A 64,111-nucleotide genomic window follows, 5' to 3' on the forward strand; every position below is an offset into this window, starting at 1 on the left:
GTGGCCAGTGTCCACATGTTTGGATGTGGGAATATATAATGCCACATCTGACATTCAGATGGAGGACAGGACTTTGTTCTTGACCCCAAGGGAAGTCACAGGCTTTAAAGTGAAACATCTTACAGTGCCATGAATGATTTTAATTACCGTCAATTTCTAAAGGAAAGGAAAGGGCACAAGGACTTCCGGGGTGGTTGAGCGTGCCGGAGGGGCACACGATTGCTTGCATTAAAGGGTTTCCTTCTAATACAGGGATTGCTTGGCTGAAAACAGACTACTCCTGAGGCCAGTGGAAGAATTAATGTTGTGAGATGACTGAGCTGGATTACTATTTACTTCCAAACATATTCTGACCTATACAAGCTAAACAGACTTTCCTGAAAGTCCTCTTCACTTTTAAGGTCAGCGATGACAATTTCCATTACAGCGCTTGGTGAGAAGACTGGAACATCCTGGAACAATTACACGGGGAGCCTGTAATCACTCAGCTGTCCCGAGAACTATTTCAAGTCCTTTGTTTTTATGAAATCGATTGCAAGTTTTCTTCAGGGCTGATTAACCCACATCCACTGCTGCATAGGTGTTCTCTTGAGGCCTTTGCAGCAAGCAGCTCGTGTCAAGCATGATTCCATTAAATTTCGTGAGGAGTGGGGATTTCTGTGGGAGCGGCAAGCTGAGTGGATGCCGTGGTTAGATTTAATTGGGGGTGCAGGACTGTGATTTTGTTTAATGAAGCCTCAAGCTGATATAATGGAGGAGGCTAAGGAGAAGCTTTGATGCTCAGCACCAGGAAACCCGAAGGCCAACACGCACAGGTAGACATGAACGGTGGGGGGTGGGGGTGGGTACCGGGGGCGAGGGATCGAGTTGAGGGACTCCAGACCTCTGTCTCCACAAGTTTTTTTTATAAGGCAAGCGTGAACACCAACACTTCTGGGAGATGTTTGTTAACTAGCTGGAGAGTGTGAACTGACTGTGGCCCCTCAGTGAAACACACTTCTTAAGACCTTTTCCACCCGACGACCCCCCTCTGCCTCCGGGCTGCACACATCATTGAAAGCAGGAGCCTTTTAAAAGGATATAAGCACTCCCAAAGAGGCTAGGCTGAGACAAATGTGCCATAGAAAGCCACTTTGTCTGGTGAAACATGCAGTAGCTGGAGCATAGAAAACGATGAGTAGCGAATATTTCATTTAGCATCCCTGTTGAAGAGAAGAAACGTTACACCTTTAAAAAAGTTTGGAATTACTTGTCATATTAATAACTTCAAGTAAGTTATTGTTATTCAATAATAAAAGTGTACATAGAAATGCTATTAGCTAGACACCAGACAGTATTTGAAGCTATTTATTCAAAAAGTATTTTTTTGCGAACAGTAAGAAGCTATTAAACGATAAACTATATACTGTAATTATCAATTTATAGTAATTCCTTGAAACATGATCCAACTTGTGATTTGCCCACCACTTTTCAAATTCAAGGCACTCAGGATATGAAGTTTATGAGAACGTTCTTAACGTTATACCATGTTTTTGAGATCGCACAACAAATAAAAAAGCTTAGTGCCAATTTTTACTATTTCTTTTTTAACTCAACTAGTGTAAACAATACTGACTGACACTCTGTTGTTAGCATTAAAAGAAATATTTAGTTAAACTAACATAGGAATGTTTGGCTAGGCAAAACTCTTTGTACCTGATTAAGCTTAATTTTGAGCTAAATTTCAGTGTCAATGGAGAATTACCATTGGCGATTCTATTTAGTCTAGGCTTAGTCTTTGCCTTTTACATTACATTCAAGGTATTTGGTTGATGCTGTGATCCAGAGAAACGTACATTTTAATAATGTTACAGACTCTCATTGGTGTAGTGTGGTGTTGATACCTGATCAGGGAACGGAACTTGATTTATTGCATGGAGGGTAGTGACGGTATTATGCTATACCTACTTCTGCATGAGGAGTAGGTATAGCATAATACATACCCAAAAATTAGGTAATAAAGTACACTGAATATGCTAAGTTATAAAGGCAGGTCATGTGTCTTTTGATATTTATACTTTATTTAATTTTCAACGTTGCTTGGTTCACAGATAGCCTTCCAACTTTTGCAAAAAGACAGATGATTTAATGTTTATCTAATACTATGAGGAGATATGTTGTATTCTGTCTTTGCAAGAGATTTCCTGTTGGTGTTCAAAAAATTTGTCTATCTAATCCATTAGATATTGTATAGCAAAACTATACAAAACAGAAATCTATTCAAGAAGGTTCAAGAAGCCTCAAATGTGTTGTTCATCTAACCTTTTGCTCAATCAACAAAAAAACTAATCAAAATATTGTTAAATTTGATTTTATACAGTGCACTGTTTTCATTAATATAAAACCAATTTTGTTGCAGGTACATGAACAAAATGGTCCTATTAAGATGGTACTATGGTAAACCTTATTGGTTTCTACCTAATTTGTACAAATCTGTAAAAGGTTCAAAAGTTTTAAATATGTTTTGAATGACAAAAAGAGCTGGAGAGCTACTGAATAGTGATTCGAAACTGGAACGGTGGTGTATCTGTGTCAATTTGATTATGTCTCTAAATTTGTTTATGGAGTCTCCATAGAGACCAATAACTTTATGCAGTCACCATTGCAACTGTCATTCATATCTTGTATGGCATGAAACCCAAATGGGGGATCCATGACTCTATTGCTTAATCTCTGAAGATAAAGCAGATTAAAATCTCATTACAGTAAAAATGGCATTGAGTACCTCGGCGAAAATGATGACAATAAAACAGAGGTGTAGGTTGCTTTAAATTGCACACAGAAATAGTTGGAGAGCTAATGGTGATTCCAAACTAGAACAGTTTAGTGAATTTGCTGAATTTGCTCTGGGGGAATGATGGTGCAGGAAAATAAAAGGTGAGACAATACTGAGAGGGTCATTCATCTGAAGTGATTATGAATAATCCTGGCCACACCCATCCACATTAGTCCCCCAGATACAAGCCCTGCCCAGGATAAAATGCAGGGGAAGAGTGAGCCACCCCACCAAACAGCAAGCAGTGGACACCCATTTACAGCTTTACTGCCTCGTTCGGTCACACAGGCGTGCTCTCGCGGCTGGTTCTCTCTTTCCCTCAGCCTCTTTCTCTTCCTCTCTCCCTCTCTCTCCCTACTCTCACTCCCTTTCTCTTTGAGACACACACACACACACACACAATTCACTCAGCTCATTCACAGGCACGGGTCAGGCAGCCTCACGTTTCACCTTGCACAGCCCCTGGCTGGGAGGAGAGGGAGCGTCTGCAAGGTGCAGCCGTCAGACAGGACTCTTCTCTCCACAGCTGAGTGAAGTTTAGTCAAGCAACCTGAGAGCTCCAGAGAAACCCGAGAAGAGCTGGAAGATGGGATTACAAAGTGCCACATCAATTCTGTGAAGAGCAAGACCAGCCACAGCAAAGGAAAAGGACAAACAGGTGCCTGGATCCAACAGAAATCCTTCAAGTACCAAAGCATCAGCAGAAGCTCTGCAAGGTTCTGTCTGCTCTTTCTGAATGGTTCCCGCTGAAAGCAGCTGCTGTTTCAAGGTACTGTGTGTAGCGGGGCAGCGAACGGGGTGCAAAATCATGCCGAATGCTTGCGCAAGGTGCACCTCGGGAGTCTGACCCACCATGTGCAAATGGACGTCGGCCGACCTCACCTCCATTGGCTTGGCCCGTCTCGGGCTGCCCCTGCAACCCTGCGCCCTTTCCCTCCGCCTGGCGTGCCTCTCCTTGCTCTTTCTGGCTGGCACCACTCTCGGAGGTTGCCCGACTGGACTGGGGCATGACCCCCTCCACTTGCTGGCACGGAGCACGAACTGCTCGTGGACTCTAGAGCGGCACACGCGCAGCTACAACCACCTAGAGGGCGACGTCCGGCTGCGGCGCCTGTACTCCGCCAACAAGTTCTTCCTCTGCATCGACAAGACGGGCAAGGTGGACGGCACCCGACGCAAGAACTATCCTGACAGTGAGTAGGCGGCAGAAATATGTGTCTGGAAAGGGTGGGGAGCTCATTATGTTGTAGTCTTCACTTTTACTGCCATAAGTGCACCGTCTTATCTTCTTTTATGGCTTCTTTTATCACTCGGGATTCCTCTGCCCTTTCTTTGGGTCATCAGACCTTACCTTGAATTGGTGTTGTGTTTGAGGAGCTAGCTGTTTCTAGGTAGGCTCTGGAATACCTGTGAGTAAAAGAATCACCTCATGGGTGAGCCATTGCCGTGTTTATAGTGAAGCAGAGTTAAGGAATCACAATGTGTCTGTTAGCCATTAAAATGGGCAGGGAATGAGGAGTCTGCTTTTTAAGAAGCTCGTCGAAGTTCAGACGCAAGACATCTACTCGTAATCAGCAAGTGTATCCTCAAACACTACAATATGTGTTAAGTATGTAGTATATTATACAGTAGTTATAATAATGGCTGAGAATTACCATTTTACTTTGACATTTCTGTTTTTAGGAACAGTTTGCAGGCTTTTAAGAGATTCGGAATTAACAGCAGACTTTATCTTAAGCCTCTTCTGGGGAACATCTTGAAACAGCAGGTGCAGTTGGTATGTTTGTTTTCCACAGGGATAAATCACCCGAATTTGCCTGTCATCAACAGGCTTCCTTGCGCCAAACGAATCACAAATTCTTGGGTCCCATGTGACTCTACATCTATTCTTTCTCAGCAACTGGAGCTTTACTCCATGAGACCCTACGTCAAGGGGTCAGCAGTGGCTATCTGTCAGTCTGGCTTTGAGCTTTAACAGCCACGAGACTGACACATTGTAGTTGTTTAGGGTTGGACGTGCAGAGTGCCCACTGTGAAGAGCATGAATCATCCTTTCCAGACCAGTTGCTCCAACTGGGAACACAGCTTGGGTCTGTTGGTTTGCAACTGTACTGTTTTTGAGGATACACTGAGTAGTTTTACATAAAATTGCATGGAAATATGGCAAAAATGAATATTAATGGTACCTGGTATGGTGCCTTTAAAGTGGCCAGGTTGATGTAAGCTTCTAGGCTCTGATCTGAAGATCAAGACAAATTATATGGACAGACCAAATTAAACTTAGTCTTTCACTTTTGGCTACATCTTGGTTCATCAAGGGTTCCATAGTAAAGGCAATGGTTACTGAATTAACCATATGAATGCACTATTGGTTCCTTGCATGTTAATGGTTCTTTTCTATGATGGAAAACATGTTGCACTGTAAAATGCATTTTAAAATGGTTCTAAATAGCACCAAAATGTGGCTATTGTTAAGTCATAAACCCTTCTGTTCCCTTCCTTTTTTCCTAAGAATGTACATTTTGTAGTACAACTACACATGTCTGGTAACTTTATCATCCCTTCTTCATGAATTTTGCAACCAGTGTTGGGTTGTGATAAACTCTAGGAGTGTCCTTGGCCAAGCACCACAGTGAATTTTATACATTTCTAGTTTCCAGAGCTCTGTCAGATCTGCTTAGTAGCCAGTGCTGAGCATGATTAGCTGAAATAGTGCAGTCCTCCAATGCAATTTGCTTGTACATTTGCCTACCGTCCTCTCATTTCCTGCTCCCGAATTTCAAAAGTGCCCCTTGAGTAGCGAGGGTCTCCTTCACCATGATATAATACATCTTGCGTAATGCTTATACGGCCCTGGGTTGTGCAGTTGAAAGAACAACACTCTGGAATATTTCCTGGCATAACATTTCATTGACAGCTTTACTGTCAGCAACCAAAGCAATCAAAATGCAGTTCACATAAATCAGAATGATCTATGTTATAACGCAGCTAAACGCAATCGCCATACAAAGCTTCCACTGTCTGATTGTTATTGATAACGTGCTCTAAATAAAACAGCTCACATCATGCACTGGGCATCATAATGAGCCATTTTCTTGCTCTAAATGTAGTCCTCTATCTTGCACTCTCATATGCTCTGTTCACATGTGGGCAGCTGCGCTGGTGAAGGTGCTGCCCACCTTGTCCTCTGCATAGCCCCCACGGTCTGTCAACACAGCGGCTTTTCCCAAACAGCCGGTGCTGCGCCCATTCCCTGTGCCCCCGCTCACTTTTTCCAGCCCCCGCTCCCGACTCCGCTCAGGTGCAAAAACAGTTGGAATTAGTCAACGGGCCCTCAGCTAATTGAGGTTGGAAAATATTGTATCAATCCCAGCAGACTGGAACAGCTGAGGGAAGACGCGGGCACACGAATTCAAAGAAGAGAGAGACAGGTTGAAAGTAGAGAGGAGGTGGAATGAAAAAAAAAAGGTTGGTGTGGGAATAATAGCGAGCCAGAGAAGCTTTTGTGTCCACGTACCGTTTGGGTGAATGGAGCGGTCCCCGTTTCAACCGCCACACAGTTTCAGCCGAAGGAAAACCTGGCAGCGATCTGAAGCGAACTTATTTTTTCAGATGTTCTGGTTTTAGCACGACCTTATTTGTTGGCATGCTCGTTTTAGGAAAGCACTGCTTCAGCCAACCACTAAAGTAAGCACACTACTTGCATAATTGTGCAAATAATGGCCAAGCAAATTTCATTCACAGCGTTTCAACACCATGCACTGGCACTGATTCCTGAAACTTGTTTTCGTCCTGGCCCTAGCTTTGAAGTTTTGAAATTCAAATTGGTTCAGTACTGATCGGTCGCGATAAGCCACTCGCTACTATACGAGCCTGATGGATAGCATGTCAGACAAGTTGTTCAGCCTGTGATAACATGTTAAGTGGATGAGCTCCTGCATAGTATGTTGAATTCATGGTTGAACAGGTTTTCCACTAAAAGTGAATGCACATGAAATGAGGAATGGGGATAATAAGCAAACAAACAAACAAATAAACTCACAAATCGGGTTACTGTCCTAGACTATGGGTCATCATTATCTCTATTGAATGGACTGTCATGTGATGAATGACCATTTTTTTCTATCCATTACCTGACAGCTGCCTGCTTGGAAGAGGTTGTTTTCCTTTTCATTTTTCATGTCACAGTTACTTATGAAATATTGCTGGCAGGCAGGACCTGCTTACATGATCTTTTTTCCCTGTAAATGGGACTTTAAAAAGGATACACTGTTGAAGCTTTGGGTGGGTGTGGATGAAGACATCAAATGCTTGATTTTGGGTCCAGGCACTGACACCGCACTTGGCCCTAAGGAAATAAAGTCATGCGACAGGCATAATCAGAAAAGTCACTTGTGTTAAAATATGGCCACTTTGCTGTTTGCCAGGCCTTTTCCTCCTTTCCTCCCCCCCTCCTTTTGCTCTCTCTCTCTCCTCTACTCTCTATTTCGGCTGTATTTCCAGGGCCTTGTGTCATGTTTACCAAGTTTCCCCTCACAGCTCTGCATCTCGCTTTACATGCTGCCCTTTTCCTTTGCTGTGATTTCATAGGCGTGTTGAGCTTGGACCCAAGTCACAGGAAGAAAATCATCCACCCGTTCTGAATATATTGTGGAATTATTTAAAACATATTTCAAAAAGAGAGACTGTCAGTCTATGGAGCCACAGAGAAGCCACAGAGGAGAGATTGTGTGCTACTAGTGCTGGCATATAGGGCAGCGGAGGTGAAAATGAATGCATATAGTAGTCATATTCATCACTTGACCCTTGTGTGTCAAATGAATCTTGTCATCTGAAGGAATGTGTTTTAACAGGCTTTAAAATACTGGCTTACCAACAGAGTTTGTCTCAGATTTACAGTCTAACGAATTTAACATTGAAATGTTAATGTAGCGATCGAATACTGTCATTCAGTGGCCAAGAATAATGAAGAGTTATACAATTATTCAATAAATAATGCAGAAACATTGATATTGGTATTGATACTTTGTCCTGCCAGGTATTAGCATAACATTATTTGTTTGCTAACTGGTTAAAAGCTTTCCTAAGTCCTGTTCAAGCTAGATTAGTTTAGCTAGCTATCAGTTAGCCAAAGTTGTATCAACTTGCCTTTAGCGAAACATCATAGCCTGGATGTTCATCTCAGGGTTAAGGGTAAAACACAATCTCCACACAATCTCCAGTAAATGCCAAACAGATTAGCTTTAGGCTAGTAAAATGGGCTCATTCAACTTACCAAATGCCACCCAACAAGATGGGAGTTGCATTGCTTTTTTGAGTGATGCTCAAGACATTTTCTTTTTCTTAGGCAAACACCAAAACATTTTAAAATGTTTTAGTCCTGTTTTGAACTTAAGGATAAATTAATTGTTCTTATTCGGGTAACTGATTGGCAAATAACTGCAACTTGAGTTTCATGGGGCTATTTTGCTTTGCTTTGCTTTGCTTTACCTTTTTTCTGCAAAGGTTATTTTACATGCATAGTAATGATAAAAACAATACTACTAACAAAATTAAATTAGAATCTCTTCTATCTGGTCATTTTGAGATGCGGGATATAGCACAGTGATAATGTGTGAGTTAAAGTTTATAATTTTTGTAAAAGCATAGTTCAGTAAAAGTTGTGTTGTGATATATTGTCATCTTTAATTTGGCCACAAAAAATTGAGGATTAGTTCAGGCAGGCTGCAAAGTGAGCTCAGGTCCCAGTCTCAAATCACCAGCTGTTATCAGCTGATCTTAGTCAGAGGAAGGCTCAGCTTATCACCTGCTACACTTACAACTGGTTATATTCATCAGGGCATTTAGTTAAGCTGGTTTAGCCTGCCCATTCTCACTGCTTCCTCTGCAAGCCACTTTGCTGCCCGCCTCCACCCCAACTCCGTCTTCATGTTGTCTGTCTTAATGTCATGTTTGTCATTGATACCTGCCCTGGTGGGGGGCCTTTCTGCTGCTGTCCCTGCCTTAGGCTTTCCATATCTGCACATAAATGGACAGGAAGGTATGTATTTTCTTAAATGAAAGAAATTTCTTTCAAAATTGCCAATGCCAAACAGGCTTTACTGTCAGAGGCTGCTCAGCTCAGCCCATTGTTGTTTTCTCTGAAGCCAGTTTGCCTGAGGCCTGTACGACAGCTGAGATTTTACTCGTGTTTTTCCCTAAATTTGAAGCTGTTTTGTCTGATGTCTAAAACCTGACATTGTGGTCTGAGGATGTAAAATGTACACTGTGGTTTTTTGCACAGGCCTGACATCTGCCTGCAGCACTGAGCGTGTCCAACAAGTGGAGCTCAACAGCTGCTGCAACAATTTCATCTGTAGTAGATACAGTAAATATGGTTTTAATGTAGGATATTATTTCACCCACATGTTAAACAGTTCAATTATGTTCATATCTGGGAATACTAGTATCTTCCTATTTTGTAATGTATGAAATAAATCAATAAATGAACAACAGATTTTTAGACTGGTGGTAAACAAGTTTTTACCATCACTTGGGGACTTTCACTGGGCACAGGCCTACTAAGCAGACTTGCTGGACATTGCAGATTCCAAGGTAAAGCATATTAAGCTCAAAAAGGGCTTTAGCCAGGAGTAGGTATTCTTTCTGCCATTTCCTTGAGGTTCGAAATCAGGACTGGCTGAAAAGACAATATGAGCTGCAATCATGTCTTATAGGTCTGCCATCATAAGTTCAGGCAAAAGGAATAAGTTGAATTTTAAAGACTAGTCATATAGCTGTCAGTACAGATGGACCTATTCAGTCTTTGCCACACCATGATTTTCCCTTCTTGAGACAAATCTAGAGGGCATTAAAAGAGAAACTGTTTACTTCAGCGAAGAGCACGGGCCTTGAGAGTCTGGTGGATATCCTGGTGCTGTTTAAGGGAATGTGGACACCAGGTGATTCCAGACACTTCCGTGAAGTCTGGGAATGTTGCTTACTTTTAGCCCAGAGGGGCTTCAGGGTGGATGTGGTGCCAAAGAGATGGGGAAAATCACATGAATCCTGCCCTTTTAATCCTTCCAAGTGGGGACACCAGTCCCGACTATAGTGGGAAAATACAGAAAGTCCATCTCTTGCCAGCTGTTCCTGGCACTAAGCAGAGACGAGGGAGAAAAATGAAATACACACACACATACACACACCCTGGGAATGGTGGAGGAAAAGTGTGCCAGTAGTGCTTTAATTAGTTTAACCTCTGGGGCGTCCAACGGCCAGGTTTGATACCGTGAATGGATGAAAAAAGGAATTTAGCAATTAGCAGCAAACAGCTCCTGTCTGACTTTGGCTCCACACTTTGTTTTACTGGGTTCATCAGTAGGTTTATTGACTCTGACTTTGGCTCCTGAAGGCTTTTTTTTTTTAGCCCGACATCCTGAGTACTTAAATCACAAGCTTAATATGTTGAGCTCTCTTCGCGAGTAATGACTTCCATTCAGGACGTCACTCAGTATCGAGCTAGCCTTCAAATACAAAAGGTTAAAGTTCTAAAGCCGCAAACCTGACTGTCAGCTTAATTTTTCTTTATAACAGTATAACATATTTACATAGGCCTTGATAGGCCTAATACATTGCATATTCTACACCAAATAGAACCTTCACTGTAGCTACAGAAGTTCAATAGACATTGCTCCAATAATGCACTCCACCAGCTAATCTGTTATGTTTGATGAAAATTGATCCAAGACCCAATGTTTTTTTTCCCTCAGTGAAAAGTCATTAGCACTCGTTATTATGATTATAAATTTTCGTGGGAGATGTAAAACACGTATTAATTAGATCTGTTGGGAGCCCAGAGCTAGGCTTACTCATGCGGCACCAGAAGCTAACATCTGCCAAAGGAAACAGTCATCCTCTCTGGACTCTGGGACTAAATGAAAGAGAGCAGACAGGCAGACAGACTCAGCCTCACTGTGTCAGGGTTGAGGTAGTGGGCAGCACCTCTTTATGAGACTCTGTGGGAATTTTAGGAGTTCTGAATTAACCTTTTGATTAAAACCCGTGTTAGCCCAGACAGTACGTTATGTTTTGGAAGCTGATTATCCACTGGCCTACCAGGGATTCCCCTGTATGTTGTCAAGAATTTCCTTTTTTTGGGGGGGGGGGGCACACCAGCTGCCTTTTGCATTGTGTAAAAATTTCATTATGAACCAATAGACCAATAGAAATGCTCCAAAATTGCTTGGAATTGAATCTCTTTACATGAACTTACATTAAAAGTGAAGAACATTTTTGCTGCTGTAAGGTTCCTATTGTGGAGATACTTGTTTTTTTTTTGGACAGCGACAATATGCTTATTAGATTTTTGAGACCTTTTGAGGTACCAAAAAGGGTTCTTTAGAGTAGTATGATAAAAGAACCATTTAAGAATACTTCAGTGTCTGGTTCTTGAAAAGTGGTTCTCAAACTCGGCCTCCAGAGAACCCATAAATTCCAGATTTTTGCTCCATCCTAATTTGCAATGCATAGGGAGAGAACAAAAAATATGGACCATCTGGTCCCTGAGGACTCATTTGAGCGCCACTGCTTATCCAGTCATTTTTGCAAATGAGACATGGGAGTGTGAAGAGCCACCAAAGGTTCTACATCAATTAAAGGTATTTCTTATAATCATGCCTCTAATCCAGGAGCCTCTTAGTAACCTTTATAGTTAAGAGTGTACTGTACATAACAAATACTAACTGGAAATATCGCTGATTTAATGTAAGTTTCCAGAGGAAGCGTACAGACTTATTACTCTCATTAATCTCGCTCTATAGTATGCATGAGATAGGCATGGTTTCCTTCTATATAGGACGGAAAACTTTTCAGCAGTTGCGAGACCTAACTCAGGCCCGGGAACTCATGCCCTGTTTGATCGTGCTGATACATCAGTAACTAAAGAACAAAATGGCCCTATTGAAACCAAGCCAATGTCTCTCTGCAAACCGTGAACAAACCTGACCTTACGGATCTCCAAGGGCCAAACGATAATGAGAATATGGCACACCCATGAGTGGGGCGCTCACCCGTCTGCCAGGACAGCACAGATACGCAGCTGATTGAGCTGTAAAAGGGCGCTATAAAAAAGAGTTGAGTCACAGCAAGAAAATTCAGGCCCTCCCTGTACCTGCTGAAGCTACGTCTACTGAACATATTACATTTGAAATGTAGGCTTTATAGTTAAAAAGTGAACTGAGTGATGAGAACACTGTAGGCTGTTTTTCCTATTAATGGAGAATCCATTCAGAACATTATGTAGCTATGCCCAGTCTGGGAGCAGCAGATTAGCATCGGCAGATCAGTACTGGGGCAGCTGGGGCAGCGGGGGTTTTGTTTTTTGCCCAAAAGCACAATAAGAAATACCCTTTCAGTCTTTGGATTGACCACTGAGTTACCAGCTATATGTCTATACGTTTTGAGACACATGCTCATCCAACTGCTGTGAGGATTTGATTGCATTCAGCCACATAAGCATTAGTGAGGTCAGGTACTGATGCTGAATGATTAGTTCTGGCCACTCTTGCTCATCCCAAAGTTATTGGATGGAGCTCCATCACTCCAGAGAACACAGCGAAGGGATTTATACCCCTCAAGCAGACGCTTGGCATTGAGCATGATGAACTCTTGTGGCTCATGTGCAGCTGCTCCAGAGCATCCCAATGTACTGGCAAAGCTTTTCAACTGAGATCGTATAAGTTCAAATGGAGCCTCCATCAGCAATGGGTGCAAATGAAAGTACCAGAAGGCATGTTTGGATACTTTAAATTGTTTAGGTATAGTGTATGTCAATGGGAACTGTGGATAATCGTGTAACCATGGCAACCAAGACATTTTGAGGAATACTGTGTGGTCCAGACGTTTCACACGATTCGATTTTTGCTTATCCTACTTTCATCTGATCCTAAATACTCACTTGTTCCCATGTCCATCCAAATGCTTATGTTGTAAGCGTAGACGTCCGCACCCAAAAAGAATCTCCCCTGATTCTACACAGACAGACACATCTGCTCACTGTCAGCATGACGTAACGGTTGTCACGAAAAATCCAGTGCTGCATTCTAATAAATAACAGCATTGCTGATTGTCTAGTATAAATATTTTCATTATGATATTTTCTCATAGAACTTTAAGGTAAATTCAGATTTGTAAACTTGATTACAGTCAAACTTTAATGGCACCAGCAACCAAGAACAAATCAGAGGATACACCACTGACCCACGGCTTAGTTATTGCCTGGCTTAAGAACAAAATGAAACTATAGGTGCGAGGCCTGTTTCCAGTTGCAAACACATCCAGATCTTTGCCCAGCTGTTTTACCTATTTATCCATCGATCATCTATATTCATAAACACTGGGAAGATGGGTTATCAATAATACACAACATAACACCCTTACAGTTTGTATAGGTGGCGTGTGTGCAGTCAAACGCAAACGTCTGGCCAAACACTTTGAAGGCCATCAGCACTGTTATCTCAACACCTTTACTTGAACTAATCATGGCCTGTTGAAATTTATGTTGTCAACAATGAAAAATTACCTATTGTATATATACAAACCAGCGACCCTGGCTGTATAAATATAGCGCTGTGAGCTACAGTCTGGTCTTTTGAAGCCTCAGTTGTCATACTGGAGGTCAGTTGTGGTAACCAAGGCCTTCTCAACAACACTGTGACAGAACTGTTCCTACAACAGTGTAGTGATATATATGGCAGGTCTAAGAACTTGTGGGGGTGGTTCTTTCAACAATAACTGAATGAGGCTTCAATAAAATTGTAATTGACTCTTATCATGAGGAGTCCTGTAGTAAATAAAATGATGAAATTTTGTTAGTGACGGCAGTGTTACTCATTCTGTCCTATCCCATAATAAGTGTGATAAAGCACCTTTAAGATACTGTTGTGGCTGTTCTAAGGAATATTGTTCACAAGTATTGTGTCATTTGTCTAGCTCTGCTTGTCATTTGGTAATTATAAATACTGATACTGACTTCTTGGAAACACTTTAGCAGCCTTTCATGTATGACCAATCAGGATTTTTTTATGGTATCTAAGTGGTTAGGCCTAAATTTCACTGGAAATTGAAAAGTAATTCTACTCAAGTACAATATGTTTATGTTGGGGTAAAATTTTCTTTTCTTATCTGCTGCTTATCCCTGATCTAGCTGGCACCTGCAAAACCACTATGCATATAAAAGCATTTAAAAAATTCCTTTGAACTTAGATTTTATAGTTCCATACCTTATTTAAGAGATTTAAAGGAATACCACAGAATGTGTAAAACTGTGACAGGCAGCAAAATATTTTATTAGCTACATTATACTGTCTTTACTAAGCTTACAACACATTGTACAACACTAATAGCTAGTTTCCTGATGTAAGTGGTAACTCAATAAAACCATAATAAGAATCGCTGCTTTCTTATACAGCCCAGGTTCTGTCTGTAAGTAGTAAATAGGTGTATACTACAAACCCAATTCCAAAAAAAAACAAAAAACTGGGACAGTAGGTCAAAAGGCAAATAAATACAGAAAGTATTTTAACAAAAACAAAAGATGGCATTTTATTTTTTTTTCTTATCAACTTTAAATTGTTCTTTTTTAATAAATATGCATTCATTCTGAAATGTATGCCTGTAAGACATAAAAATGTTGGTACAGGAGCAATTTAAAACTAGTAACAATGCGAAATGTTCAAAAAACATCATAAACAGGTGATGCAATTATGCTTAGGTATAAAAGAAGCATATAAGAAAGGCCTAGTCCTTCATGAGCAAGTAATACATCAGTAAAAAAAAATCCAACAATTTAAATATAACATTCCTCAGCCAAGAATTGCAAAGATTTTAAGCATTTCAGCCTCTATGGTGCATAATATCATCAAAAATGCAGGGAATCCAGAGGAATTTCTGTGCATAAAGAAAAAAGCCAAAAACCACAACTCAATGCCCATGACCTTCAGTCCCTTAGAAGGCACTACATTAAAACCCAGCATGCTTCCATGATGGACATCACCACATGGCTTGGGAACAACATGAAAAACTGCTGTCAAAAAACACTGTAGAGGCTTTATAAACTAGGAGAGAGGTCACTGGTTTTAAAATGAATAGGAAAGCTCATGATGCTCAACACTGTGCCTGTTTACGAGGAAATTCTTGCCCTTCAATAAAATAAGCAAATCAGCTTGCTGGTAAAGTTGCACACAGAAAAAACTCCACCTCATTGTGGAGATGTGTGAATGTGAAGGAGCCAGAACAAGCTGAAAAATCACATTTCTTTGTGTTATCTGAGACAAATGCTACAAACTTTTAATGCTGTTTTTGGTTGTATGAGTCTCTCCCCATTCAAAAACATAGGAACCTGGTGTTGTATAACTGGAAATAACTGCCTAGGGGCATTGCAAAGATGGCTGTCAAGTGGACAGACTTTCTTAGAATGACTTTGACACTGTCCGTTGCTTCATCCACAAATGCAAGTTAAGACTCTACTATGCACAGCAGAAGTCATATACCAACAACATACAGAAACGCTGCTGACTTCTTTGGGCTTGAGCTCAACTGAAATTCACTGATGCACAGTGAAAACATGTATTTTGGTCTGACGAGTCAACCTTTTAGACTGGTCATGGAAAACATGGATGTTGTATCCTCCAGGCCAAATAAGTAAAGGACCATCCAGATTGTTACCAATGTAAAGTTCATGGTATGAAGAGGTATTAGTGAGTAACTTGCAATCTGTGAAAGCACATGAATGTTGAACACATTTTGGTGCAACATATGCTGCCTTTTAGATGCTGTCTTTTTCAGCTCTGGCCATATTGATTTTATCATGACACCAAGCCGCATTATGCATGTGTTACAATGGTGGGGTGTTAGATTGGCCTGCCTGCAGTCCAGAACTGTCACCTATTGAAAATAATGACTTATTAAACTGTATAAAACTCAACATTTGACAACAAATGCTCTGTATGGTTGCACAGCTGCAGACTTGTATAACAGAGAAATGTATAACAATAGAATAGCAAAAATTATGCTTTCAAAACTGGATCAGTTTGTGTCTTCAGTCCCCAACCATTTAGTGAATGCTGTTTAAAGGAAAGTGATGTAACCCAACCTTTTTGGAACATGTTGCAGGCATCAAACTTGGAATGAGTGTATATTTACAAAAAACAATAAAGTTCATAAAGTCAAATGCACAAGATTATTTTCAATTTAATTTTCAACAGAATTCACTACTCATTACTGTTGTAATCAGCATCTCACACACTCTCCCAAATGTTTTGGAATTTGGAATTGTGTATAAGACCCTCATGTCTTTTACTTGCAGTTTACCCCATATAACTACCCCGTAATGTCTTGGTACTTGCCTTCTTTTCACTCAAAATGACTCAACAGTTCTTTGCCCTAGTAGTAGGAGAGGGGAGCCAGCAACCCGAAGGTCATGGGTTCGTATCCCAGGCCTCACTGGGTATTCCTTGTGTAAGGCATCTAACATTTTGGTGCCGTTTGTTTAGACTGTCTTGGAATCCAAAGATTCCAAAGATAGGCTATCTTATTATCCAAAATGAATTGCCTAGTTTTTTGCACAACTTATTTAACTGGGTACTATCTAGAACATAGTAGACTGTAAAATAAAGATACACCCACCTTCTAACAACAGATTTGAAAAGGTCCGAACTCAATTACCAAAGACCAAATAAACAGGTAAGAACATCTGTTTCATCTGTCACTATTCTGCACTCCAGATTACCCAAACACAAACTGGAAACCTCTCCAGTCGTCCGTAGCAGGACTTCCCCAGAGGAGTTATCGTTTGGCTCCACTGCTTGGTTGAGTGGGTCTCAGGCACCCCCTGCAAAGGATAGGGTTAAGGTCAAGGCCTCACTCACTGCTGGAGCCATTTGATAGGTCTGACAGGCAGCTGATGGCACTGTTGTGTTGTCTGTCACCTCCCTGTCTAGTTTGTCTCATTTCAATGCCATGAAACAGAGGGCAGGGACCGGCCACAGAGGCTGACCTGCCTCTGATCAGCCGAGTGGAACCCCCTGGACCTTGTTACATGCCCTCGTGCCACTGCGCTTCCCCTCTCTTAGCTACACTGAATGTCCAAAAGTTTGTAGACACCTGGTTATCCAACTGTTCTTGTTCTGTTAAAAGGAAAGCTTTTGCTGCAGTAACAGCCTCTACTTTTCTGGGAAGGCTTTCCACTAGATGTAGTGTGTAGGTGTAGATGTAAATTGCTGTGAGGATTTGATGGCTTTCAGCCACAAAAGCATTAGTGAGGTCAGGTACTGATGTCAAATGATTAGTTCTGGATCACGCCAACTCAATCACAAAGGTTTTGGATAAAGCTCCATCCAGAGAACACAGTTCTACTGCTCCAAAGCCCAAGGCTGGGGTGTTTTATACCCCTCAAGCTGATGCTTGGCATTGGGCATGGTGACCTTAGGCTCATTTGCAGCTGCTCCAGAGCATCACATTCTGTTGCCAATGCATTTCTATGGAGATTGTACAGACTATGTATATGCAGTTGACTTCCAAGTTAGACCTTCACATTCTTCCATATGGGTGGGGCAAAGACAAATGAGGTGGAAAAAATAAACAAACCACTATTGTGTAAATCTGTTTCTAGACAGAATCACTGCATCTGGCCAGGGAGAGCAGCTGTAGAAGCAACTTGATGCAATCAAGTGCTCCTCAGCAGTGAGCTAAGTCTTACTTGAATCACGTGAATCACATCGTGTTCCTCGAATCTGTCTGTAACTGTCAGCGATGGCTGTTTGCTTGCTCCCTGAGGAAGTGGTGCATGGTTCAGAAGGAGAGCTGCTCATTCTCATTCCTTCCTTGATTAAAGAAAAGCTCCTCCTTATGCTTGATTTCTGCCTCCCCCATAAACCATTCAGTGCCACACAGGAGCAGGAAAATGAGACCACAACTTCCTCCACCTTGTTCACCTCCATGGACCCCATGGGAGAACCAACTCCAGACCTCCAGTACTCTAAAGCTCTGGGTGGGATGATGAGTAATTATTGGTCAGCTGGCCTGTATTATAGCTCTGTTAATTAATGGGCTGTTCAGTGGCCCACCTTGGCTTCTGATAGGCTAAGTTTGTTAGGTAGCAGAAATTTCTAGACTCTTGCACCTTCAAAGCTAGGAGAGTTTAGTATTCATAAAGGTACACCTTTATACGTTCTTCACAACAACTGACACAGACCTACATAAACATTTATAAACACTTTTTCCAAGGGGTGTCATTTGTCATAAATGTTGCATTTGCCAGCTTTGATGTCAAGTTGACACATTTATGTCTGGTGACAGTGATCTTTTTCTGTTGTTAGGTTGTGTCGGGACACTTTCTGGGGTGAAACGACAGAGCTTATTTCACAGTGACATAATGCTGATAAGATACGGCTGGTTAAACAAAAGTGAGAACTTGCTGTGGCCCTTAAAGTGAATTTCATTTTACCATTTATGCAATTTGACACCTTAAATGGACAGAGCCTGCTGGCAGGCCCAAAGTGTGCATTGAAGTCCCTGTAGTTACTGAATAATAAGCCTTAGTACATAATAAGCCTGAAATTCTACGGGGTTAACCCCTTACCAAGCCATAAGCATATTACATACTTCTATGACCTAAGAAAAGCCCTATTAGTTTGCATTGGAGTCCCTGTAGTTACTGAATAATAATCCTGAGTATGTACTAAGCCTGGGATTTTAAGCGCTTAAACTATGTCATTTCATCAGAGTTATGTCATTGTGAAATACAGTAAGCTTCAGTCAGTTGTTATAGCAACTATGCCATTTTACCCCAGACAATCATGAGCTGATGTAGGTGACATGACAACTTCACATCAAAGTTGTCATGATAGACCCATTGGAATAAGCCTTTGCAAATGTTTATGTAGGTTCATGTCAGTTTTCATGATGAGCTTATGAACACTGCCCTACATTAAGGCAAATTTAAGGTAATGTGACTAAGAGCAAGATTACAACTTTATGGATCTAGAGGGTTAAACTACTCTCCACCCTTCTCACCTATTCTGACTCGGGATTACCCTGTTGTGTTCATTTAGAGTACCTTTGCCATTAATATCATTCTGAACTTTGTCATGATGAGTCACTTGATAAGATTACTGTTCTCATAATCAGTTCAGTACAGAGTTGATTCACTGAAGATCAACTACAGCAGTTTATTAGTCCCTGTCTTTAATCTATACTTCAGAAACACTTAGACGAATGGAGGCTACTCATGTCTACTGAACATGTGCAAATCAGACAGATCAGGCTTGTCTGAGGGAATGATGGTATCGTCCAGTCTCTGACCCCAGGACCATTGACTCTGGAAGTGGCCTCTTTATCTAGCACAGTAATTGACTAATGAAAGACTTCCGCTGTTCCATGAGACTCGTCATCTTCTGCTGGCTAGTGAGGGGGTGCAAACGTGGGCTGTATTCATGAGAGGGCAGATTGTAAGTGTGGAAGGGTGCTTTATTGAGATGTTTCTTACTCTTTTATTAAGTAGAGTTGCACTGTTAAAAATAAAGCTGCCAAAAAGTCTTTGAATCATGCCAGATAAGACTTTTGGTTCTTTTAAAAAGAAAAATGTGGTTCTTTAAAGAATATTTTTTGTGAAATTAAAGTTAGAGTTAAAAATAAAGGTACCAAAAAGTGTTTTTTGGAGCAAAAAAGGCACACTTTTGGTTCCTTGAAGAACTCTTCAATGGACGATTCTTTAAAGAACTAGTTGTACAAATCAGTTTTGGAGCGTAAAGAGTCTATATAAGGTTTATAAACCCTCACATGTAAAAGGTTCTGCACCAACTAGGGTTTTTTGTAGAGCTGTATTTTTGTAAATGATATGTGGAGTATGGAGAACCCTTTCAAAGTTTAAAGAACCTCCACATAATGCAACAAGGTTCTACACCAATGAAAGGTCTTCTATTTTTAGTAAATGATATTCGGAGTCTGGAGAACCTTTTTGAAATTTAAAGAACCTCCACAACAGGTACAAGGTTCAACATCAATCTTTACTTTCCTAAAACCTATTTTTTGTAACAGAGGCGTGGAGTATGAAGAACTGTTTTAAAGTTTAAAGAACCTCCACATAAGAAGATTCTTCACCGATTAGAGTTCTTTCCTAGAACCATATATCAAAGTGAAGAACAATTTAGGAGCCTTTAATAAGAGCAAATCTCTCTCTTGCATTTGCATGAACTTAATACAGAACCATCCATCAACAATGCCCAACGATATGCCTTATAATAATATGGGTAACACTTTTTAATAGCAAGCTCTAATATGCAGCAACTTCATAATAATCTAACAGTTTATTGTTGATGGTTAATAATTATTACATATTGACATGAATATTAAACATTTATTTTGTAGAATCATAATCATTATTATAGTTTGTTAATAATGATTTAGTTATTTGGTACTCATAACATAAACTATAACTCTTAAGCATTTACTTAGTCATATAAGAACAATTCATCATAATTATAAATGAATTTTCTACATCTTGTTTTAAGTGTGTAAGTACTTTGTAAGTACTTGAGTAAGTGCTTTGTGATGCATAAACTTTTCTTTAACGCATAATTAATAACTGGTTAATGAATATTTTTTTAAAAATGATAACTATCATTATCATTGGACCCCTGTTATTATGACTTTATAATTTATAAATATCATTACATAGTGCTTTAATTACTTGTACAGCATCAAGTACGTGGTTAATAATTATAATAATAGCACTTTATCAATTAACAAGTTACAATTATATACAGTCATATGCAAAAGTTTGAGCACCCATGGTCAAATTCCATGGTGAGAATAAGTTAACACACCCTCTACAGACAACACACTTCTGCACATTTTAAAACAGAATTATTGCTTATTTCCTGAATTTGTATATATATATATATATATATATATATATATATATATATATATATATATATATATATAAATATATATGTATATATAAAAATATATATGTATATATAAAACATGAAATTATGGCACTTTAAAACAGAATTATTGCTTATTTCCTGAATTTGTATGTATATATATATATATATATATATATATATATATATTTATATATATATAAATATATAGGTATATATAAAAATATATATGTATATATAAAACATGAAATTATGGCACATTTTATATTTCACACTAAAACTAGTAGAAAAATGCCTGAGCCCTGTTCAGACTTCTGCACATGACTATAATTAGTGACTAATAATTAATTAACAAACTATTATACAATGATTATGTTGCCATTTCTAGAAGTGTTATTATGAAGTGTTGCCATATTTAAATCACATATGAAAATCAAATTTAGTTTGTATATTTAAATTAAAAAAAAAGAAACTTTCCAGCAGGTTAAGGGAAACGACTGAGCGAGTCAAAGAGAAACAACTAGACAAGGCAGGACGAAAAACAGTGAAAGAAAGAGAGCGAGAGAGGGATGGAAGGAGGGGGCCCCGGGTCCCAGGCCATGTCTGGGTCTGTCTCTTTGTCCCCAGCTGACCCCTGCTCCCCTGCCTGGCCTCTGCGCCTCTCACCTGGCCCGTCTCTCTGTGTGCGGGGGGTAACGGGATACCTGTCACTGGCACTAATGGCCTTTGAAGGACCTGGCTAATCCCCAGAGGCTGCATTCAGCAAGGCATAAAGGGGGAACGGGGCCGAGGGCAGGCCCCTGAAACTGTACAAGCGGCGGATTGTGTGAGAGGGAACATCACCCAAGTGTGCAGTTCAGTCGAGGCAGTGTGAGAAAGGGCTTTCATCCGAGCAAAAGGCTACCGCCACCGCCGGTTCCAGCTTACACTGCCCTAATTACCGGCCTAATGGTGTATACAAAACGTCATTTCGAAACATGCTGCTTTAAAAGCGAAAGCGATGACCTCTATAATGCAATAGCAGTGTGAAGAATAGCTGCTTAAACACAGTCATGTGAGTTTCCGAAACGGAACTCCTTGCTGCATTGAATATTTCTTTTCTTTTTCTGTCAGGACAGTTTGAGTGAATGTGGCATATGTTTTATTATATTGTAACATGATGAAGCTCAAGACGAGAAAGAGAGACTGAGTCCCAGACAGGTGTTTTATATTATAGCCCAAGGACATTTATTAGGGAGGACAGTGAATGCTTGGCAAGGCTGTTAAACTTTACCGAGTGTGACATGGTCAAAAAGGTTTGTTTCTTTTTAAACGATGAAGATTAAATCACCTGCCATATGTGAGCTGTAAATTCCCCAAAATAAAATCTGGGATCACTGTTAGCAGTGGACTGGACATATTGCACTATTATATCTGACAGTATTCTCTGGCCAGCTGTTCCACACTTTGTTCAAATGGGATCTCCTTTTGAATTCTTTGGATTAAAATAAAGTTTACCAATGGTAAGCAGTGACTATTAGAGCTGGGCCTTCAGTTTGGGCCATAAATGTCAAAACTACAGTCAACGAACGAGAAAATAAAAACCTGTAGATAATGCTAATTATCTTGCACCCCTGTGGGATTTCTGGTGCTGGTGGACAAAATGTTTTCGCTGCTGATGTGAACGTATTTTCATGATGGTCCACACCAAACGAGTGTTTAACCTTAGTGGAACACAGGCAAGAAACTAATGGTGAATCAATAGCACTTGACTTTAGAACATGTTAATGTATTTTTGGCAATAATCCAATAATCGGATAATCCAATTAATCATAAAGAAGCTGAGATCAAGTAGGGTTCATTTTTACTATTTTGATTGTGATAAATGTAGGTGTTACGCATCACAGTTTTCATGCAATCATTAGATATATATCAAAGTTCTATGAGAGGGGTACATTAATAGGTTAGCAAAAATAAAGGTCAATTTTTGACACAGATGAAGGCAAACATGACAGTAACAGAGCACTTGTATCTTCGTCAAATTTCTAACCAATCAGTAAAAACTTGTGTATTATTTGGTGCACCAAGGAAAAAGTTAGAATGTCACAAAAGCCCCAACTCAGGGGCAAACTTCAGCAAACTAGGTGTGAAAACAGTCTAAACAGTCTATTAACACAGTCGTAGATTTTAAGAAGGTTGGAACAGTATGTTAAATACTTCAAATAAAAAAAGTGATTAGTAAAGTGATTAGTCAATTCTGTTTGAACTGTATTCAATTTAAAACAGTACAAAAACACAATATATGGGTGTCATCAGAGATTTGCAAATTATCCATGCATTGGCACTAATACAATCCCATACCATAACAGACCCTGACTTTGGAACTTTGCACTGGTAACAATCTGGATGGTCCTTTTCTTCTTTGGTCCAAGGACACAGTGTCCATTATTTCCACAACTAATCTGAAAGGATGACTCATCAGTCAATACATGTTTCCATCATCATTATGCACATCAGTCCTTTTCAGATGAGCTTGAACCCAGAGAAGTCGGCGGTGTTTCTGGATATTTGTTGATATATGCCTTCCGATGTGCATAGTACAGTCTTGTCTTGCATTTGTGGATGCAGTAATTAACAGTGGTTTGTTAAATTATTTCTGCACCCATAAGGTGATATCCATCACAGAAGCATGCTGTTTTAAATGCAGTGCTGTCTGAGGGACTTGAAGGTCACAGGCATTCAGTTACTTTTTATGCCAAGAGATTCCTTGAATCTTTTGATGATATTATGCAGCGTAAAGGGTGAAATACCTAAAATCCTTGCTATCACTCATTGAGGAATATGTTGGGTTAATCACCGTAGTTTCTTATAAAGGACTTGGCCCTTCCTTGATGTTGCTTTTATACAATTGCATCACCTTTGTTTAAGATGCTTGGTTTTAAGATCTCTTTTGAACATGTCACAACATTCCTTGTCTTAAATTGCTTCTGTTCTCACTTTTTTCAGTGGAAAAAATTTCAGAATATGAGTATATTCAGAAAAACAATGAAGTTGATAAGATAAAACATTAAATATCTTTTATTTGCATTTCACATACTATCCCAACTTTTTTGGAACATGGTACATCGTCACTGTAAATTTGCTCTTAAATTACACTTGAATTGGCATTCAAAAGTCTTAAAAAGTTTTACATTTAACTTGAGGATGCCTGCAGACACCCTCATCCTCACATGAATTTCCTTTCTACTTCAACCACACATACACATGCACACCAACATGCTGGGTTTGTTTGCTCTCAGGTTCCTTCCCAGTTACATTATTCTTGGTCAGCCTTCTTCTAAAAACAGCAAAGACCACACAAATTATAACATCATTAATTATGAGAAGTTATGTTTATTACTGCTGGGATGTCATGACTGCTAAATTAGACGTGAGGATCATTCTAAGTGGCGAATACTATTTGAAAGCAAGCCAGACAGCCACAGTACACACAATACTGCCTCTGGTTAAACAAGGAGGTCGGCATGAAAATTCTGCATCTGTCACATCTTAACTCCTCAATCAAAGTCTGGCACTGCAGCAAGAGAAGGAAAAGAAAATATGAATGTATATGTGGATGGAAGTGGTCCCAGGGGTGTGAGGCAAGCTGTAAAGCAGAGGTCACTCTGTGTGTGTATGTGTTGTTTGAGACGTGTGTCATAGCCTTTTGGGTGGGATGAATAAATCTTGCTGGACTTCAGAGGCTTAATAGGTATGATGCACGTCCGGAAACACATGCTTGTGCAAAGACTCCCACAGCTGGCCCTCTGTAGACTCTCTCCAGAACACTCTACCTGCGAGCTTGTAGAAGACGCACATTTTATAACTCAGTACCAACTAGCAAGAAAACAAAAGTGTTGCAAGCATCTCATGCAATAGGCAAAGTCAGGAAGTGCTGCAAATTTGGCAAACAATCTAAACACCTAAACAGGCCAGACTCGATTTTCACTCAGAAATAACACTGAGCTTCAGATGTTGCTCATAAACGTTTTATTTTGAAGCAGCTGCTTTTGGAGCATGGCTGCTTTCTGGGATTTTTAAACAACATCAGCTGTTCAAATTCTAATCAGCATGACTAGCTGTGTCTTGTTAGTCACAGGCCTTTTGAATGATCTCTACCATGACTGGCTATTTCTCTCTGAATAAACCACTGAAAAGACTTTCCCTTACAAGGGTTTTACTTACTTTAGATTACTCTTACAGGAAGTAATAAGTAATCCCGTTAAAATTTGAGAGAAGTCATTAGTACTTTTTAATGGATTACTTTTCTTGAGCAACAACCATGTACAATTATAGCATTTAGTAGATGCTCTTTTCCGGAGGAACTTACAAAAGTGCTTTGTTGTCCACACAGAGAATGTATCCTAGCTAGTACAAAAAGTCTGAAGCACCTATAAACTAAAATATTGCTAGAAACAAAAGTTAGTGCTGATACCAAGTAAGAAATATACAAAATAGAGAACTGAAACATAAGTGCAATACAATACGTTTCAATAGGTGCTACTAGTGTTCAGTTAGGTGTTTGACAAAGGGATGGGTATTTAGTTCAGACAGCTGGGAGAAATTTGCTCCACCACTTGGGTGCCAGGACAGGAAACAACACTGATGCTTGTTTTCCATGCATCCTGAAGGATGGTGGGTCAAGCTGAGCTGTACTTGAGGCTCAAATGGCTCTAAGTGTGGGTCATTTTGGCCATTGTCATTGGGTAAAGAGGGGCTGGTCAAATTTAGGGTTTGTAGGCAAGCATCAAGGCTTTATATGTTATGCGGGCAGCTATAGGAAGCCAGTGAAGTGACATGGTGAACCTTGGAAGACTGAAGATAAGCCATGCTGCTGCTTTTCTGGATCAGTTACAAGGGCCTGATGACCTGCAGTAGAAGTCCAACCAGGAGGAGGTTGCAGTAGACAAGCCAAGAGACTGAACACGCAGCTAGATAGCCAACCTAGAGAGAAAGGGTCAAATCCTCCAGATGTTGTAGAGGAGAGACCTGCATGACAGATTGTGAGGTTATGAACTGATAACTGGTCATCTAGAATCACACCAAGGCTTCTTGCATCTTTAGTTGGAATGACCAAGGAGTTCTGAAATGAGATGGCAACATCATGGTGAGTACCTGTAGTTCTGTAGTTCTAGCTAGGATTCAGTTCAGCTTCAGGAGGTGGGCTACCGCTCATGAAGAGATGTCAGCCAGACATGCCGAGATGTGACTGGAAACCTGAGCTTCAGAAGGCAGGAAAGAAAAGATTAGCTCAGTGTCCACCCAAACACTAGTTAGGTAGTCTTCCATATCACTCAATACCAAGCTGGAAGGGTGAAGACTAGCAAGTATTTCCTTGCTAGCGATGTGAAGCACCACTGCCTCCTTTTAAAGCCTCACTAATGCAACAACATCAACTAACAGACGTGCACATTGGCTAGCATTGTGCTTAAGCTCCCGGCTGCTGGTCATGAATGGCTGTGGCATCACTGGGGATTGAACTGGCCTCCAAATGCTCAGGTGGTTGCACTTCTCAGGGCATCATTTTTTATTTATTTAGTTTATTTATATTTACTGCATGGTGCCCCTAAGTGCTAGAAAAGCAATAAAGTGCAAAGAGGTGCAACCTTTTAGGCCTGTGATTTCACAGATGAATGTCACATAGACCAAAACTTGCACACTTTTGCATTCTGTTGTATGTCTGGTTGCTATTAAAATCAACCTGAAGTAAAAACTGACATTTTTACCCTTTTAGTTCATGTCCCTGGTCATATTGGGCACATATCATCGTTTTTCATAACCATCCATCAAAATGTGATAATTTTTGCCCACTTCAAAGTTTGCCACCCCCAACTGTCATCAAGAGAATACACTCAGTCAACTCAGAGACGCTCTCTGATACTGTGTTTAAATTTAATATTTTGAAAAATCATGACATTGTTTATTTGTATTATTATTTTGTGGTTTCAATAGTCCTGCCCACCTGCTACAAATATGTTTTTAGATAATGTGATGGCACATTGAGTCATGCTGTGCTGTTTTTCATATCATGAGGTCGAACAGTAACAAGGTAGAAGTGGCCATCATCTTTACCAAAGTTATCAAACATATTTCAGGCTCTGAACTGGATACATGAAACAAGCCTCTGACTTTTGACTGTGATCATATACGAGAAATGAAGGTCTATCATTTGAAAGAGCTTGAACACAAACTTGGAGAATTATGGTAATTCAAATGAACGTTAGTTATGCCGAAAAGACAATTTCCTGACTTAATTTTCTGACATTACCTCTAATTTCAACTGTCAAACCAAATGCAAATGTCTTTAAAATTGCAACATGTGGTTTGAGAATCATGCTCTTGAACAGGCTGACCTTCACAGAGATGCAACTCACTTGTTTACTGTCACTGTCCTTGACATGTCACATGCAAGCTCACCTCAGCCATAGACATCATCATGCTATCAGGTTGCAGGATCACCGCTGACATGCTCACGCTTGTTGCTGTGTAAGCTTGGAAACCTCAGCACATCAACAGTAATCTTTATTTCTTTATTACTGAGCCTTATCTCCACTACTCTTCTCTGTATAGAACCATGAGCACTCAAAGAACCATTTGTAAAGAACATGTAAACATGTAAAGAACAATTTAAACATGCAAATGGTTCTTTGAGTGTTCATGGTTCTATATAGAACCATTGTCCTCACAAAAGAATCCTTGAAGAACCATCTTTTTTAAGAGTGTAGCCAAAGTTACACTGCCATTTCCAATATGTGAACGCTGAAAACACCTGAAGAGGTAAACCTGACCACGCTATGTGGGCTCCAAACTGCGAGCCCAAGGCCCCGAGCGGCCCGAAACCGTAGCTCTCACAAGTCGGCACCAAGCTGTCCTGAGCAGTAGCGGCTGGTGTGGCCTTTTGTGGTTTGAAAGCCCACCACACACAGGCCGAGACGGAGGCCTGCTCGGGAGCACCTCGGAGGAGGCAGATCAGATCAAAGGTCCTGGTCACGGCCATTAGGCCCGGCAGCGAGGATCCCAACATGAAAAGCCTGTGTTTTGAAAGGGAGGCATACAAGAGAAAAAGAAGGAGTAGAAAAAAAAACAACAGTGCCCTCTCTTAGCAAACTGTGAAATAATTGAAAAGGTATGTCAATCAAGGGCGAAGGCACTGTTGGAACCCAGAGATTCCCAGGCTTTTTTCTGAGGGGGCGACAGGCCAGAGAGAGAGAGAGATGCTGAAGGGGGTGACCTGAGAAATTAAAGACCTCCAGGAAGAGAAGAAGGCAGTTGGGAAAAGCTAGAGAAACTTTGCCCAATCTTTCACTCAGTCTACCCCCTCCTTCTCTTTTAATTGAGGTGGGAGGAACCTTGCTCTTTGTGACAAAAGCCGGGTCATTAATAAGTCCTTGTCGGCTTCCAGATCTCAGGTAGGTAACAAAAGCCTATTGGGAGCAAAGGGCCAGTTGAAGGAAACATAATTTTATGACCCTCCTGACCCCATAACACCACCACTACTAAGACCTTATTACTACCATCTACAACCCTTAGTCCCCCTCCTTCTCCTCATCCAACTATAATTTCGACAAAAGAAACTCAGTGAGAGTTCCCTTTTCTCTCTCCGCTTCTCTTTTTACCTTTTTTTAAGGTCAAAAAAGGACTGAATGATCTGAAGATGGGCTCACTTCCAACAAAGTGTATGGGGTGGGGGCTAAAAGAGACGACTGAAAGAGTATACAAAAAGAATAAAAAAGACCAAGCAAAGGCCTTGTTCCACGCTTTGAGAAATCCCACGCAAGGTCGGAAAACGGCCAGTCCACAGTTGACTAAGCACATATAGACCAGGATTTGCTTGTAGTAGCTGTGGCAGTTTATTGACAGTTCGGGCCAAAACGTGACAAAGGTTAAGAGAAGTTGCCAAGGGCTAAAGAAAAGCAAACTCATCTCCATTTAAAAACTCACACATACAAAAGACTTTTTGATCGATCTTTGGTGTCGCACATGCATACAGCATCGTCAGCTGCAATTCGTTTGCAAAATCCAGCCTATTGGCACTTGGTTTGAGGTGGGATGATGTTAATTAGGGGTCAAAACAGTGATTGGAGATGTGGAAAGTTGCTAGGACAGGAATACATCAGCAACCTAATTAACCATTTTTCACAGTGATCTTTAAATGCAATTTCCACCTCTTTGAACTATGCACTTTTTAAAATTGAATAGTGGAGGAATATATTTCCATATTCCATGTTGTATGATTTACAAAACCGAAGCAAACAGGATTTTTCTCTTCATAGGCAAGTCAAAATTTATAGAAGTGTTGTAAAACTGTTTTTTTTATTGTGGTTGTTGTTCAGGATTGTTCGATACAAAGAAAGCTGCAGTTTTTGCCCATCATTGCTCGCTAGCAGCTTAACACAGAGCCACCGCATTTCACACACTGAGAGCCAGCAGTGTCCTAGTTAATCTGATAACAGACTCAAGGATATTTTATTTGATGATAGTAATTAATTGATATCTAAGCTGAGCTATGGGGCCTGCAGAAGGAGGTTACTACTGTTGACAAAAATAACAAATTAGCATGTGCTTAAAAAGGCCAGATCATTCTTTGCCATATGGTCAGTGCCGGAAGGGGGTAGTACCTAGTTACATTTACTCAAATACCCTTTAGAGGGAAGGAATCTACTTTTTACTTAATTACATTTCCGTATTTAATATTTAGTTATTAATTACATTTTTGTATTTAATTTCATTCCATTATGTTGGCAACATCATCATTTGTTATTTTATTTTAGAACAAAAATACATCAAAAAAAGAGAAGAATAGAGCCTAATTTACTATGCTGATAGATGCTGGACTAAGACGTTCAAATGCCATTCTATGAATTACTTAGTACTTAAATACTTTAGTTTTTTATCCTGATACTTTTTTAAGGGAAGTACTTTTACTCAAGGGAATGCTACTTAGGCTACTCTGCTCACCTCCGGTCACTACATATGTGGTGCTTGAAACAACACATACAAACATGTTTGCTGCACTTTTGTAATGCTGATGACTTAATCCATTCAGGATCTTTCTCAAAATTTCCTTTTTGAATCAGTTTAACTTCTGTAGAACATCTCTTTAGTACTTAATATTTTGTCTCCCTTCTAAAGTCCCCAAGAACATTTTCATTTTTTTTTTCTAACATAACTCACTGGACATGTGAGTGGTAAGTTAAAAAAGCATGATAAGGTTGATGATGTAATACTTCAAACTCCTTACTATTCCTTTAAACACAATGGAGGGCACTTTTATGGATGCGTGGTCAAGCATCCAGAGCCTGGCTGATTTTTATGGGTTTGCACCTTGTATAGATCAAAGGGAAGTAGGACAGGGCAAGACAGGGTAACTGCAGGAAGTTTAAAGGCTAGTTATCAACTTTTATTCTACCTTGACATTGAATTCTAAATGTTAAAAGATACTGTAGCGGCAGCCGAAGCCTGTCTAGCCACACCTCCAGAGTCAATTGGTGCCAGTGCCAGCCAGTAGCAGGACTAGGGGTGGGATAAAACATCAATACCGAGATATATTGTATTCTTTTGTGATACATTATCGATACACTGGCACCAAATATCAATTCATTTATTGAAATATGCATTCACTGTACACGCTCCAAATGGACTCCCCTCCAATATGATTTCCCAGATTCATAACTTCATGACTCCACATGGTGGCGCTAAGGCGCAAATCAAATGAATAGAGTAAACCTGCGGTGAAGAAAAAGAAACTCACAGGGGAGAAACTCACAGGGGAGAAACTCACAGGGGAGAAAAGGACAAATGAAATAAACAAAAACTATGCGATTTGCAAGAACTGCCTTGTTAAAATAAAGTACACTGGCAACACAGTGAACATGCATAGCCACCTTATTCATCATCATCCTGATCTGGTTGTTGAGAAATCAGCTAACGTTGCCACAACTGGAAGTCAGTCTACAAGTAACACAGTTTTAAAGCAGTTTTTTAAAGTTAGAAAAGATTTTAGTGACGCACAGTTGTGCTCTACCCCTAGACATTTTAACCCCAGAACTGTTCTGCTTTCTGGCAGTTTATGGCTATTTTACATTGGAATGATGACACATGCAGTCAGTGTATGTGTGTTAAAGAGGCATGAAACTAAGCTATGCGCTTTGTTGTAAATTGTTTCATATTGGTTGTCAAATTCTGTGAAACTGACACTAATACGTACATAATTCCTGCTATTTGCCTATTTAGTAGTATTTTCTTTTCTTCAGTTACACAGATATCATGATGTATTGTAGAAGATTGTCTTGCAATATATCGAGTATCACAGAATTGCAATATCGTGATATCATCATTATTGTGGGCAACATATTGTGATTATATCTTAGATGCACCGTGATTCCCACCCCTAAGCAGGACACTACAATACATTTGGCATCACTTTTTTCTTGAAAATAAAGCTTTGAAAAGTCTGTAACTGGTCAAGAACCTCATTTATAAAACTGCTTCTATAACTTCTTCCCCAGCCCCCTAGTGACCATTCCGCTGGCAGAATGAAAATCATACGAGATATTTTTAATTAATATAATTAAATAAAATATTTTTAGCATATTGTTAGATGAACTAGGACACTTTTAGCTCTCTGTGTTGAGCTGCTAGTGAGCAATGAGGGGCAAATGCTGAGATAAACAGCACAGCTACAGTTTTCTTCATGTAAAAAAAAAGCCCTGGAATATTTTTAGCATCACTTCTGTAAATTCAGCCATCGAAAACATCAAAAAAAGAAAATTGCTTAGCATTAGCATGCTAATTGTTAGCCAGTCAGCTCTATTTTTTGCCTGGTTGATGAAGAGTAATAAGAAAAATATCAACCTTGTGGTTGAAACTGGTATAGCTTGCTAATTGCTAGCCACATAGCTCCCTAGTGATTTCACCTGGTCCCCAAAGGGGTTTGGAAAAAAACAGCTACCCCCTGCTGGTCAAAGCTAGTGTAACAGGCCAAGTGTGAGCATTTTTTTTGTTATACGCTACCCATCTGACACATCTCAGTAATGGAAAAAATACTTAGTAATGCACTTTCATTTTTCACTTTTCATTTTTTTCATCTTACCGTTCACCTTACAACTCACACAATAGAAAATAACATGTAAACACTAAAAATACATTCATGAATGTGGTTGGTATAATAAAGTCTGCTTTTTACACTGTAGACTGGGGTTCAATACCCACATAGGTAAGCACCTTATACTATACCAATAAGAGTCCTTGGGCAAGACTCCTAACACTAACTTCTCCTACCTGTGTGAAAAAATGATCAAATTATATGTCGCTCTGGCTGAGAGTGCCGTAAATGTAAATGAATGTTGATTTTCTTGCTCACTTGTTTTGTAATGTCTCTATTGTAGTATATTCCAACATGTTATTAAAGAATAGTGCAATAAATAAGGGACCTCAAAAACAGGCAGGAGTTGCATTTTTGGCTAGTATGAAAAGGAGTTTAACCGTTTATTGAAAAGCTTTTGAAGAGAACCAAAAGTGGTTCTTCTATGGCATCACTCCAAAGAACCCTTTCTGGCCCTAACCCCTTACCAAGCCATGTGCCTATCAACAGGCCCAAAGTTTTATTGCACACTTCTATAACCTAGGAATAGCTCCTTTAGTTTGCACTGAAGTCCCTGTAGTTACTGAATAATAAGCCTTTGTATGACATAAACCTAGAACGTTAAGGGGTTATAAGCATACCAAACAAAACTAACATGCTACCTAAATGTCAGCTGATCTTTAAGAGGCCTACCAGACTGTTATGTGCTACTGAAGAGAACTCTCGACTCCCCAAGGCTCACACCTCCGGACAGCTAATGACAGAGATTAAAAGTGGCAGCACTTTCAGGCACCGGTGCTTTTCATTTGACTGGTTGAGCCCTCATAAACTCACTGTGAGCCTCAGTCATCAGGGACGCTTGCGGAGAGGCTTACGAGGTGCTTGCACGCTTCCACCATGCTATGATGTTTGCATACACGCTAAGGAAACACATGCAGGAAAAAACACACTCTGGCCTTCAAAGTGCAGGCATTCCCGGCGGAGACGATGAATGGGACTGCAGCTGTCGGACTGTACCTGCATGGCCTGCCAGAATGGCTTCAAACTGGGGCTGGGTCTGCTTCACCGGCACATGTCAAAGAAGAAAGCTGCTCGTTTTGTTTATTTACTCTCTTTCTCTTCCTGAGAAAGACGATGACTTCACCTGGCATGTGTATGAACACTTATTGGCCGCTTGTCTTTCACTACGTGGAGAGCCATTCGAAAGCATTCGATATAAAAGGCAGGGACCACCTCACATTACCGAATGCACATGCACTGAAAAATTGGTGCTTTGAATTGACATGATTAATGTCAAGTGGCTGCACATAAATAAAATGCACTACAGGAACACAATAACTGTCAAAAGAAGTGCCCTTAAAGAAAACAACTGTGTTGATGATACGTTTTCTTTGTGTGCAACCACCTGATGCAATAGTGGGTTATATTTGCAAACTTAGCTCAGATTTGTGGCCTAAAATAAACTGATAATGTTAACCCATAAAATGAACAGCACTTCTCCTATAAAAACTCCACTGAAGTCTGTCAGCAGCATTTGTCACAATCTTTGGAGAGCAGTACATTTGCAAGAAGAATAAAAACAAGCTTGCTATCTATTATAGCGATTTTATTCATCCTTTCATCATCATTTTCCAGCAAAATCAACGGATGTCACTTCGCTGATCAATTGGTCTTCAATAGATGGGTCATTCTACAGAAACGTCCACTTTTTACTTATCCGTTAGACTCACTGCTGTTACTGATCATCATTGATGTTACACTTAAGAAAGGTAACACCAGAGACAGAAACACCAGTGACATTTTTAATGAAAAATGCATTTTACAAAATGGCTGCTACAGAGCATCAAACCACATTTTGTCAGTCATGGAACATCCACTAAAATACGTAATTTAATCCATTTGTATTCTATTTTTTAGTAATTACCTAAGAATAAAGTCGGTCACACCAGTGACTTCAACTAAAAGCTTCATATGAAATCATGAGCTAAATGAGAAAATGTCTGATAACTGAAAGACACAGTGGACTCACCATGTGCTTTTCTTCATAGATCCTCAGAAAATAGGTAAAAGGAAGTCAAGTGATGTCATCAGTGTGATTTTTATATTAAAATAAGAGATTTTTTGTTACACAGTAAGAGCAGTGACACGACTCCCGGGGAGGCACAACTTTCATTATATATTTTGTAATATTTATTTGGCATGTGTTTTCTTCATGTTATTTAAATTATATGTTTCATAGCATAGACTGTAGATCATGTATAGATTATTGCAGTTAAAATAGCAGAAAAACATCATTTTATCTCAAAAGATGGCCCTTTACACATGACTGTGAGGATGAGCACTTCTGTGGTGCTTGGAATTCTATATATAATTAATTTAAAAACCATTATTGCTAAATTGATGGCTCAAGAAGTTGTAATGGTTAAAATAACTTGTTTTTCAAGTTTAATATATCTGTTAACACTAGGGACATGAAAATGGACATTTTCATAGAATGACCCAGATACAATCCAAGTTCCAAAAAAGATGGCCTACGTCTTCTCTAAAAGAATGCATTAAAGGTGGCCAACCAATTTTTCCTTTCACTTTTCCTTTCACTTTCCTTTCCTTGCTGTACTTTACAGTTTATAGCGACCACTCTTATCAAGAGACAGTTTTAAGAGTTTTTCCCCAGACAAAATACTTGCTTTACCACCAAAGCAGAGTTCTGAACCCCAGTCTCCCAGCGTGCAAGTTTAAAACATTACCCATAATGGTATTTAATTGCAATGGACTGTTGAATTGTTACTCTATTTAAGAGCTCCACAGAGCCTCACATAAATCCCTGTTTTGCAATAACATTGTGGTTTAGAAAGTTATTAGTGCTTCTTGCTGCTATTTGTTTAAAAGTTCTTCAAAATAACCATGCTAGATTATTGGCGATTTATTGGCAGGATATCCAGCGCTCTGCTGATGCATGCGTAACAAATCCAAGTTACTAAAGGAGAATCTCCATAGGCAGCAATACTGCACCACACCCTCAGAAAAAAAAGTACAAAACTGTCACTGGGGCAGTACCCCTCTTGTCACTGGGGTGGTACCCTCAAGGGTACATCTCAGTACCTTCAGTCAGGGAACATAACTGTACCAAAATCCATTGAAGTTGTATTGACTCCACACACCCCGTCTCGTCTCCAGGCTTTTTATTTTATCATTCTGTTTTAAAACATTCGATTATGAAAAGGTAACAAATACGTACTTTTCACCCAGAAAAACTTATTTAAGGTTCACATTTGGACCTTAAAACCGCTGTTGTACCTTTGAGGGCACATTTACATTGTTTTACCTTGATGAACAAAAAATGTACCTGCACAGAACCTTTATTTCTACCAGTGCAGATAGAATGCTCAAGAGTGATAAGGCTTGTAGACCCACTATCTCTATTCTAAGGTGCCTTATACAGAAATTAATTAAATAACACAATTTAAAACACAATTATTATGTATGCTGACCAAAACAGAGTGTTAAACTAGTATGTCCTCTTTGTGAATTATAAGCCTTAAATAAAGGCACTGATTCTCTTTTATTGAGCCAGTCAAAATCAATTCCACATACTAATGCAAATTCATCCTCTTTATTTTGTATTAGTTAACTTAGTTGTGATTGCTGAAGCTAACACCGCTTGCTAATTTCAGAGATGGACAGTGTGGGCCGTCATAAAAGTAAAAAAAGTCAGGACATTCTGCTGGCAGACAATGAATGGATGTAATTGCAACCAATCAGATACCACTGTAATCAATTCCACTGTGAAATGTTCCTTGCGGAGATGTCCTTGCAGAACTGAATGCTATTTGCAAACAGATAAGGATCCTGTTAAACAACTAAATAGGTGCAGTGCCCTTATGTGTACGGTCTCTCTAACAAACCAGAGAGATCAAGGAACTGTTGCAAACATGGCTCGTAGCCTAGATTCTCCTTCTGAAGATTTGTATCTTCTAATCATTGCCTATAAGCAGAGCTGAGGCTCCAAGGACTTTCGTTTGCCACCTTCAGCATGTGTTCAGCATTCATCGACTGGGTCCTGTACTTGCTGCCTTCGCGTCCCTGCTGGCACTTGGTCAACATCTCATTCAGCACCTTGATCTGTTACTGTGTTTACAGTCCAGTGCCAGCAGCTGATCTGTCTGAGTTGTTTCCCATCATGGTATTACGCAGCCCCCAGCGGAGACCACGTTTCCTACGATGTTGCCTTTTTGCTTTTTGAGCTACATTGTATGGTTCTTAAGTAGCACGGGTGATCCCAGCAGATAGCATCATCTAAGGGACATCAGGGTCCCATAGAAACAGTGTCAGGAGGAATTCTTCAAGAGAGCATCCCGTACGGCAATCACATCCCATTCAGGGTTTGGTAGGGAAAGGTTTAGGCTGGTGGCAGAAGATTTGGTCCAGTGCCATGAAAATGGTCTGGCTTCTTGTTTTGAGTCAAAGCAAATCAGACAAGAAGATCTCGGACCTGGACTTTGATTGTTGGGCAGTTAAAGATACAGGCTTTTCCTGATCTTCAGTGAGGGGCATTTGTGATGCCACAAAAAAATGATTGGGACAATGATGTGGGACAAATGTGGGCACCTTCTATTTGACTTATCTACAACACATGGCAAATGACAAATAACATAAGTACTCTCCTAAAAATAAAGGGCTCTTTGCACGATACCAGAGAAGAACCACCTTTGGTTCCCTAAAGGACCTTTTAGTGGATGGTTCTTTAAAGAAGCATTTTTGTACATGCCATGTAAGTATTTTCCTCTTGGGCTTCTGGATATGGACAGCTATGGTACTGCTGGGATTCAAACTCACAGTCTGCTCATGTTGGGATGAATTATTGGACAGTTGCACCACATGAGATGATGCCATGCTTTAAAGATAAAACAACAAATATTTTCTCCCGTGTATTAAACATTTGTAGACACAAAATCTGAGTTGCTGAATGGTGCAGTGGACATCATTACAACAGAAGGTTGTGAGTTTGAGCCCCAGCAATGCCATAGCCATCCGTAAGTCTGTAGTCAAGAGGAAAAATGTCTAGCAGGATTGTGTGATGGAAAGAGTCCTGGCCAGTGGGGAGGTTGAGAATAAAAAAACACATTTATTTTATTTACCAAACTGAGATGCAGAACAAAAAAATTAAGAGAACTTTTGACTTAACTAAGAAGTTTGAGTTAGGTGAACTCTGGTGTCCTCAAGTTGAATCAGCTCAAGAAAAGCCATGTAATCAGCTACTATATCATTTTGAGTTGAGCTGAGCTCTCATTTTAACAGTGCACTCTTAAAGATAAAGGTTCCAAAAAGTATTCTTTGAGTAATGAGCGATAGAGGTTTTTTAAAGTTTTAAACAAAGTTCGCACAATGTAAAGGTTCTATGCCAATTCAAATGTTCTTCCTAGAAACTTCACATAACATATACTATAAACTCACACATTTATGAAAATGTTTCTTTGAATAGCATGCCATTAAACTTTTTTTAAGGAAGAAAAAGTGGTTCTTCTATGGCATCACTCCCAAGAACCCTTTTGGCACCCTTATCTTTAAGAGTGCAGAGGTACAGTTATATGCAAAGGTTTGAAAACCCTGGTCAAACGGCATGTTTTATTGATAGAAGTGCAGAACAAATCATCTACAGTGAACACACTTAAATATGGTATTTGTCTTTAGATTTTAGAGCTTCTCTTTATTTGCTGAATTTCATGCATTGAAAACTAAATAAATAAATAGAACCAAAAATGTGCCATAACTTTTGCACATGCCACATTTCACATTTTATTTTATTTTCTTCACATTTCACAGTTTTTGTGTATGGTATTCAATTCCGCAAATAAACAGCAATTGTGTAAGGAGCGTTTAGAGAATGAATGTATTTTTTGAAGTATTTTCACATAGAAAAATAACAAAACTTTGATCATTTTTTGAGAAAGACTTTAAGAAAGGGGTGCACAAACTTTTGGATCCTACTGTACATAAGGACACACATGCCTGGATGTTGTACTTCATTCCCCAAGAAATGCAGCCAGTCAAAAAGGACCACTGTGGCTTGCTCTGTTTTTTTTTTTTCGAGTCCTGGGGAAAGAAATATCTCCAGAGCATATGGACGCCTGTGTTTCTAATCGGTAATGATAGAGCATTTTGAAGGGGAAACTCCCTCTCTAACCCAGACCTCTGTTGCCTTGTTTTTTCTTCAGGTCTGATGGAAATCCGATCCGTCAGTGTGGGAGTTGTCGCCATCAAATCTGTCAGCACCGGCCTGTACTTGGCCATGTCCAAAAAAGGCACACTCTTTGGATCGGTAGGTACATCTTCCATTGTTTTGTAAGGCAGTCTTGGCCTTTATAAGCCTGCAGGCCTAACTTTGGAACCATGGTTTTAGCTATGTAGCATGGAATTCATGGGAATATGGAGGCTCGGAATGCTTGAAGTAAAAATCAGATTTAACTTGATCCAAACTAGGGCAGGGTTGAGTTCGGTTCCAGCCAGGGTGCAAGTTGAATATAAGGATAAATGGGTAACACTTTCTTTTACTTTTACATAAGATACAAACTCCACAGTACTAGATAATTATTTTGGGTAACATGATGGTAAGTTACTAAATCACTGAAGTGTAAGTTAAATTAGTGTAACTAAATTACACTGAAATGCCCAATAGGTTCTATCTCTTAAGCTGGTAAAGGACATAGTAATGGCATTGCTGATGGCTGTCAGTGAATCGAATATGAACTTACCAAAAAAGAACTGAACTCACTTAAATCTTATTTTACAGGGAACTGTACTCTAAAAGAGCTTACATATGATATAGTTTACAAGAGCACTTTAAAGGTATTCACCAATTAATCATAGGGTACAAACTCTAGAGTTCTAGATAATAATTTTGGGTAATATGATGGTAAGTTCCAGTACAGTCTAACTAAATTACACTTAAATGCCTAGAAGGGTTTTAGGTATTAACTGGGCAAGTGTGAGGTATGAACTCCAAAGTAGTAGATAATTATTTTGAGTAATGGTGGTAAAGTACTAGATAATTATTTTGGGTAACATGATAGTAAGTTCTTATACAGTCTAACTAAATTACACTGAAATGCCTAAAAGAGTTCTAGGTATTAACTGGGCAAGTATGAGGTATAAACTCCAAAGTACTAGATAAATATTTTGAGTAATGGTGGTAAAGTACTAGACAATTATTTTGGGTAACACGATAGTAAGTTCCAAAACAGTCCAACAAAATTACACTGAAATGACCAACAGGTTCTAGGTATGAACTGAGTAAGTGTGAGGTACAGACTCCAAAGTACTAGATTTGGTAACATGACTATACGTTCCAATGCAGTCTAACTAAATTGCACTGAAATGCCTAAAAGAGTTGTAGGTATTAACTGGGTAAGTGTGAGGTATAAACTCTAAAGTACTAGATAATTATTTAAATAATGGTGGTAAAGTACTAGATAATTATTTTGGGATGATAGTGCATGATAGTAAGTTCTAGCACAGTCTATCTAAATTACACTGAAATACCTAAAATGGTTCTAGGTATTAACTCCAAAGTACTAGATAAGAGGTTTCCAACCCGAGTCCTCAGGGCCCCCCCAGAAAGTCCACATTTTTGCTCCAACCAAACTCACAACACATAGGCACGAAAGAAAAAATGTGGACTGTCAGGTAGGCCCTGAGGACCTGGTTGGGAACCACTGTACTAGATCATTATTTTCTGTGTATGACGGACTGTTCTATTACAGTCTAACTAAATTACACTGAAATGCCCAACAGGTTCTAGCTCTTAAACAGATATAGGAATAACATCACCAATAACTTACCAAAAAAGAACTCACTTAAATCCCATTTTACAGGGAACTGTACTCTAAAAGAGCTTACTTATGCCAGCTGAGATTTACCAGAACACCTTACGGGCTCCTGCCTGGTGATAGTTCTGCTCTATGTGGCTTGTGCGTGCCATCAGACAGTTGTTTGTGGCTCTTTTAACTAGGATGCCCTTTCCATAGTGTCTGAGCGCTTTAATCACTTGATGAGAAATCTCAGCCTGGCGATCAGTCACTCAGCTGCAGCAAGGTGCCTTGCAGACGTCTCTCTGCCGTCCCCTCGACTCAAAGTAAACAAGACAATCCATGAGATTCCGTCAAAGCACGGGAGCCGCTGTTTTCATCCCCGTTTGAATCCCGCTCTAATGACTATTAATCACATCGCTCACTCAGGAGCTGATCTTATCTCGCTGCAGGCAGAGAGATGGCACTGATAGCACTCGCTCTGCGGAAAAGCCGAAACAGGGCATATTGTCATCGTCCCATCTCACCTCTCTTTCGAGATAAGAGCTCCATCCAGCCATGGCAGAGGAGCAAAAGATCACTACAGATTTTGCAAGTGTCTTTTTAAGCCTGGCACAAGGGAGCTGGTTTTGATGTATTGTTGAGGACAAGGTGCGGCAAATGCAAATGCATAATAGTTACTGATTGGAGCCTCGTGCCGAAGGGTTCAGATAGCTATCGCCACAAGGAGTGGCCTTTTGCAGCTTTTCATTGATGTTTAGCACTGATTAGCTTTTACTGGTGGAAGCACTTCAGAGCCGTCCTCTTACACCATTAGACATTCTGTGTTGACAGGTTAGAGTTTGCACTTTCAACCTTTTTCTGTTTGTTTTGATGTTAATAAATGACAAAAATATAAATGGCTTTTATTTGGCTTTCTGCCAAATAAAACTATATGTATAACAATTTCAAATCAAAATAAAATATCTTACTTATGAACACAAATCTTGCATGGATAGAAAGTTGAAGTTCCACCATTTTTTTTAAACATTTGTGCACAATTCAATTAATGAAGTGTAAAAAAGTCATTCAGAGTGGTTTGATGTGAAATGTGGCATTGTGGAGAAACATATGTAGGTATTGATTTCCTTACAGTGGTGGTGATAGGAACCAGGGGTTGTGATGTCTACATTGCAAATATAGCCTTTTTATTTATCCAAAATAACCAGTGAATCTATATATACACATACATCTTAAAACTATCGTAAGACAATGTCTCAGTCTCAATCAGACTCAATCTCTCAGTCTCAGACATCAGGCAACATATTCACAACTTCTTTTGTTTGTTTATTTCTTTGTTTTTGTTGAAACTCAGGTTCCTATCACCAACACTGAGTGTGTTTACATGCACTTAATAATCCGATAACTGCAAAAAAACAGATTTTGTCAGTAATCCGATCAACGCGTTTACATGCACTTGGGTAATCAGATAATGGGAAACTTCGGGTCTACATGAGTCAGGCAGAAATCTGATTTCTGCTTTGCAACTGGACAGTCAACTCACAGAAGAAGATGTGACGTAAATGTACATAAAACTTAAATTTCATGCCACGGCTTTTTTTAAAAAACATCATGCCACTTTACCTGAAAATATGAACATACATCATCTAGAAGATGAAGAATATTTAAATCCTTCATTTTGTCGAGAATGTAGTTGTTTCAGCGTCGCTCCAAAAGTGTTTTGCTGCGTCTCGCAGTGACGCTGCTTGCTTATTTCCAGTACCGCTGTCTGTTTTTGCACCTGCGCAGACTGAGAAATATGAAAGAAATCAGAGTAAGAGTTTACATGCACTGAGAAATCTGATTACTGAGCTAAAATCCAGCTCTCTGTATCAGATTTCTAAATCGGATTTCTAGAAGCTTACCCCGATCTAAGAAATCGGAGTGTGCTGTTTACATGACCATTTGAATAATCAGATAACTGCAGGAATCTGATTATGATCGGATTATTGAGTGCATGTAAACACACTCACTATTAAAAATTCTGACTTGGTAAGTTCCTCTAGAACAGAGCAGTTCACATCAAACCACTGTAAATATCTTGGCAATTTCATCTTGACAATTTATTTGTGGACAATTTAGTTGTGTTTATATCTTGACTATTTATTTGTGGAGATATTTTAAGGCGGTTAAATTCCCCTTTAAATCCTCTACTTCTTTGTAATCTGAACATCTCTGACTCCTCTTCCTACAGGCCAGATATAACCCAAGCTGCAAGTTCAAAGAGCGCATTGAGGAGAATGGCTACAACACGTATGCATCCCTGCGCTGGAAGCACGGTGGGAGGCAGATGTTTGTGTCACTGAACGGCAGGGGGAAGCCGAGGAGGGGCCATAAAGCCCGCAGGAGACACCCGTCCACTCACTTCCTCCCCATGCTCCCCACATAACTGCAGTCCAGAGTTAGCCTTATCCTATTACCCCTTCCCATGACTGCTGTATGTGTACATTTTCTGGGGATTTTTTTTTTCTACATCATTTTGGTTCTTTTGGAATTGTCATATAGTATGTTAACTTATTCCTCACAGGTTCTTAGCTTCGAGCCTGATAAAGCTTCTGTAAGGCTTCTAATATTGTGCATAAGCAATTATATACCGTATTTATGTTACTGCTGAAGAAACTAAGCATCTCTTTTAACTAGCTGTTGTGATTTACACATTACATGACTGCAGTAGATAGTTAGCCTTTCTGAAAATAAACTAAACCGTGGAGACCAGCCTGAACTGTGGGACAGGACTAACTGCATTACACATTCTTATGAATTACAATCTTTTCTGACACCATGAAAACAATTTCATATGACATAATCAAAATCTGTTTTGTATCCATTGTGTTTGTATTTTCTTTAATTTTTTCTGTTTGTTTCTTTATTCCAATGTATTTTCTCTCTTGCTGTGTGAGCATGGAAGTGCTTCTAACATCTTCGATGCTATCTGACCAGAGTGATATCAGAACAGGCTGTAAAACACATACACATGTATCCTACATCCACTTCAGCAGAGTGAGGGTGGTCAGGTCAGCCTTAACAAGAAACACTCCAACTGAACATGTGTTCCTGTGTGACCCGAACACACATGGCTCATCCATTATAACGGAGGACTGAACCTGACAGCTTGTATACTGGACTAATTCTCTAAATGATGTTTCGTATTACGTGTTCCTATTAAGTCACACTAACAGTCTTTTCCCTCAACCTTTTGCAAATAGAACATTTAATATATTTCAACCTTTTGAGTCCTTCTCTTTGTGGTTGGTCTTGTTGTCTTATTTGTCCTGGATGTGAATTATCAACATGCAACATTGGATCCTATTTCTGTGCCAGTGTAGGCACAGTCTAATGTAGGGTTTCCTAGTCCTGGACCTGGAGATCTACCACCCTGCGGAGTTCAGATCCAACACCTGGCTCTAATAGTCAGATTCTCCAGAAGGATCTGGATCAGATTAGGGTTGAAGCTAAGCTGCAAGGTGGTGGATCTCTAGGACCACAAGTGAGCAACCTTGGTCTAACTCAGGGTTGCACAACTCTGGTCCTGGAGGGCTGGTGTCCAGTACAGTTCGGTGATTTACCTGCTCAAACACACCTGATTCAACTGATCTCTTAATTGCCAGGTTTAGTGGGTGTGTTTGAGTAGGACAACTATCAAACTGTGCTGGACACCTGGACTGAAGTTGTGCAGCCCTGATCTAACTGTACAAGCAGGCTTGTTACTAATTTGCTCAGACACACACATTTCTTCCCATTTGCTATTTTGGTTGTGATGAAGCGGGTTTAGTGCCGCAGCAGGGGTTGTGACCATTGAGTGTATATAAGATATACATATATACAGTCTATGAGTGTGACAGTCAAAATGTGCCAGTGCAGGCCTGTTTTTGAACCCATTTTTACCCATAAATGCACTTGCTGAAGTTCTACCACCTTCTTAGAATGAACCAAATGCAAGTTAAAAAGTTAAAAACATTAATTTCCTAACGAGTTTAGATATAAAGATGTGTCCAATTACAATTTTACCACAAATTTAGTGGATGAATTCTATTTTATATCACCCTACTTAAAAATGGTACTCCAAAATGGTAACTTTACAGGAGAAGTACAAAACATACTTTACTTTTAATGTAAGTCAATGGAACCAGACATTTCTAAATTTCATCATGAAATTTACGCACAATGTAAAGAGCAACAGGCATTTTCAAATTATGTCCTCAAAAGAAAAATAATGGTTTTTACTTGTTTTTGGGCAGGTCTGACTCCAGATAGATTTAAACCCTTTTATTTAATATTTGGTCTCACATTAAACTCAAACTAGCTTGGCAATGTTTTTCACCTGTTTGAAGCCATCATTGCTTTGCGGAACAATATTGACTCTTCTTTCAGTAAAAGGCTGTAAGTTTACTCACAAGATTTCAACATTTAAAGAAATCAAAGTAAAAAGCTATTCTGTACTAAATTACTTTATATATTTGTTTAATTATTTGTTGTTTTATATATATATATATATATATATATATATATATATAAATAAATATATGTTATAATAATAATAATAATAATAATAATAATAATAATAATTATTATTATTATTATTACTATTATTATTAGTAGTAGTAGTATTGTGGTAGTATTGTTGATGTTGTTGCGATTGTTTTATAAAAAAAAAATACAATTTTTGCCTTTTTATAAATGTAACGAATCTACAAAGTTTTAAAATACTAGACTCTATATTTCTCTCTATCTACAAAATACAAATACATTGGAATTGTAGGAAGTCTGTAATCATCCGCCATTAGGGAATATTCTATTAAAGGGAATGAGAGTTGATCTGATTGGCTGTGGTGAGCCACTTTACTTTAAACAAATTAATTAATTAAATAGATAGATAAATAAATAAATAAATAAATAAATAAATAGTGACTGGTGCAAAAGTTATGGCACGTTTTATATTTTTCAACATACTGAACTTAGAAAAAAATGACTAAAATTAGCAGAAAAATGCACAAAACGTAATTTGACTGGGGTCTTCAAACTTTTGCATACATATATATACATTACATATTACATATATATATATATATATATATATATATATATATATATATATATATATATATATGTAAAAAGCCTTTGTTCTGATTGGCTGCTCTGTATTGGGCCTCATTTAAAAATCAGACTTCAGCATGAATGAACGAAGCTAAACTCTAAAGGCTGAACAGGTGAATATATAAATACTTGGTTTTGTTGACATCGCAAAAACAATGAATTCAAAATGGGCTGATTTGCATCTTAATTTCTGTATGTGGACTGTATGGACTGGACAGTGAGTATTACACTTTAAAACGTTAACTGTATTCACAAACCACATCAAATTCTTTTATTTTAAAACATCAAACACAAGAAAAGTTTGGCTTTCAACGATATAGCATTAGGGATATATTTTTCACTAAATTATGTTCATTAATATCATCAACACAGGTTCCTGTGTATCAAACACTTTCACTGCGGATTATTAGCAAATAACTGATGTGTTCTGTAATGTTGGTCTAAAATCAAATATTTTGGAAATCTGTTTTGGTATTATAGCTATAAATTAGTATTAAACCTTTTAATTAATGATTTATATTGGATCCATATGTACTAAGCTCTTTCAAGTAAAAGAGTAGATCTACCATCAGCCCCACCTCTCTGCACAGTCCTCCATTGGAAACCAGAATTCCCCTCCTAAAAATAGAGGTTATTGAGTTTTACCGAAGGGCATGCCCACAGACTGCTATTTATAGTAATTATAATTCAAATCCTGTATAGATACTGACATAAAAGTGATACCTCCCCTATTACTAACCTCTTACATCTACTGACACAATACTCAATGGAGTGGTAACAATGGTAGCTGTATGCTATGAATATGACCAGGTGTAAGGTGTCTGATATAATAGACCTCCCATACATTATAAAGAACCTGCACTTCTGAGCTGAAAGGGCACTGCAGGAGCTCTTTTCAGTGTCTGAGCCTTGCTGCATGGGCGGGCACAGGCCTTTTCAGAGCTACGAGTGAAGCAGGAGGACTCAAAAGGCGGCATGAGGAGGAGAAGAACCAGCCCACCTATTGTACCATCATGTGAAATGACCCTGCACGGATGTGGGCCCTATTATTTGGAGGGGTAGGCTATTGCAGATAGCTGTACAATGTCAGGCAAACAAAGACATCTGATTAGGGTTTGGAAGACCAACTTTACAGGAGAAGGAAAAAAATATTTTAAAACTTCATGTAATTTAGGCCCCATTTGTACATATATGGACAGTTTCAAGTCATTGAAGTTTCAAGTCAAGCTTTTTGATAATGCTGTTTATTTATGCGTGATTGTTGTTGTTTACAATACGGCCAATGACCGATTGTTTCTTTGGGTTTAGCAATTTGGGGGTTGATAAACTGTTTATGATTGATTTTAGCAGACTTGATTATCATGAACCAAAGTCAGATTTGAAAAAAATGTTTCAGAGACAGTGACATAGCCATGACAACCTAAACAACACCATGGAAACAAGCGGTAGGCTTTTCTTCGCTTTATGAGCTTTTATTTTCTGCCAGGATTTGAGTTCTGAATTTATATAAACTATTGAATTACGGAAACAATTATGGAATTAATTATGTAACTACAGAAGTAATTCAATGGAAGTCAAAGCCTTTTATGTTTATAATACAGCAACGTCGCTTTTGCAATTTCTGCTTCAGCTCCGCCTCATGTACTCTTGGAAATAAAGGTACTAAACTGTCACTAGGGCAGTACCCCTCTTGTCACTGGGGTGGTACCCTCAAGGGTACATCTCAGTACCTTCAGTCAGGGAACATAATTGTGCCATAATCCATTGAAATTATATTTTCTAAGCTGTATTGACTCCACACCCCGTCTCGTCTCCAGGCTTTTTATTTATTGTTCTGCTTTAAAACATTCGGTTATGAAAAGGTACAAATATGTACTTTTCACCTGGGAAAACTAATTTAAGGTACAAAATTGGACCTTAAAATCACTGTTGTACCTTTGAGGGCACCTTTACATTGTTTACCTTGATGAACAAAAAAATGTACCTGCACAGAATCTTTATTTCTGACAGTGTGCTATATATCTACATAAGCTAGTGATGTTCTTCAGGTACTGAGCATGCTCATGAGTTTTTGAATTGTTTTTGCTGCCTTCTGTGGACAGAGAGATTTTTGGAAACACTGTTCATATTTTTTTTTAATATATTGACATATATATATATATATATATATATATATATATATATATATATATATATATAATATATATAGATAGATAGATAGATAGATATAGAAAGAAAGAAAGAAAGAAAGAAAGAAAGAAAGAATACCTCTGGCTCTCAGCTGATGGTCAAAAAGAACTTTTATCGGATGTGGGGAAACTCCCTGAAATACCAACAGGTTGAGGTTTACTTTCCAGTGTAGAGGCAAAGCCCTAAAATAACAGATAACCATTTAATGTTGTGGTGAATAAAAGCTGTAATATTAAAAAGAGCTTAACAGCCTACAGTACAACATGCAGTTACCTATATTTATCCTATTTTCTGCCTGTCCTCTGTTTGATAGTCAAAGGCTCTTTACCTCTGTCCTCGCCCCCACAACAGTCCAGGAATTCAGTCCTCTCTCTTTTTTTTCTTGGCTTTAAGGTAAGGCCATCTGTTTATGCCAGTCCTTTGCTCCGAAAGCACAGAAACAAAATGAGGAGCCTGTAATTATCATTGTTGCTCTACTGTCCTGTCAGTTCGCTCGCCAGAGAGACCAGAGTGATCTCTTGGCAGCACTGAGGCCAGAAGATCAAAGCTATGGACCTTTGATCAGCAGCAAACCCCCCTGAAAAAAAACCTCTCCATGGAAAATCAAGGTGGAATGCTTCAAAGGAGAGGAGAGCTCAGGGACACGGACAGTTCTGCAAGCATGTCCTCCTCCGGCTTTAAGATTGCGTGTCAGTAGGGGGAGAAATATACACCATTGTTTGATGGGTACAATGACTTGGTTGAATATCTGCACCTTTCAGTCTTTTATTTCAAACATAGATATAATGCAAGATCCCGGTTGGAAAAGTTATTAGCAGATGGTAATAACAGGCATCTGCTTCTATCTTCAACATCCTACAAATGACCTTTGCTGCCCCTGGTTGGGACAGATGGGAAGGCATTCCTTCGAGAAATGTCAAGTAGCTCTTTATTCACCCCGTGAACCCATGGCTCCCTTCACACGCAAGCCACAAATATGGCAGTGTTACAGTATGCTTGGACCTAATTGGACCTAATGCTATTCCGGGATTAGATCATGTAACTACCTCCACATTTGCCTCTGTTTAACAGCGACCTAGGACGCCTCCCTGAATGCCTGCTCCAACATCACGCTGAGGCTTTAAAGTTTTTGGCCACCAGCTTTTTTGAAACCCTTTGCAGGGTGGTACCCTCCAACCAAACAACCCAGATGGGGTCAGAGGGAAACAGGCAGATGCATGCCAAATTGCTAATAAAGAACTCGAGAGAAAAGTGAGTTTGTACTGAAATGCCTAGAGAACTGGAGTGGCTCAGTGAGCTCCTGTTCAGAGGGAGTTGGCAGACATAGAGGCCCTGAGAAAAGTGAAGACCACCGCAGATCATTAGTAAGTCCCTGTATCTCTCAGAGAGCCCCACTAATCCCCTTATTTGTTCAGGACCATTCACAGTTCTACGAATTTAGGATTAGTTGTGTTTTGTTACAAAAACAGACAAGTTACTCTGGTGAATAGCTTTGCCTGTGGGGGCAAACTCTCCTTCTCTCCTCTCCTCTCCTCTTCTCTTCTCTTCTCTTCTCTTCTCTTCTCTTCTCTTCTCTTCTCTTCTCTTCTCTTCTCTTCCCTTCCCTTCCCTTCCCTTCCCTTCCCTTCCCTTCCCTTCATCAACCAGATTGGCATTTGCAAGTAATAATTAGCCAACCTGTGTAAATCATGTTGTACCCCCACTAATTTACAGACGAGAACGAGCATATTTGGATTTTTTGGGATGCCAAAATATCTGCATTGTCTTTTTGAAACCCATCCAGTTCTATCATTAATCAGTGGGCCTACAATGAATGGACAAAATAATGGAAACACCACTAATTAGCTATTTATCTTGTACATCTAACACATCTGTGCACTTTGTAGGTTTGACTTACTGACTGTAGCACTTTTTTGTTCCATTGCCTAGCCCCCCTCTACCCCATCTATCAATAGAATGGGACCACTACTGAGCAGATATTGAGTGGAGGACCATTCCCAGCACAGCAGTGAGACTGATATGGTAGTGGCAAGGTAGTGTATTGCGCTGGTACAAGTGGATCAGGCACAGTGGTGCCACTGCTGGGTTGAGAATAGTCATTGGAAAATATGAGCTATAGTCTTTAACTGTATGTCTCAACAAGGTACAGTAGAGACCACCCTTCATTTATCTTATTTCCCGGCACATTATGTACAAGTTATTCATTTTTTGTCATCAAGAAACAAAACAGAAACATATATATAGGTTTTTAAAGAATATATATTCAAAAGCGAGTATTCATGATGGTATAGGGGTGCATTAGTGTGCATGGCATGGGTGACGTGCACATCTGTGAAGGCACCATTAATGCTGAATCATATATGCACATTTTGGCAACATATGCTGCCATTTGCCTTGCTTATTTCAGCAATGCCAAACCACAGGGATATTTTTCCACACCTCGAAAGTTCAGTCTTAAAAGTTGGTTGCATTTTCTGCTTCTCACAGTCAAAGTAATCCCAAACACATTCAATGATATTGATGTTTGGACTTTCGAGTGGCCAGTCCACTGTTCTGAGAACACTACCAGCTTCTGTGTTCTTCTTTTGTGTCTATTTCCTTTTCTCAGTGAGGCATATTGATAGCTACACATCCTTTCAGACCCATAGCATTCAGTTGTCTTCTCACAGTGGAAGGATGGACAGAAACAAATATGGATTTTTTCAGATCTGAAGTAAGAGTGGACCTTGATTTTCTCCCCTCTCTCAAAGATGAAAGCTTTAAGTCCTGTTTATCTGATGGTAACAATTTTGGTGGTCTACCAAGTCTTACATGGTTCTTAGGATTCCCATTTTCTCTGTAGCTTTTCAACATTTTTTGAACTCCAGTTTTGGAAGCTCATGTATTTACACTTATTTTTATTTGACATCCCCCTCTCTTATCTCCTGAAAAATGACTCGTACTTAATGGCTGTTTTGACTGGAAACTAAATTAATGAAGCATGTTCTCAATTATGTGTTCAGTATGATGATAGCTGTAATCAGGAAAGGCTCAGTATTTCTTCTACTCAAGAGAATTCCCAAGAACAGTAAACAAGAGTTGATGCATGACAGCAATAAAAAGATTCTCTGAAGCTCTCAAGCTCCAGAAAAGCCGTCACAGTCTCTCCATTTGCAGCTTTGGCAGATGGGAGCAGATCCATTACAACAGGCCTTGTCATCATGCCATGGATTGGCGTGTGTTGTCTGGATGCATGAGAACTTGTTGCATGCTCCTCGTGGCCCTCGAAAACCCCGACGCACCCCTTGCTGAGGTATGCGTGGCTGCTGCAAAGGACCAGCAGCCTTCGGCCCCTGGCCTCCATTCCCAGCATGCTTTCAGGGAAGTCAAACAACGGTGGACGGATTGAGCAGGCAACAGCGGCCAGGTCGGTAGGTAAAGAGAGGAGCCGGGGTGCCCTCCATCCCCCTGCTCGAGAGTTTTGGCCCCAGCTGAAGGCAGGCCATATTTTGGCTGCTGTCCCAGTCAACATCACAAGGTTGTCTTTGGCTTTTGAGGGACTGGAAAAAGGTATAAGTCAGGATGGGTTCAAGCAAAGCTAGAGTCATGCCAAACCTCTGTCCACCCCTGCCCTCAAAACAAGTGCATGCATGTGTGCGTGGGGATTATGCCCAGGAATACATGGTCTCTGTCTGTTGTCACCATATGGGCTGCGATATTTTCCAAGCAATGCAACATGGCAGTAGCATGCATTGGCTTTAGTGGCCAATTTAGTGGGTTTTTCCCTCCTTACTACACGTTTAAAGGTAGCTTTTCATCACCCCAACACATTTGGTAAAATGTTGATTTGTTTTGGACTCTTTCCATGGAATCTATAGCACACCCACCAAGAAATACCAGCCAATCAGGCTTCAGCTCAAACTGCCCAAGCTGTCATCATCTACTTCATTCAGGAATGAAGATGAGACTGACTTTGCAAAAAATGAAGATAACACTGACTTTGCAGTCTTCCTTGCTCTGCCTGATGATGACAACAGTTAAATGCTATTTCAATGCTTTAGTCTATTATAAACTGACAGTGTAAATTGGGCTATTAATGAATTATAACAACATGCCAACATACAGTGAAAAATACTATTCTCAGAAGCCGTGTGATGTTGGACTCGTCAAACAGAAAGGGTTGTTCTGTCATTATCAAAGCTCCAGTCAAGACAGATAGCCTTTCCTTATCTATACAGCCATCCAATTATAGTATTAGGGGACCTTCCAGCTACATGAGGTTTGGAGATCAGATCAGAGAGAAATTCTGTGCCCCTGCATGAAAGGAGAAAAGAGAACAGCAGAGAAGAAAATTGCTGAAGAAAACTTCTGGACCTCCCTAATCAGACTGGCCCTTCTCTCCCTTACATATGCAGACATCCATATAAATATGCATCCAAGTTTATGATAATACAAGTAGTTTTAATCTTTAGTGCGTTGAACATCAGTTATAGCATCACTGTGCTATATACAGGGCTTATAAACTGAGACTCAGCAAGAGCCTAATTGATTGAATTATTAAATTCATTATTATTGAATTCATTGGTAAGACTTTATTTGGTCCACTGTAGATGCTTTGTAAATGCTCATTCTGTCTTTAAGTAACATTCAACTAAAGCTTCATTAAATGCAACTGAACTTCAAGTTCAGTGTGAAATCTATCCCTAACCCTAACCTTAACCTTAACCCTAACCTCAAGGTAAAACCTACACATACTCCTAACCCTAACCATAATGTCATTGATAATCAACTGAATATCCACCAGAAAGTTTGTTAATGATTTAAGATTTAAGTGTCTATGGAACATCTATAGGGGACCATAAATAAACCATAATAAAGTGTATATATATATATATATATATATATATATATACACAAAATGATAACTTTACAGGAGTAGGAAAAAATCTACTTTACTTTCAATGTAAGTCAATGGAACCAGACATTTTCCCAAGTCATTTTTGGTCATTTCTTTTAGTCCATTCATCATAAAATTTACATACTACGTAAAGAGTAACAGGTATTTTCAAATTATGTTAAGAAACTGAAAAAAAAACATCAAAAATGGAGATACGAGGTTTTCTTCTAACACCAGATATCGTTATATATATATATATATATATATATATATATATGATATCGATGTGTCAGTAAAATATCTTCGAGACTATGTTCGCGCTATGTTGCTCACGCCCTGTTTCTCAACGACTGACAGTTGGCGTGCAGACTGCAGGTCACCACCTAGGAACGAGGTTTCGCCGAGCTAGTAGTGAACGAAAAAGGAAAAGTGAAAGACAGAAGAACATTTGGAGATGTTCGTCCGCATCGCGATGCATATATATATGGGATAACTCTTATGGATTTGTTTTGAAGTAAAATACATTGCTTGATTTTTTGTATATTCAATATTAAACTACAATTATTTAGCCACTTTCCAATATTATCCATTGCTGCTGATAATGTATTGCATTATGATTACATTTAAGTCACAATTACTGCTTATTTGCTTAATCTAACATCTTGGACAAAAACATAAAATGTGGTCTGTGGAAAAATGATGGCATAATCATTAAAAACCTGATAATAAATTTGACACTGATGCCATAGGAAACACTCACTAAATATGTATATATATAGTGTTGCTTCATGGTCTAGGTCACGTGCCAAGCTCCAGTCCTTGCAGGCCAAAACACTGCAGACTTCAGCACACTGCCTCATTAAACAAACCTGATTCAGCTCATCAGCTAAGTAGCACGGCCTTATGAACTGAATTCAGAGTTAGATGAGGGTAAACGTTAACCTCTGCAGTACTTTGGCCCGAAACGTCCCGAGTTTGACATGCCTGGTCTAGGTAAAGAGCCATTCCTTTGCCACCTCTGTGCCTCCATCTTCTGGGCAAACAATTGTACTACAATGTTGACTACAAGACGCCTCATGAAAGTAATGCCATCACTGCTCTAACCTAGGAACAAGCATTTGGCAATTGTTTGAAGAGCTGGATATTTGAAGCATAACAGCATTTTTGAGCTTCACTGGTTATTGTGCCCAATTAAATCAGTGCAACCATGATTAAATAAAGTTAAAGTTAAAATTTATGAAAAAAATATTGTAAGGGTATGCATGTTTTTAAATCAGCAGTAAGCATAATCCATTGCTTAATGGATGTTAAATTTCGCATAAGATCCTTCTCTTAACATATCAATCGTTAAATGGCCCCACAGTATCTTAGTGAATTCATTCAGTCATATGAACCCACACGTACGCTCCACTCACAAAATAACGGCTTGCTGACAGTTTCTAGGATAAAAAAAACACAGCAGGTGGTTGAGCATTTTCCTACGTAGCCCTAAAATTGTGGAATCATCTCCCGACCTCTGTTTGGGACTCAGACACACTCTCTACATTTAAAACTAGACTCAAAACTTCTGTTTGCACAAGCATTTTGCTAATATCCATTGTTTGCACTATTACTCACTAATATCTCTCCATAAACTGACCTGTTCTGTTAATCAATTTCTCTCTCTCTCTCTCTCTCTCTCTCTCTCTCTCTCTCTGTCTCTCTCTCTCTCTCTCTCTCCCTCTGTCTCTCTCTCTGTCTCTCTCTCTGTCTCTCTCTCTCTCTCTCTCTCTCTCTCTCTCTGTCTCTCTCTCTCTCTCTCTCTCTCTCTCTCTCTCTCTGTCTCTGTCTCTCTCTCTCTCTCTGTGTCTCTCTCTCTCCCTTTATTTGTGCCCCTGAGTGATGTTTGCCTGAGTTGCCACACGGGAGCCACCAGAGCTCCTGATGATGATGCTGCTGCATAAACTCAAGCTATCTAATTAACCATTGCTCCACCTGTTTTTCCCTGTTTTTGTATTCTAATATTTCATACTAATGCTGTTTACTATCCATTGTCGACCAGAGGAGGATGGGTTCCCCTTCTGAGTCTTGGTTCCTCTCAAGGTTTCTTCCTCTTGCTCTTAGGGAGATTTTCCTTGCCACTGTCGCCACTGGCGATGCTCAAGGGGGCTTGGACCCAGATTTTTCTGTAAAACTGCTTTGTGACAACACCTGTTGTAAAAAGCGCTATATAAATAAGCTTGACTTGACTTAATGGCTTTAAATGAAATATTGAATGTTCAATGGTGGCACCTCATACAGGAATATCACACTCATCCCTTCGTGTAACCCTACCTATATTCTCGGTGTGTAGCTGAGCAAACCTTTTCAAGAATGGTGGAGCAGCATTATGGATTATCTTAAACACCAAACAGACTTCTCAATTTTAATTTAGATTGTAAAAGGTCAACATATTATATCTCAAAAGTGATGACAAAAGTGGTAATATTGATTTCCTATGAAAATTTTAATGGATTGTTTATAAACCCAGCGGGCATTTCAACATTTATTCATGGTTGAATCAACGCCGTAGATCAAGGGTGAAACAACGTTGGATTATGTTTCGATTTTGAAAGATGAATCAACGTTGATATCGCGACGTCGTTTCAATGTCTTACCTTTCAACATTAAGTGTCCCAGATAGCAAAAATCAGTTGGGCCTCATCTAGGCCAAATACTGCACACCGAGGTTGAACCTCATTGGCCGAGACTTTGGTTTGAATCTCGGGCCAATTCTGGCCTAAATGCTCGGCTCACGGATACGTCGTGATATTAACACTCCCAGCTAACAAAATATACTCAATTTACTTCCATACGGTTTCTGCATAAATCTAAATCTCTATAACTATATGTACCTCAACCAAAAGCATAGCATTTGCTCAGGTGTAGACTAACATTCACCTTTATTCTGAAATAACATAACAGAATCCAGACAACAATAAAAAGAAAACCAATTGACCCAATAGCCAATGAATACAGTACAGCGCAGGTGAACACAGCTGAACAATCAATAGTCTGCAACAGTTTTAATGTGCATCATCATCTATTAGTCTAGTATGTTGTACTGTATCATGCCTTGTAAAGTAACACCTTCTTAAGGCTCACCTGTTTTCACCTGTATGCACGCGTGAATTTCAATGACAACACTAGAAATCATTTGGAAACAATTGCTTTAATTGTCTTACATAAATATACGGTACATGCCTACAACACTAACAAAATGGAATAGTCAGTACATAGGTAAATAAACAGTTACCATATACCGATAAACAGGTGTTAAAGAAAAAAACACACAAAACTGAAATGTGCAGAAAACCACTGTGCTTTGTTATATATATACACACACACACATACACTGCCACTTTATCATTTACAGATGCCTTGTATTCACTCATTTTCCATTTAATCAAGTTCACCTACATGGGAGTACTTTGTAGTTCTACAACTACAGACTGTAGTCCATCCATTTCTCTGCATACTTTGTTAGCCCACTTTCACCCTGTTCTTTAGCAGTCAGGACCCCAACAGGACTACCACAGAGTGGGTATTATTTGGGTGGTGGGTCATTCTCAGCACTGCAGTGACACCGACGTGGTGGTGGTGTGTTAGTGTGTGTTGCGCTGGTCTGAGTGGATCAGACACAGCAGCGCTGCTGAAGTTTTTAAACACCTCAGTGTCACTGCTGGACTGAGAATAGTCCACCAACCAAAAATATCCAGTCAACAGCGTCCTGTAGGCAGCGTCCTGTGACCACTGATGAAGGACTAGAGGATGACCAACACAAACTGTGCAGTAGCAGATGAGCTGTCGTCTCTGACTTTACATCTATAAGGACTAGCAAGGTAGGAGTGTCTAATAGAGTGGACAGTGAGTGGACACTGTTTAAAAACTCCAGCAGCACTGCTGTGTCTGATAAATGTCAACAAATTATGCAGAGAAACAGATGGACTACAATCTCTAATACACTCTCTACAGTCACATGGTTCGAATGACGTGCAAATTCCAGATGGAGAGCAGGAAGTGTAAAGCAGAAAACAAGATGGAGGCAAGCCCATACTATGCTAGTTTAGACTATATTACGTGAGAAAGTTACAACATACGTTGAGTGTCATCCTTATGTTTTCAAGAGGAGTGTTTTTTATTCCAACTGAATTGAAAGACTTCCCTGCTATTGAGGCAGCAGATATAAGCAACTTGAATGTTATCCTGTCATTTGTTTCACTGTTAACCCTGATTTAAATGTAAGTGGTGTTGCTTGTACCGTTTAAATCTATCACCTGTGCACACCCACAGATGAACTGTGCAAAATATATTTTTAAGTGACCCATGTGGCTTGACGGTTGACAAATGATGCAGTAAATGAGAAAAACATCACATTCATTTTGCATCAGTCAGTGAGTTGTTTCATTTCTAAAGATGATAAGTCATAACATGTTATGTTTTAATATGTGACTCATCTTTTTTAATGTTTCTTTATCTTAATATCATTTTTTATTTCTGTCTGTTTAAAAAATGTTAAGCTAAACCCAGTTTTTGTTTATTAATGAACAGATTTTCTTATATTCAGGGTGAAACTACAATTACTTTTGCAACTTTATTATATGAGAAAAAAAACATTTTATTTACATGTTTTAAAACATCATTTGTCTCTTATTCTGTACCATTTCTTGCCTAGAAGGAAAGTGAAACTATATACTTGAGAAATATGCTTGAGAAATGCTTTTATTGAGATGAAATTAGGCAGATGCTCTGGTTTTGTTCATTTGTTGAATGCAGATTACATTTTTCCAATAACAGACTTGATCCAGGGCAGAAATGCAGATATTTTGGCAAAACCATTTGGCTTCGTGGGTGCATTACATTCCTGAATGAAGGAAGCAATGCCCACTGCAGTATTCCCACACACCAAAGGACCTCCAGAGTCTCCCTATTAAAAACACACAGATTAAAGTGTTACTGTCTAACCAGTACTCAGAATTTACATATTGTATTACTTTATATGTTGGATTGGGACAAAACAAGATGAAATACCATATTTATGAGCCTACATTTTTACATACCATGCAAACTCCTCCAGGATGAACTGCACACATCTTCACTGGGCTTAGATAATGCCCCCAGAGCTTCTTACATTGTGCGTAGCCTACGATTCTTATTTTTGTCTCCATAAGAGGATCACGTAAGAGTATCTTGGCTTCTGTCTGTCCCCATCCAGCTACACTGCAGACCATGTTGGCCGGAACATCTTTGTTTCTTTGTGGGATGGGAATCCAACTGATATTTGGGCCCATTTTGACTCTTCCACGCAACTGTGGCAAGATTATTATTTGGTACATTATCAACAAATATACAAAGTTTAATAGATATTGAGCCCCTCTTTTCCATTGTTAAACATGTTTGGAGGATTGGAAACCCTTTCAGGGTCTACACACATAAGCTTGTAAATGTACCTCAGTAAGTGAGTTAGTAACAATGTACATTCAAGTGTATGTAAAGAAATGCTATACATTATTATTAGCGACTCTGTCTAATGGATCAAAGACTCAATACTAAACATAACTGTACTTTATACTTTGTACAAGTGGCAGGTCTTTTGGCCACAGACTGCAAACTTCAGAATGATCTTCCAAATATGATTTGAGGTTATTCATTGTTATTTATGACATTCTGTTTTGTAGATTAGTGTAAATATTTATTTACCTTTAAAATCATGATATCATTGTCCAAAGTGCCTTTACTGTAGTTGGGATGGCGATAGTAAGACTCCACTTCCATGCGGACAGAACCTTTTTCTTGCTTGTTTGACAGATCATGGGCACCCAGCACTGCTGTAAGCGTCTCTTTACTGTTTAGAAAAACATTTTAGATGTTCAGCCGAATTCTCGCATTTGGTCGCAATAGTTATATCACAATATTTTATTTCTAAAATATTAATACAAAACGACTGTGGTTTCTTTTACAGTCCCCTAAGTTCTAGATCTTAACCAGTGTATTGTATTGTAAGTGAGTGGGGTATAATCTCCAAACTGCTGTGTAATTATGTTGGGTAAAATCATGAAAAGTACCAAGACTGAAAAGAGTGGCTTTTCAAATGTTTCACTCATATTTCTCCTCAAATTTTTTTTTTACTTTTGCGTTTGTGAATTAGTTGGTATTTGTCCAGACAACCAGCTTTGGAAGCGTCTACATGAATGACATGATAAAAGTTAACAATCTTTAAATACGTACATTTTTATCTAAGTAGTCATTTTCATCCTAAGACCTACATCAAGAAAACACTATAAATAAAAGCTTACTCCTCTCGGCAGTGCGCAGCCGTCATGACGAATTTTTCAGACAAAAGGAAGCCGCCACATTGGTGTGATCCATATTCCTGAATAGACACCATGTAGGGTCTGGAGTGAGGTTTAGCCTCCGTGCCATTTATTATACCAACATTAACACTGGCTGAGAGAGAAAGAAGGTGGAGGAGTTATAATCATACTCAGTGTAAATTACTCAAAACAGACTGATTTTATTTTATAATTCATGCATCTGAAAATTACATGTGAGAATTCTGAAAGCCGAATAACAACTCTAACTTTAATCAAGCTTTAAATGTAAGAACAATTCAGAGAAAGTAGGTATTTTTGAATGACGCTTACCAGAGTGGCTCAGGTACGGCAGCAGAGCAGCCAGCAGAAGCAGAGAGATGGGAGCCATGATGCTCTTTGGAGAGAGTTTGATCTCCTTGGAGGAGAAGAAGAGTTTAAATAGAAAGGTGGGAAGAGTCAGTTCACCACAAACGTTCTTTCCCACAGTTTTTTGTGGTATTATTGAACTCTGTGTTATCTGATAGCTGGTTCATGGTTATGTGGTTAAGAGTCTTGACACGGAAAACAAAGTGCGGAGTGTTTTTCACACAATTTTAAGATAAGATAAAACTTCATTAACCACTGCAGTGAAATGTAGGTGCAGCAAAAAAACTAAACATTTAATACATTGTTTACAAAAACAGTCAGCAAGTATTACAGAATATATCAGGGCTGATTCTAGAGCCTTTTCATCTCAGACCTCCTGAAAAACTTATCTAAATCCTTTTCCAAGTCTATTGTCCCAAAATATAGAACTTTTAGTTTTAATACAGTGCTGCAGTAAACAACCAGCAAACTATCCTTTGAGTTCTCCTCATCTTTTTGCACTTTCTTGGTTTTAATCATACTGAAGATGCTGATGTGAAGCTTTTCATAATCCTCTGATGTTCACACTATAAAGAAGTTCTGTAAATTGTCAGTGGGAATACTGCAGTATCTACTGTATCCCTTAAATACAGATAATTTCTGTATAAATGCTGCATTCTGGGAGAAACAGGTCAAACTTCTTGCCAAAGAAGTTCAAATGTCGGATTTTACAGTAATTTGCTGTTTTTTGCAAAGCAAATCGGTAGAGTCAGCACTACTTTGTGTCTTGAGTCTGTCTCTGAATTCTGCAGTAACCAGAGTGCAGCTTGTTTTGTTGGTTTTGTTCATTTGCTTTATGTTGTGGGTTAAACTGACCCATTTCAAAGCTTAAAAAACAGGAAAAAATGTTTTTTTTTATTTTTTGAGCATGAAACGTTTTCTGATGGGCTCATTTAATGGGTTTTGATTTGAAAGGGTCAGTTTGACCTGGAACAGGAGAGATGTTTTGTTTGTGTTAATCAGCTTGACAGAAAATGTCAAAAATGTTTACAAAGTCTAAAAAGAATAAACAAATGTCTTGAATGTGTAGTTTTTGTCAATGTACAAAAATTGATGATAAATTTTATTATACATAAACTATGATCTATAATAGATACATAACATAAAATAGGTACATATACATAAAATGATCTATAATAGATGACAACTTGATTATACTAAATATTATTGAACTGATATTAATTGAGCCAAAGATAATGTTTATGGAGACAAATATAAACATGCATCAGGTCAATTTGACCTGGGGATATTATTGCTGGTCCTTGTTGAAAACATAACAGGAGGGTTCATTTTGTCAAATACAGTTCACTTCATGGAAGTTTTTCTTTTAGTATTTTATTCTTACCCTAAAAATCATATGAATGTGTTTTATATTTTGGTATTCTAACCATGATGATGTGCCAGACGCCAGTTAACTAATAAAGGGTTACATAATATTTCTATCTGCGCTCAGAATTTCCATTGCTCAAAATGAGAGGCAGCAGTCTGTTAAAGGGCTGGGGGGCACGGAGGGTGGGTTGAGAGTTGGACTGGGGGTTTCTTTTTTAATCAAAAGCACCCTGCAGCACCCAGTAAACAAGAGAAGTGTTGGCAGTTGTTTCTTTTTTGCAAGTCACTGGTTGCATCACCTCAGCCCCTTCTAGTAATCAATTGTTGGATATTCTTGTGGCCAGTAATAAAGTAATATAAGTAGATGCGAGTAAAAATATATCTGTATGTGACAATGAAGCTTTAAATTGCTGATTTAGATGTACTTGTGATGAAGGGGTTTGGGCCTAATTCAGTAGGGTGCACTTTGATCCCATCACTGCTTATTAGGTTATTATAGGAACTAATAACAAAAAACCTTTCAAAAGCCTTTACATTTCTCAGACAGGTACTTTTAAGAAAAGAAGAAAGCATGTTTCACGGAGTCATGTGTGCAGTTAGAGGTCAAGTTGGCTTTTGTTCTTCTAGTTGCTTTTTCAGAGTATTTCATCAGTAAACTGATGGTTTGTGCAGCTTATTTCATTAGAAGTAGATGCACGTTGTGTTCTGTGTGAATGACTCAGTAAATTCAGAACACTTGACTCTACAGAAGTGCAGTTTATCTAAATGTTGCCTTTGAACACTCACAGTTGCTATGAGAACTGCGTCTGTGGTCACTCCTGTGGTCTTGGTATGAGTAAGCTGAGGATTTTGGCAGCTGTTGTGTTCTGTGTCAGTGACACTTATCAAACTCAGAAAACTACATTCTACAGATAAAGTGCAACACTACTTACTGCTGCACTAATCTGTCATCTTCACTACCCATTCCTGATGTTGCAGTGCCTCTTGGATATGGCATAACATGATTATATTGCTTGGGCAATATAATATAATATAAATAGCTGTTAAACCCTTAAAATCCCAGGCTTATTACAGGCTAAGGCTTATTATTCAAACTACAGGGGTTTCAATGCAAACTGGCTGAGCTACTCTTTGATTACAGAAGTGTGTAATAAATCTTTGGGCCTGCCAGTGGGCCCTGGCCATGTTAGGGCTTTAATATATTATTATTAATATTGTTGTTCGTTTTATTATTGGTTGTTGCTGTATATGCCTATCTATGTAAGTATGTCTACACATACAGGCATATACTAAAGCTTGAACACCCCTGGTCAAATGACTAATATTATCCTTAACGTTTTACTGATTTTCTAAGTAAAATAATACACCTTTGACAGACAATGCCTTTAAATATGGATTTTTTTCTGCATATTTTGGTGCACAATTTTTATTTTATCACTGATGTATTGTGGGAAAAAATCTAAAATCTAAAATGTGTCAACTTTTGCACAGGACACTATTTGTGATTTTTTTTTTTTTTAATTTTCAAATAGAACATACAATGTCTACATGGCCATGGGTGCATAAAATGCAGAGCATCTTGGTACTCAAAATATGCAGAAGTGATCTGGAAAAATGGTGTATGACAGTACATTTTTATTTCTTCCCTTTCCCTTTTATGTTTTATTTTTTTCTTCTCAATTTATTAAATTCAGCAAATAAACAGTAATTGTGTTTTAACCCTTTAACATTCCAGGCTTATTACATGCTATGGCTTATTGTTCATTAACCACAGGGACTTCAATGCAAAATAATGGAACTTTTGTTAGATTATGGAACTGTTTAATAAACTTTGGGCCCACCAGCAGACCCATGGCTTGGTAAGGGGTTAAAAAGTGTATTCTCAGTAGAGGATGTGATCACTTATTTTCACCTAGAAAATCAACAGAACATGTCATTTGACCAGAGAAACCGCAACGTTTTTATTTTCTGTACTAATAAAGGCTTCACTGAAAAAAATTAATGTTGAAGCACTCTTTGTTTCATAGATTTAGATGTCTTTAGAAAGTCATTTGCTGTGTGATAACAATTCCCCTTCTTCAAAACACAAACTTTACTGACAGCAGTTTTATTACATTCCAAGGGACCCCCGCCATCTCTGCTAAAAGAAGTCATGCAGATGCAGGTTTAGGTGGAACCTGGTCTATAACTATTAGATGGAGTAAACATTGAACACTGAAGTTTGTTTGACAACTGGCATGAATCTGGTCTGTATATTCAGATACACTATCTGTATGTCACATCTGTGCCTGGGGATTCCACTCCTCACCTCTAGAGGTCACTGTAGCCACAACACTGGGTAGGTCCACAGACCTGTAACCTAAAAAGTCTTTTTATTATCTGCACATTTCCTGATTTTCTATCTCTGTGCTTTCCCAGTTGTTGATCCAGCTTTAACACACGTTTGCTTTGTATTTACATCTAAGCACTGTGTCCTGTTTGCTGCTGACTCAGGGTCTGTTCAGTATCTTGCTCCCTTAGAATCTCCTATGTATCTCCAAGTGTCCATTAAAATGCTCACATGGGGCCCAGCTTGATCTCATTATGAGAATGTCTGGGGACAACCATGAGAAATTTTGGGCTATATGTGAGCGGGAGCGTAGACGTATCGAGGTGGGAACAAACTGAGAATCACATCTTTAAACCAACCCAACACCTCAAGAAGGAGGAGGTCAAAGTAGGGGTCAATGGTGTGCTCCAACACTGACAACAAGCCACTGCATTTAATGTTAACATGGCTAAAAAGTCACCCCAAAAACAAAAAAGAAAAAAACTTTAGCATGTAAATGTTTACTGCATGTGCAGAGAACTCATTAAAAATATATAACAACTAAAAATGTTTCACTAGGTTTGCTTTTGTTATCGACTGTACTTCAGACATTAAAAGAGCACAGACCAGAGGAATATGGGGTGGGTTTTAGAGTGGGCGTGGCCTTGCTTATGGCAGACTTCATCACATTCAAGCACTAAAAGTGTAAGAGGTTGTCTAAAGTTGTGTGGTCAGGCCCTGGGAGACCACCATTAACCTGTTTTTTCCTTCCTTGGTGTTTGACTTCATTTGTTACACTTTATCATACAGAATTGTGAGGATGACTTTCCACAGGATTTCTCATAGACATTGTCACCAAAGAATATGCTTTTACTGAGATGAAATTGTGGTGAATGCTTTCGTCAAATGCAGAAACTTATAATGGACCAATAATGGACTTGATCCAGGGCAGAAATGCAGATATTTTGGCAAAAATCTTCGGCTTCGTGGGTGCATCACACTTGTTCCTCTGACCGAAGGAAACAATGCCCATAGCAGTATTCCCACACACCAAAGGACCTCCAGAGTCTCCCTGTTAACAACACACAAATGAAACACATTACTATCCTCACTTTATTTACTTTGGTTTATTGTTCATTGTTGGGTCGACACAATAATCCAGACTGACTGTATTAATAATTTTCCCATACCCTGCAAGATCCTCCAGGATGAACTGCACATATCATCCTTGGGGTCAGAAGGTTCTCCCAGAGTTTCTTACATTTTTTTTGGCCACGATAGTAATTTTGGTCTCCATAAGACGATTACTACCAGATTTGAAGGATCCTGTTCTTCCCCAGCCAGCTACACTGCAGACCGAGTTGGCCCTGATGCCCTCCTTTGTTTTAGGGATGGAGATCCAGTTTACAGTTTTGCTCTTTTTGGCTTTTCCACGTAGCTGTGACAAGATAATCATTTGCCTAGTTAGAAACAAGACTGCACAGTATAATGTGAAGCTCCACTCCTCCACTGCAACCCAGATTACACCCAGCTGACCTACACACTGCACTTTCAAACAGTTAGCTAACATTAGATGCTATTCATGTTTCCTTACTGAACACTTGACATTGTAAAATATAATGATTTAATAAAGTTATATTAATGTTTGTAGACCAAAAGTTAGCCAGCTAGAATGCTAGACGTTGTGCTTTGGCCCACTAATAGCTCTTGTAACTGCATTGAAAGGCCTTTATGTTATTTATACTTAAATAATGATAATAGTACAACCCCAATTCCAAAAAAGTTGGGAGGCTATGTAAAATGTAAATAAATGTAAATAAAAACAGAATGCAATGATTTGCAAATCTCATAGACCCTTATTTTATTATCAATAGAACATACAACACATAT

The 64,111-nt window shown here is 39.0% G+C and overlaps 2 protein-coding genes and 1 pseudogene across 2 annotated transcripts; 1 reads left to right on the forward strand and 2 right to left on the reverse strand.

The window, feature by feature from the left end:
- Window positions 1-3,076: 3,076 nt before the first annotated feature.
- fgf22 (fibroblast growth factor 22) lies at window positions 3,077-42,897 on the forward strand. The gene is made up of 3 exons (XM_036587381.1): window positions 3,077-4,008; window positions 38,059-38,162; window positions 41,882-42,897. The coding sequence occupies exons 1-3, from the start codon at window positions 3,669-3,671 to the stop codon at window positions 42,074-42,076; spliced, it is 639 nt and encodes a 212-aa protein (XP_036443274.1). The 5' UTR covers window positions 3,077-3,668; the 3' UTR covers window positions 42,077-42,897.
- A 13,745-nt stretch (window positions 42,898-56,642) lies between these two features.
- LOC118819347 (mast cell protease 4-like) lies at window positions 56,643-58,574 on the reverse strand. The gene is made up of 5 exons (XM_036587089.1): window positions 58,510-58,574; window positions 58,162-58,312; window positions 57,566-57,710; window positions 56,926-57,174; window positions 56,643-56,792 (listed from the first exon to the last, which is right to left on the reverse strand). Exons 1-5 carry the CDS (start codon window positions 58,565-58,567, stop codon window positions 56,643-56,645), a joined length of 753 nt encoding a protein of 250 aa, XP_036442982.1. The 5' UTR covers window positions 58,568-58,574.
- A 4,554-nt stretch (window positions 58,575-63,128) lies between these two features.
- On the reverse strand, window positions 63,129-63,677 carry LOC118819274 (annotated as a pseudogene).
- Between the last annotated feature and the right edge of the window lie 434 nt (window positions 63,678-64,111).

This window comes from Colossoma macropomum, unplaced genomic scaffold (assembly GCF_904425465.1).
Source record: "Colossoma macropomum unplaced genomic scaffold, Colossoma_macropomum, whole genome shotgun sequence".
NCBI classification, from domain to species: Eukaryota; Metazoa; Chordata; class Actinopteri; order Characiformes; family Serrasalmidae; genus Colossoma; species Colossoma macropomum.

What these genes read in the sequence shown, in the direction of transcription:
- fgf22 (XM_036587381.1), top strand. Translation starts at nt 3,669, where the DNA reads ATGTGCAAATGGACGTCGGCCGACCTCACCTCCATTGGCTTGGCCCGT. An exon ending in ACGCAAGAACTATCCTGACA is followed by an intron (nt 4,009 to 38,058) that starts GTGAGTAGGCGG and finishes TTTTTTCTTCAG; the next exon opens with GTCTGATGGAAATCCGATCC. An exon ending in AAGGCACACTCTTTGGATCG is followed by an intron (nt 38,163 to 41,881) that starts GTAGGTACATCT and finishes CTCTTCCTACAG; the next exon opens with GCCAGATATAACCCAAGCTG.
- LOC118819347 (XM_036587089.1), bottom strand. Translation starts at nt 58,567, where the DNA reads ATGGCTCCCATCTCTCTGCTTCTGCTGGCTGCTCTGCTGCCGTACCTG. An exon ending in GCCGTACCTGAGCCACTCTG is followed by an intron (nt 58,313 to 58,509) that starts GTAAGCGTCATT and finishes TTTCTCTCTCAG; the next exon opens with CCAGTGTTAATGTTGGTATA. An exon ending in GCTGCGCACTGCCGAGAGGA is followed by an intron (nt 57,711 to 58,161) that starts GTAAGCTTTTAT and finishes TTTTCTAAACAG; the next exon opens with TAAAGAGACGCTTACAGCAG.